Source organism: Neofelis nebulosa, chromosome 8 (genome assembly GCF_028018385.1).
Source record: "Neofelis nebulosa isolate mNeoNeb1 chromosome 8, mNeoNeb1.pri, whole genome shotgun sequence".
In the NCBI taxonomy this organism is placed as follows: domain Eukaryota; kingdom Metazoa; phylum Chordata; class Mammalia; order Carnivora; family Felidae; genus Neofelis; species Neofelis nebulosa.
Window position 1 is genome coordinate 99,590,330 of NC_080789.1, and position 72,089 is coordinate 99,662,418.

The 72,089-nt window shown below is 40.4% G+C and overlaps 1 protein-coding gene and 2 long non-coding RNA genes across 4 annotated transcripts; 1 reads left to right on the top strand and 2 right to left on the bottom strand.

Moving 5' to 3' along the window:
• Positions 1 to 12,206: 12,206 nt before the first annotated feature.
• LOC131520044 (alpha-2-macroglobulin-like) lies at positions 12,207 to 58,126 on the top strand. The gene is made up of 36 exons (XM_058743751.1): positions 12,207 to 12,385; positions 14,680 to 14,863; positions 15,719 to 15,878; positions 16,047 to 16,099; positions 18,262 to 18,282; positions 18,799 to 18,967; positions 19,413 to 19,497; positions 21,316 to 21,436; positions 22,191 to 22,305; positions 22,717 to 22,826; positions 24,654 to 24,815; positions 29,875 to 30,102; positions 30,352 to 30,415; positions 31,406 to 31,548; positions 32,130 to 32,279; positions 34,452 to 34,619; positions 35,225 to 35,333; positions 37,898 to 38,018; positions 38,694 to 38,922; positions 39,648 to 39,768; positions 40,102 to 40,223; positions 40,565 to 40,616; positions 44,622 to 44,705; positions 44,987 to 45,163; positions 45,947 to 46,034; positions 47,534 to 47,690; positions 47,992 to 48,066; positions 48,733 to 48,913; positions 50,471 to 50,694; positions 52,027 to 52,245; positions 52,672 to 52,799; positions 53,875 to 53,965; positions 55,078 to 55,146; positions 56,567 to 56,669; positions 57,614 to 57,655; positions 57,984 to 58,126. The coding sequence occupies exons 1-36, from the start codon at positions 12,300 to 12,302 to the stop codon at positions 57,998 to 58,000; spliced, it is 4,428 nt and encodes a 1,475-aa protein (XP_058599734.1). The 5' UTR covers positions 12,207 to 12,299; the 3' UTR covers positions 58,001 to 58,126.
• Positions 24,615 to 31,462, bottom strand: LOC131520046 (uncharacterized). The gene is made up of 2 exons (XR_009265917.1): positions 31,380 to 31,462; positions 24,615 to 24,908 (listed from the first exon to the last, which is right to left on the bottom strand). It is a non-coding gene; the product is annotated as an uncharacterized LOC131520046 (long non-coding RNA).
• Positions 57,871 to 59,726, bottom strand: LOC131520045 (uncharacterized). 2 transcript variants are annotated; one of them, XR_009265916.1, is made up of 3 exons: positions 59,595 to 59,726; positions 59,123 to 59,190; positions 57,871 to 58,892 (listed from the first exon to the last, which is right to left on the bottom strand). It is a non-coding gene; the product is annotated as an uncharacterized LOC131520045 (long non-coding RNA). The 2 variants fall into 2 exon arrangements; XR_009265915.1 differs by having other exon boundaries at positions 59,584 to 59,726.
• Positions 59,727 to 72,089: the final 12,363 nt, after the last annotated feature.

A 72,089-nucleotide genomic window follows, 5' to 3' on the forward strand; every position in this document is an offset into this window, starting at 1 on the left:
TATAAATTTTAGTAATACATTACATGATCTGATAAATACAAATGTGAAAAAAGAAAAGAGTTCCAATTTTTATATAAATGCCTACATAATAAAGGAGAAAGATACCAAATAATCTAGCTGTATTACCTCTAGAAGCTAGAAAATAAAGAACAAACTAACCCTAAAATTAGCAGAAGGAAGAATATCATAAAGATTAGAGCAGAAATAAATGAAATAGGGAAAAGAAAAACAATTTTAAAAATCAAAGAAATTATGAGTTTTTAGAAAAGATCAACAAAATTGATACACCCTTAGCTGAACTACTTAAGAAAAAAAAAGAGGACCCACATATCTGTAAGAGAAGATATTACAACTATTCTCACAGAAATAAACGATCACAAGAAACTATTATAAACAATTTTAAACCAACAAATTGGAAAACGTAGAAAAAAAACAGAAATTCTTAGAAACCTACAAATTACTCAACACCCAAAAAATGAATAATTCAAATAAAAAATGGGCAGAAGAGGGGCGCCTGGGTGGCGCAGTCGGTTAAGCGTCCGACTTCAGCCAGGTCACGATCTCGTGGTCCGTGAGTTCGAGCCCCGCGTCAGGCTCTGGGCTGATGGCTCGGAGCCTGGAGCCTGTTTCCGGTTCTGTGTCTCCCTCTCTCTCTGCTCCTCCCCTGTTCATGCTCTGTCTCTCTCTGTCCAAAAATTTTAAAAAAAAAAAAACAAAAACGTTGAAAAAAAAAAATGGGCAGAAGATATGAATAGACATTTTTCCAAAGAAGACAACCTAAATGTCATCAACAAATGAATTGATAAAGAAAAGCTGATATACATAAACAATGCACTGTTGAGCTAGATAAAAGCAGCAAATCCTGCCTTTTCTGAAGACATGAATAAACCTTGAAAGTATTGTGCTAAGTGAAGTGTCGGAGAGAGAAAGACAAACACTGCATAATCTCACTTGTACGTAGAATCTAAAAAAAATCCAAACTTGTAGGAACAGAGAGAATCATTGTCGCCGGAGGCTAGGCATGGGGGAAATGGGGACATGTTGGTCAAAGGGAACAAACGTCCAGTTACAGGAGGAACGAGTTGTGCAGATTTAATGTACCACATGTGGAGACACTTAACAATATTGTATGGCCTATTGGAAAGTTACCAGGAGAGTAAATCTTAAATACTCTCACCACACACACACACACACACACACTGGCAATTGTGTGAGGTGATGGAGGTGTTGACAGCCACTATGGTGTTAATCGTTTCACTATATATATAGCAAATCATCATGTTATATGCCTTAAACTCACACAATGTTATAGGTTAATTACATCTTGGTAAAGCTAGGGAAAAAAAAAAAAAGAAGAAAATTGTGGAATAATTTCCAAAACGTTAAAATATGTTAGCAATCCATACCATACTTTTTAACGACGTGGAAAAGCTGCATCATGATGTCTAACCAATCAATAGAGTTTGGGCCTCCGGGGCCCAATTTAATAGGCCCAATCGGTCCTACAAGACTGTGCCATTGCTACCCCTTCAGACACCCGTAGCAAGCCAGGCTGTTACCTAGGCTTCTGACTGCAAATTGGAAGTTCCAATGGCCCCTTCATTGGGTTAGATTAATTTTACTAGAGTAGCTCACAGAATTCAGAGATACGTTTTACCTACTAGATTATCAGTATGTTATAAAAGGACATAACTCAGGAACAGCCAAATGGAAAAGATGCATAGGGGCAAGTGATGAGGAAAGAGGCATGGAGCTTCCATGCCCTCTCTGCGTGCACCGTTCTCTTGGCCCCTCCACATGTTCAGAAGCTCTCCAAACTCAGTCCTCTTGGGGTTTTATGGAGGCTTCATTACACAGTCATGATTGATTAAACCATTGGCCGTTGGTGATTGATTCGATCTGCAGCCCCTTTTCCCTCCCTATCACATGGTTAGTTCTCCCGGCAACCAGCCCCCATCCTTAGGGAAGGTATTATGCTAAGTGAAATAAGTCAGTCAGAGAAGGGCACATATCATATGTTTTCACTCACATGTGGATCTTGAGAAACTTAACAGAAGTCCATGGGGGAAGGGAAGGGGGAAAAAAAAGTTACAGAGAGGGAGGGAGGCAAACCACAAGAGACTCTTAGATCCAGAGAACAAACTGAGGGTGGATGGAGGGGTGGGAGAGACAGGAAAATGGGTGATGGGCACTGAGGAGGGCACTTGTTGGGATGAGCACTGGGTATTGTATGTAAGCCAATTTGACCATAAAGTATCCTAAAAATAAAAATAAAAGTCATCTCATAAGCGTAATAAGAAATACATTTGTTGCTCTCAACACTTAGAAAATTCCAAGGGTTTGGGGAGTTGTGAGTCAGGAACCATGGACAAAGAACAAATATAAATGGGAAATATATATATTTGGTCATCTTAATGACCAAATATATATATTTTTCTTATAAATCGCAATACTGCAGTTACCAAAAGCTGAAAACCACAATTTTATACACACACATTTATTAAAGGACTACCATTGTTTCATACCCTTTGCTTTGTACATAACATGATTTAGTTCCAAATGATACTGAAATACACATTATTTCAAAGTAAGTAAAAGGAGACTACATATTTATAATTTGCCATGAAAGTTTGCCATGAATTATAAGAACAACGACATTGAAAACTTAGCAGCTTTTAGTAATATCTTATAAATATATTCCATTGTTTATTTCTTACAAATTGCTATAGTACTAGAAATTGTGGGTTATTTAAACCACGCACAATTCAACCAATGGCTAACTAATAACCTTTGGGCATGACAAAAAAAAACACAAGAAAGAAATTAGAACATCTAAAGCTCTCAGAACATTACTCAGCTCGGGTGGCTCAGTCGATTAAGTGTTTGTTGGTTTTAGCTCAGCTCAATGATCTCACAACTCATGAGTTCAAGCCCCACATCAGGCTCTGTGCTAACCATGGGGAGCCCACTTGGGATTCTCTTTCTGCCTCTCGTCTGCTCACACTTTCCCGGTCTCAAAAATAAATAAATTAACATTAAAAAAAGAACACAAGTATTGTCATTAACATCTAAGTAATTAAATAAAGCTCGATAATCAATTTCATGTTTTCCTATTCTTAAAATCTGATTCCAAGGTTTTCTCCCAGACCAACTATAACTCTCTAAAATGAAGGTTCTGCCACGAAAAAGCTCCACGGTGAACATGAGAGCCACGGAGAACAAAGTGGATTCATATGGCAAAGCGATGAAATAATCCTGTGTGTTTCAGGATGCACACTCACACACACACACACACACACACATACACGGATGCATACATACACACATTTTTTCATTCACCAAAGGAAAATTCATCCTGCAGCGTTATCTCCTACCTTGCTTCGTTATTCAAAACTAAACTGCATACAGCAAAAGATAAAAATAGAAAATACAAATACTTAAATTAGGACAACAATATAGCAGAATATTTTTACAACTTGGGCTGCAAAAGGACTTCCTAATCAGAAAATAAAACCCCTACACAAAGTTAATATACAAGCAACAGTCTTCGTACAAGTGTCAATGATGTAGCACATCACTAGTAATCATAGACTTAAAATAATGTACCCTTTTGGGGCGCCTGGGTGGCTCAGTCAGTTGAGCGACTGACTTCGGCTCAAGTCATGACCTCACGGTTTGTGAGTTCAAGCCCCACATCGGGCACTGTGCTAACAGCTCAGAGCCTGGAGTCTGCTTCAGATTCTGTGTCTTCCTCTCCTTCTGCCCCTCCCCTGCTTGCACTCTGTCTCTCTCTCAAAAATAAACATTAAAAAAAAATTTTAATAAAAAATAAAGTCAAAGATAAAACACTAAACTTTCTGATAATTTTGAGAAGCTATGGCAAGCATATTGTTTGGGTTTGTTATGCTTTTTATCTTTGTACATTCAAATATTTTTCTCATCAAAAATTAGAAAAGGTTCTATACACAATAGAGTACTATGTGGCAATGAGAAAGAATGAAACATGGCCCTTTGTAGCAACATGGATGGAACCGGAGACTGTGATGCTAAGTGAAATAAGCCATACAGAGAAAGACAGATACCATATGGTTTCACTCTTATGTGGATCCTGAGAAACTTAACAGAAACCCATGGGGGAGGGGAAGGAAAAAAAAAAAAAAAAAAAAAAGAGGTTAGAGTGGGAGAGAGCCAAAGCATAAGAGACTCTTAAAAAGTGAGAACAAACTGAGGGTTGATGGGGGGTGGGAGGGAGGGGAGGGCGGGTGACGGGTATTGAGGAGGGCACCTTTTGGGATGAGCACTGGGTGTTGTATGGAAACCAATTTGACAATAAACTTCATATATTGAAAAATAAATAAATAAATAAATAAACATTAAAAAAAAGAAAAGGTTCTATAGGCTAACCAATTTGGATGTAAATCTAAAAAAATAAACAAATAAGACAAGTTAAAAAAAAAACAAAAAACAAACAATAAAATAAAATCTATCATACTTGAAAAAAAATTAGAAAAGGTTGGGGCCCCTGGGTTGCTCAGTCTGTTGGGCTTCCGACTTCCGCTCAGGTCATGATCTCGCAGTCCATGAGTTCAAGCCCCACTTTGGGCTCTGCTCTGACAGCTCAGAGCCTGGAGCTTCCTTCAGATTCTGTCTCCCTCTCTCTCTGCCCCTCCCCTGCTCACACTCCATCTCTCTCTCAAAAAAACAAACAAACAAAAAAACTAAAAAACAAATTAGACAAGGTTAATGTGATAGCACAAATAAGAAACACTGATCTTTGAGAACCTCTCTGTAGATACATATTATCATAACTTCAAGTTTTCTTCAAGATACTCATACAAAGATAAAGCAAATGCACACTCTGATAGAGTGAACATAGTATGTCATTAATTAAGCTTTCTGACTTTGATGGTAGTTAACAAGTAACCAGCTGAAATGTCCTGCATTTTGCTCTCAGAAACTACACTACTCTAAATGTTTTCTTCACTGAGGCAAAATAAAAGAAGTGTAACAATTGTTACCGTTGGAGAAGATACATTCAGTCCCTGCCAAGCACTGTACAAATACAATGGAGACATTTCTTTTCTATTTATTTCTGTTAAGGGTCATATACTATACCTCCTAATCCTAGTTCTTCTCAATTCCCAAGTAATCCTCCTTCGTTCTTTTTTTTTTTCCAATATATGAAATTTATTGTCAAATTGATTTCCATACAACACCCAGTGCTCATCCCAAAAGGTGCCCTCCTCAATACCCATCACCCACCCTCCCCTCCCTCCCACCCCCCATCAACCCTCAGTTTGTTCTCACTTTTTAAGAGTCTCTTATGCTTTGGCTCTCTTCCACTCTAACCTCTTTTTTTTTTTCCTTCCCCTCCCCCATGGGTTTCTGTTAAGTTTCTCAGGATCCACTTAAGAGTGAACACATATGGTATCTGTCTTTCTCTGTATGGCTTATTTCACTTAGCATCACACTCTCCGGTTCCATCCACGTTGCTACAAAGGGCCATATTTCGTTCTTTCTCATTGCCCTGTAGTACTCCATTGTGTATATTGTTCTTTTTTTTTTTAATATTTGTTTATTTTTGAGAGAGAGAGAGAGAGTGAGAGAACGAGCAGGGGAGGGCCAGAGAGAGACAGACAGAAAATCCCAAGCAGGCTTCCCGCTGTCAGCACAGAGCTTGACGCAGGGCTCGAACTCACGAACCCTGAGATCAAGCCCTGAACCAAAATCAAGAGTAGGACACTCAACCCACGGAGCCACCCAGGGGCCCAATCCTCCCTTGTTCTTACCGGAATGAGTTTTCCTGCATTTTGCTCCCTTCCTTTCTTTGCTGTGAACCCCCTTTCTTCTTTCCTTTACTTTCTTGCCTAGCTTATCCCTTTACCCCAGTTTTTTAGCAGTAAATATTTGCTAACTCTTTCGAAAATGTATAGCATTTGCTCTCTTTTCTGTCAAGGACTTGTTCCCGAGGTACCCGAACTTGCGGTATTTGGATGCTCTTCTACACCAAAGCCCAGAGCCCTTCTTCAGTCATTAAGATCCACTAAGGTTTACAGGTTAGAAAAAAAACTGGGTTCCACCTTGCGTCGTGGGCAAAACTACCCCCACGAAGCGGACAGCACCCATATCACCGTCCCCGTATTTACCCGCGAGAAAGCTGAGACTCGGGGAGTCCAGCGAGTTACCCAGGACGGCCTAACTGGGTCAGAATTAGGACGCAGGATCCTGACCACGGATCCAGTAACTCTTTCCCCTCCTGCCCGTCTTTCCTCTCCCTAAGGAAAGAAAGTGACCGACTTCGGCTCAGGTCATGAGCTCGCGGTCCGTGAGTTCGAGCCCCGCGTCGGGCTCTGTGCTGATGGCTCAGAGCCTGAAGCCTGTTTCGGATTCTGTGTCTCCCTCTCTCTCTGCCCCTCCCCTGTTCATGCTCTGCCTCTCTCTGTCTCAAAAATAAATAAACGTTAAAAAAAATTTTTTTTAAAAAGGAAAGAGGGGCGCCTGGGTGGCGCAGTCGGTTAAGCGTCCGACTTCAGCCAGGTCACGATCTCGTGGTCCGTGAGTTCGAGCCCCGCGTCAGGCTCTGGGCTGATGGCTCAGAGCCTGGAGCCTGTTTCCGATTCTGTGTCTCCCTCTCTCTCTGCCCCTCCCCCGTCCATGCTCTGTCTCTCTCTGTCCCAAAACTAAATTTAAAAATGTTGAAAAAATAAATAAATAAATAAATAAAAAATAAAAAGGAAAGAAAGCTCCGTCTTGGGGGAAGGGAGCATTGTAGAGAAAACGTGCCTCTTTATCTGGGAGTGTAGTAAAGTGGCTCCATTTCTCCCCAGGATAATTCCTCCATCCACTCGCTTACATCTATCTCACGCATCCTCAGCCGCCTCTCCGGGGGTTAACACTCCTCACCCTGCAATATCCAACCTCTCCCCTTTCGTTTGACTCTCCCACTCAGCATGTAGAGAGGCAACATTTCACATAAGCTTGTACAAGGCTCTTGGCTCGTCAGAGAAACTCCCTCCCGCCCCACCTGTCTGTCCACGACTTCCCTTTCATGCCCTTCCCTTCAGACAAACTCAGTGATGCTGGCCCCTTGTTTTCTCTCACTCCACAAGCTCCCATCAGGCTTCCAACCAACCCAGACTCTGAAACTGCTGGGTCCCGGTGTCCTCCTTGTCCCCAGATGGAGAAAAACGATCATGTGGTCTATTAGTTGCCTTTCCTTGAGTTTGTTTATTTTGAGAGAGAGAGCATGCGTAGGGAGAGGCAGAGAGAGAGAGAGAGGGAGAGAGAGAGCATCCCAAGCAGGCTCCGCACTCTCAGAGCAGAGCCCCCGATTCGGGCCCAGTCTCACCAACTGCGAGATCATAACCTGAACCAAAGTCAAGAGTAGGATGTTTAACCAACTGAGTGACCCAGGTGTCCCAGTTGTTTCTAGCTTCTTAAAAATAACAAGTTTTGGGGTGCCTGGGTGGCTCCAGTCGGTTAAGCATCTGACTTCAGCTCAGGTCATGATCTCTTGGTCTTGTGAGTTCAAACCCCATATCGGGCTCTGGGCTGACAGCTCGGAGCCTGGAGCCTGCTTTGGATCTTATGTCTCCCTCTTTCTCTGCCCCTCCCCTGCTCCTGTTCTGTCTCTCTCTGTCTTTCAAAAATGATTAAATACTAAAAAAAAAAAATTATTTTAGGAACTTAACTTCTGTTATATTTTGAATCGACACACGATAAAACCATGCAAACTTTTGAAATTATTTTTTTTTTTCTAATTCTGTATGCTATTCACAGAGGGCTTGGCATCAGGCCCCAATAACTCAAACTCATAAAAGTCTTCTCTTGGTTATTCTCTTCTTATAACTGTCCTCAGTGGGCTGCCTGGGTGCCTCAGTTGGTCGAGCATCTGACTCTTGGTCTCAGTTCAAGTCTTGATCTCAGGGTCGTGAGTTCAAGCCCCAAGTTGAGCTCCGTGCTGGGCGTGAAGCCTGCTCATTACAAAATTGTCCTCAGAGATCCCACACTCCCCTGTGTTTCTCTCTCCGTCTTAGCCCTTCTTGTCCCATTGGGGGCCCCTGCCCATCACCTAGACACTGGTGTCCCATGGGGCTCTGTCCCGGACTCTTTTCTTCAGCATATCCTACCTGGGTATTATCCCTTTCCATGGCATCAGCTTTCCCCATTTGCTGCTAAATCTATAATCTGTATAAGTAAGCCAGATCTCAGTAAGCTGGCATTGTTCTGATTTCGACTTTAACCGACAGTAACCAATGTTGTCCATTTTCACCGGGCAGTTCACAATGGAACGCTCATCACATTCTCACAATGAAAGGACACCCAACAGTTAAGAACAGAGAGGATTGATCAAGACAGAGATAGTGACTGAAAAAATGATCTAGTTAGGATACAACTTTTGCCGCTCTAGCAAAGAGATCTCAAAATGCAGTGACTTAAATAAGGGAAAGCATTTTTCAGTAACACGAAAGTCTAGGCTAGAGTGGCCTTTGGATGATTCAGGAATGCTTCGTGCTCTGTCTTCTTTGACACATGGTTTCCGTCTTACGGTCGACAACAGAAGTTCTGAGCATAGTCATTGTGTCCACATTCCAGCCCATGGTAAGGAACAAAGGGGGAGCACAGAACCCAACCCTTACTTCTGAAGTCGTAAAAAGCTGCACACATCATGTTCCCCAACACCCCAATCGCCAGAACTTAGTCACATGCCACACTCAGCTTCAAGGGAGGAGGTGAGAAATGGAAGTTTTTAGCTAGGCAGTTTGTCCTCAGCTAAAACCCAGTTGTGTTATTAAAAATAGAATTAGAGAAGGGGTAATAAAATACAACCAACCGTTTCTGCTGCACATGCAACAGATGTTTCTGAAGTTACTATTTTCACTTAGTCTTTTCACTACCTCTATTTCCTATTTTATTATATTCTGTTTCATTGTTTTGAAACTTGATCATAATTCACCCATCATATTATGACCACTGTAGATGAAGACCCATACTTTGAAAAACATGGTTCTAAGCCTACCGTGTCAAATATGGTACCCAGTAACCACATGGGCTATTGAGCGCTCAAAATGTGATTAGCCTGAAGTGTTATGTGTTGTTAGTGTAGAATCCCATACCAGATTGCAAAGACTTGTTACCAGAAAAAGAACATGAAGCATCTTTAGCGATATTTATATTGATTAAATGTTGAAATGATAGTACTTTGGATATAATGAGTTAAGTAAAATATATATTACCAAAATTAATTCAATCTGCTGATTTTTGTATCTTAACGTGGCTACTAGAAAATGCAAAATTACATAGGAGGCTCACAGTCTATATGTCTATGAAACCATACTGCTCCAAACCCTAGATGCAAATGTTAAACTCCCTCTGAATATTAATACTTGAATATTCCACAAGTACTTTCTAAAACTAGACTCTTTCTCTTCCCAGCCCTTAGCCCTCCTGTCTTCTTTGTGTCCCCACTCAGTGCATCCTCAGCTAAAGGCATTCAACCAGTTAAAGGCAACACAATCCACTCAGCGACCTACCAGGAAAACTGAAAGGCATATTCTCCTTTATCACATTCATGTATTCACTGTGTGCTGTAACGTTACCTCTTAAATGTGATATAAATCTATCAGTCATTTTCTAATCTCATCATGAATGCCCTAGTTCAAAATACCATCATCTGTCACCTAGATAATTGTATCAGTTCCCAAATGGCCTCTCTGCCTCCTGGGTTGTCTCCTTCCAGTCAGTCCTTCAAAGTGACCTTTCTGAGAAACAAATCTGGAGATGTCACTTCACACCTGATCACTCCCCTAAACACCTTAATAGTGCCAACAAGCTCCTTTTTTATTTGAAGCCAGCTTGCTTCACTTTTCGGAATGCATGGGCCTCTTCTCTGTACCAAGTGCTTTCCATCTCACTAAATGTGTCATGATTATTCTTACCTCCTGAGCCTTTGTATACATCATTCCTTATGTGCTTAGAATGCATTTTTTTAATCGCCTTCTTCCCTCTGGCTAAACACTACTCATATTTCAGAGCTTCATTAAAATTTTGCTTTCCCACTAGAATTCTTTTCCAAAGCCCAAGACTGGAATATGTGTCCCTCTTCTGCATTCCCAGAGCATCCTGAACTTCGATAAGAATGTTTGGCCACTAAAAGGATGAGATCGTGCCATTTGAGACAGCACGAATGGACCTTGAGGGTATTATGCTAAGTGAAATAAGTCAGAGTGAGAAAGACAAATACCATATGATCTCACTCATAAGTGGAAACTTAAAAAAAAATGAATAAAAAGCAAAAAGAAGAATTGGACCTATAAATACAGAGAATAAACTATATTCCCCTCACCCACTGGTTGGTAGGCAAATGGGTGAAGGGGAGTGGGAGACACAGGCTTCCAGTTATGGGGTGAATAAGTCACAGGGATAAAAGGCACAGCAGAGGAAGATAGTCAATGTATCTGTATAGCAAAGTATAGGGGCAGATAGTTGCTGCACTTGTAGTGGACATTGCACAATGTGGAATGTATAAACTTGTCACTGTGTGGTATGCCTGAGACAATTGTAACAGTGTGTGTCAACTGTATTCAAATAGATACATAAAGAACATTGCATTAAAACGCACGTACAAAAGACATTTCTAACAGTGCGAGATGCTCGAAAGAATCATTGGAGCACTATGTCGGTGAACACGTTGCTCACCAGTGTGTGCAGTGTGGTACACACTCCTGGAAGAAACAGGCACAAAAATCGTTGGGAACAGTGGTATCTGAGTGAATGAAGCCACACCGTCAATTTCAGTAAAATGCTATATTTAATTAACGCTTTGCACTACATGTTACACGCTGTATATACGAACGTGTTCAAAAAGGTGACTCTGGCAATGCTCCATGAATGACTCCGTTTGCTGCTATTTCCAAATAAGAAGGCAGAAAATATTAAGGAAAAAACAATCACAGTTAAAGAAGACAATAACCGACATAAAAATATGCTAGCGGAAGAGTAGATTAGGAGATGCAAAAACAAAACAACAACAACAACAAAAAAAAACACAACAGTGATCTGGAAGACAGGATAATAGAAAGCACCCAAGCTGAAGAGCAAAGAAAGCAAAGAATTTTTAAAAGGAGGATACGTTAAGGAATCTTTTGGACAGAATCAAGCAAATAAATATTCATGTTATAGGGGCCAAAAAATAATAATAATAATGTTTGGCTACTGTATTTTTATTGCTTGCTTATTTGTCTGCTTTCACACCCACAGAACATAAGACCTTTTAGTGCATACCTGTTTCTACATATTTGACCATTCCATCTCCATAATTTGCATGATACTGAGCCCTACTTGGCTCGATAAATACTTATAAAACAACCAGATAGTTGAATGGATGGATGGATGGGTGGATGAATGGATGGATGGATAGTTTGAATAGATAGATAGTTGAATACATGATGGATGGATGGACGGATGGATGGATGGATGGATGAAATAGTTTATATGATTAAAGACTGTTGAAGAGTAGTATATTTAGAAGGCAGTAACAAAACGTGTGTGTACAGTAAATGATAAAGACTATTGTGATTTTTGCACTGTAGGTCAAAGCTTTGTTCTTGAGGTCCTGCCATTTCTCTTTTCAGCTTCTCACTGTCTCAATACAGGAAAATATTTTCTATTTTCATTCCCCCAGGATCTGGCTCCACATCCGCCATCCAGTAATATCCCTAAGGTCAAACACCTATTAGCTCAATCCAATATCATTTCCAGAGAGAACTACTGAATGCTGAAACTGCTTCAACATGTGAGCAGGCATATCTAATGGAGGACTTGCAGGCACACTGACCTGAAGTGAAATAGCTATTTTGAGCCTGTCCAGTGTTGCTTAAATTGTAGCTTCCCTTGCCAACTATTCAGGCAAGAGACGTGAGGAAAGCCACAAAAGGAGCTGTGGGGAAATGGAACGAAGAAGTAAGAGAGAGAAGGGGTTGCAAACCCGATTAGCTGCTTTACAGTAAAAGGCAGAGAAAGCGAGCATGAAGGGGAATGTGGATTTTATCCCTCCAGGAATTCTCTTTAGCCCACAAGGAATTAACCTTGACTGTAATTGGGCCCCTGAGAGCAATGACCCTTTCACAGAAGTTCAGAGACCTCTACTTTGTTTAGACACCATGTGTGGGTGGAACTTCCTGTTTGCACAGAGAGCAGCATAAAGCCTAGTTGCTCTGAGGAATGTCTGGGACCAGACCAGTTGCAGGGGAGCAGGGTGCAGTACGGTCTGGTCTCCTGGGGGCCCTTCTCCCTGCAGCATGGGGAAGAACAAACTCCTTCATCCAAATCTTATTCTCCTCCTTCTGATCTTCCTGCCTGCAGATGCCTCAGTCCCTGGAAAACTGTGAGTTTCACATAGAACATAAAGAATCCTTTCCCTAAAAGAGAATCCTCTCTGATTCTCCTTTGTATGATTCATTTGTCTTTCCCATGAAACTGTCACCTTCTTACCCCTAAAGTCTCTTCCCATGATGAGATTTCATAAATCTGGTTTATTCATTCTTTACTTATTCTTAACTAATCTTCTCCAACTCTCCAAATCTCTGAATTTCTAAATTTGCTGGGCATATGCAAAGACTTTCTAAGGGGCTTTGGGAAGTGATCCTTTCAAAGGAATCGATTTCCAGATCCTCACATTCAGATTGCTTGCTCTCGACCGTGCTATTTATCCTTTATTACTTCCCCTTCCTTAATTGTCCATCTTCCACTTTATAAAAGAAAGACAAAAAAAAAAAAAAAAAGAAGAAGAAAGAAAGAAAGAAAGAAAGAAAGAAAGAAAGAAAGAAAGAAAGAAAGAAAGAAAGAAAGGCAAACCTCTCCTTCAATCATATGCTACCATGGAGCACTGTCCTGGGGTATAAAAATCTGTAGGATGCCAAATCATAAAAACGATTTGAAATATTGATATTGGTGTGGAGAAAGCAAAGGATTCGAACGATGAGGGAGAAAATTCTTTGGCAGATTATGTGATGATGAATGCTTTGTGTCAACAAAGTTGAGGGGCATCCAAACGAAATACCAGCTGACAGGTGATTAGAAGCGATTCTTGATAATAGATACTTGATAATAGACAATAGATAATAGATACTTGGTGAATGTTGGTATATAATGCAGAAGGAGTTGCAAGAACCGGTAACAACGATATACTTGTTTTATCTGTGTTTTATTTACTTTCAGGTAAACAGTTTTTCACGGCACTCATGTCTATACAGACTAAAAATAGCAACACAATTAATGTTAGGCCTCTTTCAATTCTTGCTATTAAGGAATAGCCATTCGTGGAAACACAAAAACAGCTCATTGTTCTCATTAAATATGTGCTTCAAAAATATTTTGATTTGCTATAGTATGTGTGAATCATGACTTGTAATACATTCATATTGTTTTGATCAGTTGTATTCTCGTAAGACTTCTAAAAAGAATTCAATCCAGAAGAAAATGCTTAGCATTTACAACTTTATGGTCGCATAAAGAGTTAAAGTTAAATTAAGCACCCATCCATAGTATTATATGTATGAGCATATGTATATATATATACATATATAGTTAATAAAGAAGCCAGAGTTATCCATGAACATATTTTGAAGCATTAAAGTCTTAGGACAAACTTCTGTGTAGTCAGTGGCATGGTAATTCAAGTTTAAGGAGGAAAAAAAAAGAAAGATGTTAAATTTCTGATCATCACAGAAAGGACCTTTTGACATATTTTTTAAATAGGTCATATTGGGTATGTTGTTGCTAGAATATTTAAGAACCCATCAAAAACTTATAAAAGACTGATGTAAGTTTTAACTTTAAAAATGTCATTGGAAATAGTATCTTTTGCTATTATTTAAACTTGTGACAAAAATATACATGTTTACTTGAAAATATGTAAGGAATGTGTAGTGTCTAAAAATTATTTTAGGAATTCTGTGAGCAGAAATGTTTGAAAACTACACAGCCAATAAAACTATGTATGAGGGTATTGTCAAAGTCTGTTCTGCTCATGAGTTACCTCGGCCCAAAATTCCATCACTAGAAGGCCATTTGTGGGCGGAACCACTGTCTAGCCAAGAACTGAAGGGCAAATATTGAAAATGCAAAGAGCCAGAGTTAGGTAACAAGAAGATAACATTAGTTGCTCACCACAACTGAGACTTTAATGACTTTCTTTGAGCGTCAGATTCCATATCTACAAAGTGGAAGCAAGTATTTTCCATACGATTTTCACAGGGTTGTTGGATATATATATCCAGGGAAAGTATTGCATGTTGATTGGTTTTTGTAATGTCTCCCCTGAGACCTTGCTTGCTTTTTACAACAGTCCCAGTGTAAAATAGATTTACGACACCATAAGTGTAAGCCTATTTCTGATTTGAATTCGGATGCTTGCATACGGTGTTCCTGAAAGTGAGGTGTCTCAGCAAATTTGCTCACACGAGTCAAATGTTCACTGCAATGGCATTGGTGATGGAACAGGGAATGTCTCACACGTGCCGTTCCACAGCAGAGATCAATTTCATGTTCACCAATATGTCTTCTTGTGGTAGAGAACGAATGATAGTAACAATAATTGTGATGGAAAATAGTGCTGGCGATAACACCAGGGTGATTCCCCTCCTACACTCTCCTCTAACTGGACTCCCCGATTCTCAGGCAGTACATGGCCCTGGTCCCCTCCCTGCTCCATACCGAGACCCCTGAGAAGGGTTGCATCCTTCTGAGCTACCTGGATGAGACAGTGACTGTAAGTGCTTCCTTGGAGTCCCTCAGGGGAAACCAGAGCCTCTTCACTGACCTGGTGGTGGAGAAGGATTTATTCCACTGCGTCTCCTTCACTGTGAGTATGCCTATTTGACTTAATACACTTGATTCTACTGGTTAGGGTCATAGGCATCTAGAATTCAGTCAAGATAAAACTTTGAGAGCCTGCAAACGACTTCAGAAAGACATCTAAATGTAGTAACTATGCATAGGAATTAAGAAGCAGTGTGTGTGAATTTCCAGCCATGGGAGCCAAATATTTATAGGCATATTAAAAATCAACTTAATGACCAAAGAAAATTTCTGTTAGCCAGGAGGGGAAAAAGCAGTACGCACTAGACAAAGGGAAAATGTGACTTCTTCTTAAAATGTGACTTCTGTGAAATGGAAAATAGAAAAAAATATTAATAAGGCACACTAGACCAATGCATGACGTACACCCCCAGTGGTGGCCTGACAGGAACACATCACCCCATACTGAAGAGTGAAAATTGTAGAAATTGCCATAAGCACATATCCAATCTCTTCAGAGTTGCCCACATGTAACATGCTTATAGCCTACGGCCAATAAACTATAGTAGTTTTCTTTCCCATAGCCTTAAAATATATTCCTACCATGCCCCTTTAGCACATAACATCAGCTTGGTAAAGTTCAGTATATAATTGAATCAGGACTGTATTTGTTGATCTATAAGGAGATGTGAGTCTCACTTATGACCTCTTTTACTGATATATTTTCCTCCATCTTCTGTTCTGTCTCCCCATTTGTAAAATGACAGAAGTAATTCCTGTCCATGGCAACTTCCCCTAGTGACAATCAGGGGGGCGCAATGAAGCAAAGGGTCCAGATGTCCAGGGAGGAGAGGAACATGGGGTGGCGGGGGAAACTTGGGAGACTGAATGGGTTCTTGGGGTCTGTCTTATGTTTCAGGTCCCAAGATCTCCATCCAATGAGGAGGTCATGTTCCTCACTGTCCAAGTGAAAGGACCAACCCAAGAATTCAAGAAGCGGACCACAGTCGTGGTTAAAAATGAAGAGAGTCTGGTCTTCGTCCAGACAGACAAAGCCATCTACAAACCAGGGCAAACAGGTACGAAGAGGCCCTACAGTTAGAACAACTCCCAAAAGAAAAGACCTTCCTCCCCTGCATATTCCCCAGTCAAAGGCCTTGTAGTCCTGGTTCTTTAAAAGTTTGTCTCACCGGCCCATAGGCCTGACTTAAGGTCTCTGGGACTCATGGAAAATATTTCTGTTTCAGTGAAGTTTCGTGTTGTCTCATTGGATGGAAATTTTCACCCCCTGAGTGAGTTGGTGAGTCTCCAAATGTCTATATGGAATCATTCTTATCTGGATAAACAATCTGGAAGCCTCTTTTTGGTGTTGGAGGAGGACCAGGGAGAGGAAGAATCTGGTATCACTGGTGGTGATTTCTGGCAGTACAACAGTGAGAGGTCCTCCTTTAAACCAGAACCCCAGCTCAAGAGAGTACCTAATTCTTTCCATCTTGGTACTGGTACTTAGTCACCTGTCACACAGTTAAACTTATTCCTTATAAAGTTCTCAATTAGGCAAATTAGAAAGAGATATTACATAATAGACCCACCTACACCATCAAACAGCTTAAATTCAAATAAACTCTCAAACACTTAGAATTTTTCTAAACATACCTACCAAAAACCTCCTCTATAAAGGAAGAGTGTAATCAGGCTTTGTTCCTTGAAACTAACACTACTTGATCGCTTCTCAGCCTTTTGGCTAAGATCAAGTAAAACTAACCCTACTTGATATTGATAAGAAATAACTCTTTCATTAATGCAGACATCAAACAAAAGAGACTTCGTTTTTCTCTCCCAAACCCACCACCCCACCACATCTTCTTGTCTCAAAGGCGATTCTTTTCTTCTAACGCCTTAAACAAAAGATTCTCACGTAATCCCTGCTTCCTCTCTTTGACACTCGCATCCACTACATCTGAAAGTCATGTTAGCTTGAAATATATCCAGACTATTTCTATTTCTTACCACTTGAATTACTACAATCTCATCCTGGCCAATATCACGTCTTTTGTTTTTTTAAGTTTTTTTTTTTTTTTTTTTAACGTTGATTTATTTTTGAGACAGAGAGAGACAGAGCATGAACGGGGGAAGGTCAGAGAGAGAGGGAGACACAGCATGTGAAACAGGCTCCAGGCTCTGAGCAGTCAGCACAGAGCCCGCTGCGGGGCTCGAACTCACGGACCGTGAGATCGTGACCTGAGCCGAAGCCGGACGCTCAACCGACTGAGCCACCCAGGCGCCCCAAGTTTATTTATTTTGAGAGAGAGAGAGAGAGAGAACGAGCAGGGGAGAGGCAGAGAGTAGAAGGGACAGAGAATCCAGAGCAAGATCTGTGGTGACAGCAAGCAGAGAGCCCAAGGCAGGGCTCAAACTCATGAACCATGAGATCATGACCTGAGCCAAAGCTGGAAGCTCAACCAACTGAGCCACCCAGGTGCCCCACGGCCAATATCACTTCTAAAAAAGACTATTTCAGTAACCTTGAAGCTGGTCTCCTAGTTTCTACTTTCACACCTCCGTCTAAAATAAGCACCTTATCCATCATTATAGTAGCCTTACTGTCCCCCGTTTTTTCTTCCTGGCATTTCCTACCTGATATATAAATCAGGTGTGTGAATGTGTGTGTGTGTGTATATAATATGTTTATCATATATATTCTTTATATTTCAGATACATGACTGATATATCATTGATATATGTCTTAAATTCATAAATATTAAATATCAAATCAGTATCAATATAAAATTATAAATATATAAATATTAAGAATATATAAAATACGTATCTTGGGGCACCTGGGTGGCTGAGTCGGTTAATGTCCGACTTCAGCTCAGGTCATGATCTCACGGTTGGTGGGTTGGAGCCCTGCATCGGGCTCATTGTCGTCAGCACACAACCCGCTTTGGATCCTTTGTCCCCTTTTCTCTGCCCCACCCCACTTGTGCTCTCTCAAAAATAAATACACATTTTTTTAAATGACTAAATATTGATAGCAGAGGAGCTATTCCTCTTCTTTAATCTTCGAACTAAGAATTCTTTGGCCATCTCAATATTTGGATCTGAGTATGGTTACTTATAATTTTGTTGGTGTTTATTTCTCAATCCGTAAAATTTCATAACAAAGGAGTGAGTATTCCTCACTTGATGCTATAAGCATTGAAGTAATGTCAGTAAATACTGTCGCTAAGGAAAGGCTGTGCACATACCTATATTTTGCTGATAGCTTAATAAGCTCTTAATATTATTTATTAATTGCTTAAAACAGATTAGTTAAAAGTTTTATAAAACTTAACCTGAATTTTTTTCCTGTTTTACTATAGATAGAGGTATTCTGCATAAAGATGTCTTGCTTATAAATCACAACTAAGAATATTTGAAAATAATTCTACATTCCTTTATTTCTCTTTTGTCTTTCAGATTCCACTTGTATTCATTCAGGTAAGCAACAGGAAACATTCCATAATCAGAATTAAAGTAATACATTTAGAGAAAATGTTCATATTTGAGAGGCTGTTACATTCTACCGGAAGCTTGTCATTAAGGGAGAAATGTCTGGGGGCGCCTGGGTGGCTCAGTCGGTTAAGCGTCCGACTTCAGCTCAGGTCACGATCTCGTGGTCCGTGAGTTCGAGTCCCGCGTGGGTCTCTGGGCTGATGGCTCAGAGCCTGGAGCCTGCTTCCGATTCTGTGTCTCCCTCTCTCTCTGCCCCTCCCCCGTTCATGCTCTGTCTCTCTCTGTCTCAAAAATAAATAAACGTTAAAAAAAATTTTTTAAAAAAAAGGGAGAAATGTCTGAGTTCATACAGCACCAGATAGTTTTAAGTCATCTTCCCTCCCTCCCTTCACCACCACCCCATTGGTTGTCTTTGTGAATAACATAGGGGTCTCCATAGATTTCTGTTATTGTCTCTAAGGCTCTAGGCTCTTTTGTAAGTTACAATTACTGCATCCATAGGACCCGAAAGGAAATCGTATCGCACAATGGCAGAAACTCAAGTTAGCGAGTGGCCTCACGCAACTGGCCTTTCCCCTCTCATCAGAGCCCATCCAGGGCTCTTACAAGGTGGTGGTACAGAAGGAATCAGGTGGAAGAACGGAGCACCCCTTCACCGTGGAGGAATTTGGTATGGATAATGGAAAGTCACGGAGCATTTTCTTCATATCCAAACTTCCAGGGCATGGAATTTGAGGTTATTTAGAGTCCTTTCATTTCCTACATGTGAGGTTGGGCTTCGAGTAGAATCAGTTATATCTAACCCCAATGAGACTATCAATAATCTGTGAATAGGACTTTGTATAGCTTGGTTACTTTTTGTAATAATTTTTAATCTCAAAAAAAATGTAAAATACCTTTAAGAGAAGGCTTCCATAATTCATTAGGATTACAGTGATCTGTCACAATCCTTCAATCAGAATATCCATTTGATGGTAAGGTGGTTGGAGGGAAGAGTACAGCTAACTTTTCAGGACACTAAAACACTGTTAGGGAATTGTTACAGAGAAACTGAGAATACTAACTCCCCAAAAGTTGAAAAACAATCACTAACTTCCTTTATCTCTGATGAACAGTGCTCCCCAAGTTTGAAGTCCAAGTAACAATGCCAAAGATAATCACTATCTTGGAAGAAGAGGTGAATGTGTCAGTATGTGGCCTGTGAGTTTATTGTTATTATTTTTTTTATCGTTTGAGAGAATTATTTAAAGGAGATTCACCATGGGGAACCTGGGTGGCTAGTCAGTTAAGCGTCTGACTCTTGATTTCAGCTCAGGTCATAATCTCGCATTTCCTGAGTTAGAGCCCCACGTCCAGCTCCGTGCTGGCATCAGGGAGGATTCTCTCTCTGTTTCTCTCTCTCTCAGCCCCTCCCTCGCTCGTGTGTACTCTCTCTCTCTCTCAAAATAAGTAAACTTAAAAAAAAAAAAAGGAGACTCACCATTTGGGATATTTTCACTCATTTCTTTAAGAACAGTGGGAGGACAAATACTTTAAGTACATGGAATCATCCCATCTCTAGAACCTTCCTCGCCTGCTGCTTCTCTATCTTTCCTTCTTATGTTCTTTCATGTCCTTACCAGCATCGTCATAACTATCACGGGGCAAACAACTGTTCCTAGAGAACCTATCTATGAGGACTGATTCTGAAAGTGACAAAGCTATACGCGCACACACACACGTACACACACGCACACACAAATGGGATAGTGTTGAAGGATACTGACTTTCCCATTTCCCAGGTAGAGGAAATTCTGTCATCAACAGATCATTTACGTGACCTTGCATACATAGTGGAAAATAGCTTTGATTCAGAATTTGTAGAGATAGGCATGTTACCAAGATCTCAGCTGAGTCATCGGTCTACCCAAGTCATGTCACATTCCTCTCAGCCCTGCCATTTTTCCTGATGAGACTGGACATGATACCTCAGTTTGGTCCTTTACAACCTTGAAAATTCATGTTTCTAAAATCTAATGCTCCCATCCCCAGTCGTCCATCGATAGCACTAGCAGAAAGAGCAAACAGAGTGAAGAAACCAGCCCTGCCAACGACCACACACGTAATGCACCCACGATTCCACAGGGTCCCTGCCCCAGCACTGTCTCAGAGTAAGCACCACCAAATTCCTGATCCTATGTAACTGGTGAGCCAATACTCTTGCAAGTAAAGATTCAGAAGATGTTTTAGATAGGGAAGGAAACAAATGCCCTTGAAAACACATCAACCATCAATGACATATCTATATGGCACAACCCCAGTTTCATAAAAAGTAAACAAGTTAAACTCCATATACATAGAGAAGGCTACACATCACAAGAGGATAATGGAAGGAGACACCATCATATTAATAGTTTGTATTCCTAGGTAGAATTGAGGGCATTTTCTCTCTTCTTTGTTTTGTTGGTATTTTTTTTTCCCCTCTCTCTTAAGAACAGGGGTAGCTTTGGTAATAAGAGATGTATCTTTTTAAAGATGGGATTAAAAATAAAAAATTAGGGGCGCCTGGGTGGCGCAGTCGGTTAAGCGTCCGACTTCAGCCAGGTCACGATCTCGCGGTCCGTGAGTTCGAGCCCCGCGTCGGGCTCTGGGCTGATGGCTCGGAGCCTGGAGCCTGTTTCTGATTCTGTGTCTCCCTCTCTCTGTGCCCCTCCCCCGTTCACGCTCTGTCTCTCTCTGTCCCAAAAATAAATAAAAAACGTTGAAAAAAAAAAATTTAAAAAAAAAAAAAATAATAAAAAATTAAGGGGTAAAAAAGACATGATCCAAGAAGACTAGTAAATCTCAGCATGCCGCACTAGAGATTTGTTAAAAAGAAGGGTCATTACTTACTTGCTCTCAGCATTGTGAAGGCCCTGCAGAGATTAGAGGGAAGTACAGAGAGGAAATATACTTCAGCTAAAAGGGGGAATATAAATAGGTAGAAAATGGGGATGTTCAATGTCTGCTTTGATTCATTTGGCAATGTTCCAATGACAGATACACATACGGGAAGCCTGTCCAAGGACATCTGACTATGAGCATGTGCAGAAAGTACAGTAACCCTTCTAACTGCTATAGTGGAGAGTCGCAGGCCATCTGTGAGAAATTCAGTCAACAGGTAGGTGGAAGACTGTTCCTCCTAAGGAACTAACAACAGAGACATTGTTGATAAGCAGTGAGTTACAACATGGTGCTAACCCAGGAAGAGAACACTCTACAAGAGAATGCTATGTTAGCCACAGTAATTTACATGTCAGTGATTTAGCACAATAAGAATTATTTCTTTCTTATAATTGGCTACTGGGGGTGTGCTCGGTTCACCAAGCACCCAGAATAGTGGAAGTGGAGAGCAGTCTCCAAACCTGGCATTCAAAGCTGCCTTGGCCATCTACTTGTATGAAGGAAGAAGGAAAATCATTATACCTGTTAAGCATTTGGGCTGGGAAGGGTATAGGTTTTGCCTTCTTTCCGTGAGCAAGAACTTGTCACATGGCCCCACCTACGTGCCAGGGAGGTAGGAAACATAGTCTTCAGATGGGCAGCCACTTCCTTGCAACATTTGTGTACTATGGAAGGGGGGCCCGGCTTTGGTGAAAAGTTAGGTCCTCACTACAGTAAGATTACCCACAAATGTTTAAGGCATGCCTATCCCATTAACTCTAGAGAATATCAGATACTAAGAAATATATGTCTGTAATAAACCAGATGCTATCAGGAAATGTAATCATAACTAATCCCTAGAGAATATTTATTGTGTTCTTGTCATTAGAAAACCCCTGGGTTACATTGTCCCCTCAAAAAATCCCACCAGATTAACCGACCACTGACCTGTCCAGTATTACGTTTCTATATTTTGCTTTATCCCCTCCTAGCTAAACAGCCAGGGCTGCTTTTCTCAACAAATAAAAACCAAGATCTTCCAGATGAAGAGACAAGGGTATGAAATGAAGCTTGAAGTGGAGGCCAAGATCCAAGAAGAAGGAACAGGTTTGTGTACCATGTGGGTATGGGGGGAAAAGCAATGAACACTGATTTATTTCCTTTGCCAAATTATGAATTGGAAAGGAAGTAGTAACATAAGAAGTTCATGGGGGATTGGGGCACCTGGGTGGCTCCGTCGGTTGAGCGTCTGACTGGGGCTCAGGTCATGATCTCTCAGTTCACAAGTTCGAGCACCAAGTTGGGCTCTGTGCTGACAACTCAGGGAGCCTGGAGCCTGCTTCTGATTCTGTGTCTCCCTCTGTCTCTGCCCCACCCCTGTTTGTGCTCTCTCTTTCTCTCAAAAATAAGTTAAAAACATTACAAAAGAAGAAGAAGAAGAAAGAAGAAGAAGAAGTTGTTGTTCAGGGGGGATCATCCTTCCAAAAAGCAATTTATTTTCTTTCTTTTTTTTTCCAGAGGTAGAGTTAACTGGAAAAGGATCCAGTGAAATAACAAGAACCATAACCAAACTCTCATTTGTGAAAGTGGACCCATACTTTAGACAAGGGATCCCCTTCTTTGGGCAGGTGGAGTATTTTCTAATTCACAAATCAAATTATGTAGCGTCATTTAATAAACATATATCCTGCTAAAACCAGACCTGCTTAATATTATCTGTTGATTAATATAAGCAAAGGTATAAAACCACATAAAAATAAATCTTTCCCTCTATAAATTTGTATATGAAATCTATAAAATCATTCTAAAGCACCATCAAAAGCAGACGGGTTGTTTTCCCCCACTTTTTGAACAGCATTGTGCGCTGTCACTCAATCTTTTCATCTTTTCACTACCGGTAGATAGTGTCAGGTTTTTATATTTCCTCACAAGAATCTCAAAATTCCCCGTGGCCACTTACATGATCCTCTGATCACTTACATGATCCTAACTTTATATGGTAGTGAGTGGGTAGGTGGCTTTAATTGTTATTTTGAAGTCTAAAAGATTCTACTGTACCTAGTGTTTCTCCATGGATATTACAGTTAACACTACTTTCTTTTACACTCGCAAGAATGTATTAAAAACCAGTACGCATAAGGGTAAAATACTGCTGTGTAAGATTTCCAGATTCTAAAAATATAAATTTTCTCACGTGTCTACGAAAAACCTTGTATTGTTATTTTTCTATTGGAAACAGGTATGTGCAAATGGGTCTTTCTGACTCCAAAAGTCTGAGATGACAGTTGTATGCCCACCAATGAGTAATTACCGTGTATCATATTCTTAATGGAAATGTTATTGAGGTTTCAGGTGTGGAGACTGTAAAAGACAGAGGGACTAGACCCCATTAAGAAGTGGTGAAGTGTGTTTTAGAATGTCTCGATTATGTTCTGACAGCAAACAATTTCAGAGACTTTAGTCACTTCCTAAAATGCACAGCCCACTTATTTTTAATTTCTCAGAAGCAGATTGTACTATTTTTGTATTTCCTTCCTGCCAAATAACTACCCCATCAGTCATAAGACTCTCTCATCAGTTCGAGAGAATCTAACCTTGACTTTGCCCGCGCAGCCAACGTTTCATTGGCGAACTCAGATCTTACCAATTAATCACATACGTTGACCCAAGTCTTTGAACAGTGCTTCCTGCAACCAAAGGTGACTTCTACTGAAAAAGAATCGTCCTCTTTGAAATCTTAACTGGACTACTCATCTACCGAGTTCCACATTAGCAGTAATTTCACTTTTGGCCCTTACTGAATACTATATGATTCGCCTCAATTTTGCATTTTGCACATGGGGAGTGCCTCCTGCTATCTGCCTACCTTCCAAAAGTTGGAAAATCTAGACTGGGAAGCAGATATATAGAAAGCAACTAGAAAAGTACACGGGATAATGTATTAGCAACTTCTAATTTGTGCATTTATTATACTTCAGAACACTAATCCATGAAAAGCTAACGGTCAGCCACCAAAAAAGTGCCTGGGGCTCAATTAAGTTTGGCTAAGGGGTTAAAAATTGTCATTACGATCTGACTCTTGTGTTCTGTGACTCTCCAAGGGTTCTGTGTAACCCACAGCACTTCTAAAATATCCAGAGAATACACTTTTCAGGTCATCCCTATCTTCATTTCCATGATTCCCCATCCCTTTGCTCTGCTTTACTGTTTGTCTCAGGACTGCTGACTACTAAACACGTATATATCATTTATGCATTTATTTAACATCTATCTATTTTACTAGACGGTGAGCTCTATCTAGATGGCGGAGCTTTGTTTTGTTCACTGCGATAGCCTCAATGCCCGGAACCATATCCAACATACAGGACGTACTCAATAAATATTTGTGATAGAATGAATGTTTGGTGACTGCTGGGTATTAACCATATAACTGATCCACAGATTTTAATCTTCAGGTGCAACTAGTGGATGGGAAAGGTGTCCCCATGCCAAATGAACTCATCTTCATCACAGCAAATGAAGCTAACTATAAATCCAATGCGACCACTGATGAGCATGGCCTGGTACAGTTCTCTATCGACCCCACCAGCGTGATGGGCACCTCTCTCACTGTCAGGGTAAGTTGGAAGAGAAGTCACCAATGACATGAAATAGCCTTGAAAATAAGGTTGCAACCTAGAAGTGATGAAATTTCCAAGTGGTGTTTAGTCCTATGGAAATGAAAAAAAAAAAAAAAAAAGAAATTGTAAGTCAATTTTTCAGGTCAACTTTGAAAACACTATTAAAAGGGAGGCAGTGTAGTGTTGTGGTTAAAAGCGTGGGTTCCGTTTGTGCGCTGTTGAGAATGCAAAATGGTGTGGCCACTATGGAAAACAGCACGGCAGTTCCTCCAAAATTTAAAAATAGAACTACCGTATGATCCAGTAATCTCATTCTGGATGTATATTCAAAATAATTGAAAGCAGAGTCTCAAAGAGATATTTGCACACTCATGTTGATAATAACACTACTCACATTAACCAAGAAGGGGAAGCAACTCAAATATCCACCAACAGATGAATGGAAAAACAAAAGGTAGTCTATACATACAGTGGAATGGTATCAGGTTTAAAAAGAAAGGAAATCTGGGGCGCCTGGGTGGCTCAGTCGGTTAAGCGTCCGACTTCAGCTCAGGTCACGATCTCGCGGTCCGTGAGTTCGAGCCCCGCGTCGGGCTCTGTGCTGACGGCTCAGAGCCTGGAGCCTGTTTCAGATTCAGTGTCTCCCTCTCTCTCTGCCCCTCCCCCGTTCATGCTCTGTCTCTCTCTGTCCCAAAAATAAATAAACGTTAAAAAAAAAATTAAAAAAAAAAAAAAGAAAGGAAATCTGTCACATGCTACAATGTGAATGAACCCTGAAGACATTATGCTACGTGAAATGGCCCGTTACCAAACACACACACACACACACACACACACACACAAACTGTATGATTCCACTTACATTAGTACCTGAAATAGTCAAGTCATAGAAACAGAAAGTAGAATAGTGGTTGCCAGGGGCTGCAGAGGAGAAATGGGGAATTGTTGTTTATTGGCTTTAGTTTTACAAAGATGAAAAAACTCTGGAGATCTATTGCACACTGCTTAACACCAGCAATCTGTTCACTTACAAATAACTGAGATGGTCATTTTTGGTATGTGTTTTTTCCACCATTAAGAAGAAAATGTTTAAAGAAAGAAGAAAGGAAAAAAGGGAAGGAAAGGAAAGGAAAGGAAAGGAAAGGAAAGGAAAGGAAAGGAAAGGAAAGGAAAGAAGGAAAGAAAAGAAAAGAAGAAAAGAAAGGAAAAGAAAGGAAAGAAAGAAAGAAAAGAAAAGAAAGAAAGAAAAGGAAAGAAAAGAAAAGAAAAAAAGAAAAGAGTAGGTTCCAGAATCAGATAAATTATATTAAAATCCTGGCTTAACTCTATATTAAAAGAAAATAACGAAAAACTTCTATATTTTATTTTCTTATCTGTAAAGTGGATACAATATTAGTACCTAATTCCTGGGGTTGTTGTGAGAATTAAATAAGATAATACATTTTTTAAATTATTTTTTATTTTCAACTTTGTATTTAAATTCTAGTTAGCCAATACAGTGCAGTATTGGCTTCAGGAGTAGAATTCAGTGATTCATCACTTCCATATAACACCCTAGGCTCATCACAACTAATGTCCGTCACCCATTTAGCCCATCCCCCATCCACCTCTCTCCATCACCCCTCAGTTTGTTCTCTATCATTAAGAGTCTCTTATGGTTTGTTTCCCTCTGTCTTTTCTTTTCCTTCCCATATATTTGTTTTGTTTCCTAAATTCCACACATGAGTGAAATCATATGGTATTTTTCTTTCTCTATCTGACTTATTTCACTTGGCATAATACACTCTAACTCCATCCATGTTGTTGCAAATGGCAAGATTTCATTCTTTTCGATGGCTGACTAATATTCCATTGTATTTATATACCACATCTTCTTTATCCATTCATCAGTGGATGGACATTTGAGCTCTTTCCATAATTTGGCTAGTGTTGATAATGCTGCTATAAATATATAGCATTTAAATATATTGGGGTGCATGTGCCCCATCAAATAAGATAATACATTTTGAAACTAATAAGAATTTAAATAAAAACTTGAAACATAAAAAGGGGGGGGGGGGAGAAACAAGAGGAAAAACCTGGTAACCTAAGGTGAGTCGTCCTGAAATGAAGACAGAGACTGCCAGAAAAATGAGAGTAGAGAGCACGAGGCTGAGGGTTTTGAGAAAATGTTTGTTTCATATAAATTACAGAAAAAAGAAAAGGCTGTATTCAGTCAAGCTCTATAGACGAAGAAATAGCGAAAATAACAGAAAATGCCATTGCACAGATTATGATTTACTTCCATTCACAAGGAACCCAGAGTCCAGTAGTATGGAGAAATGGGAGGTAATGAAAACACTATTGTAACTTTTGATGGAAAGCCGGCTGAGGTACACGTAGCACATGGGAACTTTGCAGAATCCACAGAGCTACATTACTGTTCTCCGAGGTAAAGAAGTGAGTTTTGCATTAACGTGTTAAAGAAGATAAGGTAGATCTAGAGGTCGGAATCAGAAAGGTGATTGACATTCAAGGAAGAATGTAGATCTTGTTGCATTGAGCAGTGAAGTTAATGAAACAACTATGAAATTTAAAAAGTAAGCCTAGGGGCGCCTGGGTGGCTTAGTTGGTTGGGCGGCCGACTTCGACTCAGGTCATGATCTCGCGGTCTGTGAGTTCGAGCCCCGCATCGGGCTCTGTGCTGACAGCTCGGAGCCTGGAGCCTGTTTCAGATTCTGTGTCTCCCTCTCTCTGACCCTCCCCCATACATGCTCTGTCTCTCTCTGTCTCAAAAATAAATAAACGTTAAAAAAAAATTTTTTAAAAAATAAAAAGTAAGCCTAGAGACTTTAAGAAAAAAAAAAAAACATGAGAAACAAAATTTAATAAAGGTTTTTTTCTTTTATGAAAGAAAGTGCAATCAACCCAAATGGCTTTTCAAATACTAGGCCCCTAAATAGGCAAAGGAAGACATTATCCTGTATGTAATATATTCATGTTTATAGTATTAGACACAGAATCCTCAAGCTACTTTTAGGAATATCTCAATTTAAAAGTAATGTCCTTAAGGGAGCACCTGGGTAGCTCTGTCGGGTAAGCGTCTGACTTCAGCTCAGGTCATGATCTCACCATTTATGAGTTCGAACCCCACATCGGGCTCTGTGCTGACAGCTCAGAGCCTGGAGCCTGCTTTGGATTTTGTGTCCCCCTCTTTCTCTGCCCCTCCCCCACTCATACTCTGTCTCTCTCACTCTCAAAAATAAATAAACATTAAAAAAATTTTTGTAAGTAATGTCCCTTAGTTATCAGGGTTTGGGGATTAAATGTGATGTTTAACTTCTTTTTTAAAAGTTAATGTGTTATTTTGAAATGAAAATAGAAAAAATATGTACTTATGAAAAAGATAATACATATTAAAGCACTTAGTAAGCCCCCTTTAACTTGAATATGAATATTATTACTGTAAAAGCCCATTTTCACATCACTAGCATTTAAGGTTTCTTGGGTGGTTTTATTTTTAGAGGGAGGGGGAGAGAGAGAGAGTGAGAGCAAGGAGGGAAGAGGCAGAGAGAGGGGGAGATAGAGAATCCCAAGCAGGTCTCCCCCATGAGCGCAGAGCCCAATGCGGGGCTCAAACCCACAAACCATGAGATCATGACCTGAGTTGAAACCAAGAGCTGGTCGCTTTACTGACTGAGTCCCCCAGGCGCCCCATTAACATGACTAGTAGCATTCATTTCCTGTGTATACACCCTATAAATTATTGTTCTTGCTTTATTTTCCCCCTGCTATTCTAATTTTATCCAGATTTTTGTTATACCCATATAATTCGCTTTATATTAGCATAGAGTTCTCTATTCATCAATGGAAATGTAAATATACACAGAGATATATGGATACTCAAGTAAACATTATATAATAATGATGACAAATAAATGGGATATTTGATTGATCCCACTTTACATGGATGGCATTAAAGCCCATATCTCCTAATTAGCTAAAAATTGAGTGTTTGCCCATTTATTCAATCAAGAACTGTCTTGAACGTTTTCCACGCGCCAGGCAATGTGCTCATCCTGAAAATAAAAATATTATTTTTAAATAACCCCTCTGTTTGGTAATTATTTATATGTTATCACTGGAGCATATATTGAAATATGAATAAAGTGTTTTGCTGACACAAGGATTCATTCATGCCACTTGGGAGGTGAGGATGAGGGTAGGGGAAGCCTGAAAAGAATATGGAAAGTCTTCTGCATGGAGAAGAGTTAAATGACAACCCCAAAAGGGCTTATGAACCCTGAGAGTCCAGAGGGACAAAAAGCATTAAAAACAATCAGCCTGGGTGGTTCAGTTGGGTAAGTGTCTGACTCTTGATTTCAGCGCAAACCATGGTCTCAAAGGTTGGTGGGCTCGAGCCCCACTTCAGGCTCTGTGCTGACAGCTCAGAGCCCGCTTGGGATTCTCTCCTTCCCTCTCCCTCTGCCCCTCCCCTGCTCTTGCCACACAAGCTCTCTCTCTCTCCAAATAAATAAGTAAACATTCAGAAAGCAAAATAAAATAGCCAGCCACAGACAGCCCAAGAGTGATAGACTTCAGCTAATTGACCAACTCAACTCTGGAACCCAACGCTATTGACAGAAAGTGTTCTCAGACCCTTAAGGTTGAAACATGACATATTCATAATACCTGGTGGAAATCCATCGTAAATAAGTCTCCGAAGTGTAGTTCTTCAGTTTCTGGAGACTATTTGGTCTCCTCAATGGGCTTTTAGAATTCCAGCGTCTCTGTCTGCGTAGGTAAAGTGGCCCCCAAAAAAGTGTCGCGCAAACTAAACACAGCAAAAGATGCCTCTGTGTATGCCCTTCAGAAATTTAAATACCAACCCAGGGAGCCTCTGCGGTGCAAAGGCCTGCAATAGAGATAAACACTCTCTCACTTTTTTACTGTGGAGTAAAAGATTTCTAGGTGCTAGTTAAAGTAGGACGATGAACCAAGGCAGTTTTGTGAGAACTTTGATTCCCTCTGACATATGATCTATGAAATTAATACTGTTTTTTTTTTAATTCACTAGGTCAAATACAAGGATCAGAGTCCCTGTTATGGCTATCAATGGCTGTCAGCAGAAAACGAAGAAGCTTATCACACTGCTAACCTTGTATTCTCCCTAAGCAAGAGTTTTGTCCACCTAGAGCCCATGCCTCATGAACTGCCCTGTGGCCAAACTCAGACAGTCCAAGCACATTATACCCTGAATGGACACGCCCTGCAGACGCTGAAGGAGCTCGTGTTCTATTATCTGGTGAGAAGGAAGGCCAGTTGGTTGACTCCCCATAGACAAGAACCCTCTGAGGGGCAAAGAACCAGGAAACTCCTTAGATGTCACTACTTTGACTTATTATCCATGTTCCTTTCGAAAGTTTGGCTTCTCTTTGGGCTAATTATTGCCAGCTCAGGCCCAATAAAGCAAGAATGACACATGAAGGGCAAGACATGGGGTGTAAGATTTTTGTCAGGCAAACCAAGTTCCTTTTCCTTGCCTTTTCTGCAGATAATGGCAAAGGGAGGCATTGTCCGAACTGGGACCTATGTGCTGCCTGTGAAGCAGGGAGATAGTGAGTATTTCCATAATTCCACATTTCTTCCCCACTCCGACACAGTCAGCCTTACACTGCAGAAATACCAGAAATAGTTTCAAAAAAGAGAGAGGGTTTCCATCTAACGCCAATAAATGAGAAGCTGAGAGGGGAAAGAAATAATGGGGTGTTGTTTTTTCGCCCTTTACCAAATATTTCTTTTCTTTTCCTTCAGCACTGTATTCTGTCCAGATCATTTAAAGTGTTGATGTTGTTGTTTTATAATCTATGCATATTCCACGTTTTCAAACCATAGACAGTCATGGAGCTTCTTCTCAAATGGCATTTTAAAATTGTTTTAGGAAATGGAGAGAAAGGTAAAATTTTGGAATGTTTTCTATATGCTCCGTCTTTTGCTGAGTCATTTATATCTTTATATCATATTCCCTTTTGAAGATAGTTCTGATTTATGAAAGGTTAAATTGGGTACTTCCACCATGGATTGGGACTCTCACCATGAATAAATACGGACCGATATAAACCTCCGAAGTTTTCAGCTCTTCTAAGGAAGTCTCAGGGACCACTTACAACAAAACTTATCAGTGAACCACTCTTTTGACGCTTCTTCATAACTTCTGGTTCTATCTCCCTTCTCTAGTGTGAAGTCTAGATCAAATAGTAGCCAAGTGGATGTCTCCATGCCCTCAGATAAAATCAGAACTTTGTGTAGACGAGTTAAAGCTGAAAATTAGCGTGGAGCCATTGTATGATAAGAGAAGAGAGCACTTTGATAAGGTTCTTCCTAAAGCTAGAGTTCTCAGAGGTACAGAATTCTTAGAGGTAAACATTCTATGTTTACTACTAAGCCTACTACGTCTGCTGGTTGCTACCTATTATACCAACCAATAGAAACAGCCGTTAACCAGACCAGGCTCCTAAAACTGGCTTCGTGGGACAGAAAACTTTCATTTCAGCCCTGGGGAGACGTCTAACCCATACTCACAATTCCTCATTCTTTCTGCGCTCCAGTGAAAGGCCACTTTTCGGTGTCAGTCCCTGTGGACACAGACATTGCTCCCATCGCCCGATTGCTCATCTACGCCATTTTACCTGACGGGGAAGTGGTTGGGGATTCTGCAAAATATACGATTGAAAACTGTCTGTCCAACAAGGTGGGTTTTTTTTTTTTGTCAGTTGCTATTATTATCAATTATTTTCTGCATGTGAACCACTGGGGCCAAAGGGGTTAAAATGAATCCTCCAGAGATTTTCAGCAAGGGAATGGCAGAGACACACGAGGAATCCATGCCACTTGCCTCCTAGTTTAAAATTCTCGTGCACTGTCTCTTACTATATGACACAGTTCAGAGTATCTTGCTCCCGTCTATGATGAAACGTTGGAAACACGAGTTTTTAAGATTACTAGGGAGCCAAAAGAAAAATATGAGAGCATCTAGAACCGTGTGCATTCACCCACACGTAACAAACACCTTACCGTGTAACAAAGGTAAAAAATGGAATCTCAAATTTAATCATTTATAAGAATTAGATATCATTACAATGGTTCAACTGATTCTTGGGAGTCAGAGTGAAGCGTAGGGGACAAAAAGCCTCAAGACTCCCATGGTGCCGACCACCGCCAAGTCAAATAAAGTGAGTACGTCCTGAATGGGTGGAACACTCAGGAAATACTTGTGAACGATCAATTAAATCAGGACATTTGTTTTTCTGACCATTCTCCCCAATTTCATAGGTGGACTTGAGCTTCCGTCCAGCACAAAGTCTCCCGGCCTCCCACGTCCACCTGCGAGTCTCAGCTTCTCCTCAGTCCCTCTGCGCCCTCCGTGCCGTGGACCAAAGTGTGCTGCTCATGAGGCCCGAGGCTGAGCTGTCCGTGGCCTCGGTGAGTTCCCGGCAGCCCTGGGGGGTCAGGAAGGGCCGTGCGAGGGGCTCAGGGCGAGGAGAAAGGCCTATCTGAGTAAGATAGAATCTATCAAAATTCTATTTACCTAGGAGTTAGTAGCTTTGATCTCTTTCATGGGCACTTTTTTGGGTGAGAAATATATTACATTTCAACACATAGATATGTATTTGTTTACATAAGTTTATATACGTATACAAACATAAACACGCATATGTACATGTGTGTTTGTTTATATATATGTATGTCAATAAAATCATGCACCATTCAAGCCCCTGAAATCCTAGAGCTCTCTAAACTGGTAATAGGTATTTTCAAACTAGTTGTAATGTTTGAAAAAGCCTAACAAAAGTGGTACATTTAGGTGCACGACAGCTGATATGAAATATCAAATTTCTGTTTTTGTTAAGAATTATATCAAACACTGTAGGTTCCAAGATGAACACAATTTCTGAAGGAAGATATACATTGTCTCTGATGAATAAAGATTTGGAAAAATGGAGGCACCTGGGTGGGTCAGTTGGTTAAGCATCTGACTTCAGCTCAGGCCATGGTCTCACCGCTCGTGAGTTCGAGCCCCCCAACGCCAGTGTGGAGCCTGCTTGGGATTCTTGGTTTCTCCTCTCTCTCTCTCCCTCTCTGCTCCTTCCCCGTTTGTGCTCTCTCTCTCTCAGAATATATAAACTTTAAAAAAAAAATGTTTTTGGAGAAATGAATTACTATATGATAAATGACATTAATAAATTAAATCCTTTAAAATATCAATGGAAGAAATAGCACAAGTGTATGCTGGAGTAGAACAATGAGAAACAAGTCAACACTTGCTAATAGTCATTTGCTTGTGTCTTCAAATTTTCAATATGAAGCCAATTGAAATAACCTCTTCCAGAAGTTTCTTTTTTACTATCAAAATTTTACAAAGAGAAATTTATATTTTTTACTCCCTAAAAAAAAGTTATAAGAAAATATTTTTAGTTTTTTAGTCCTTCCAAATGGAATTTAATTGAAAATATTAGAATTCTTCTAAAGGAAGTATTGAGTACATTTCAGTAGAGGGAGCAAGGGCATATATGGGAAAATACAATGTTTTATGTTTAGAGAACAATTTCATCCTTCTTGGGGTCTTTTTTTTTTTTTTAATTTACTTTAAGGGGGGAAGGGGCAGAGAGACAGGGAGAGAGAATCCCAAATAGTCTCCATGCTGTTAGCGCCGAGCCAGACATGGGGCTCGATCCCACAAACCATGAGACCATGACCTGAGCCAAAATCAACAGTCAGTTGCTTAACTGAAGAGCCACCTAGGCGCCCCATCTCAGGATCTTTTTAAATTATAGCAACACTGGTGGATAGATAAGGCAGAATATCCTATTAATTTTTAATAAAAAAGTAGAAGCTTTCAGGTATTTAGGAGTAGACCTGGGTTAGAACACTAGTCCAGTCCTCTCGAGCCTTGATAGTATTTTACTAATGAAACAATTTGTTCCCAGTAACATAAGCCGTTCATTCAACAGGTATTTATTTAGTACCTGCTGTGTTGTAGGTGTACCTACTGTTTGTTGGAATGCGGGGATCTATTAGTGAACTCCTTGAACAACAAGAAGCCATGCTCTCATGGAACTTCTGCTTCCATAGATGAGATAGACAAGAACATATAATACGCTTTCAAGAAAAAACCAAGGGGGGAGATGGAGAATATGCCTAAGAAAATATTATCCTATCCTATATAGAGGATATTTACTTATTCGTGTGCCCGTTCAGAACATGTGTTCGTTAATGTTGTTATACACTGAGTCAGTTGCTAACCACAAGGAGAGACAAAACTATCATTTCCTTCTATCAGCCTGATGTTTTATACCATGTCCCAAATATAGCAGGCATAGATTTATCCCAATAAAGTTTTATTCCATTCTAGTATGGAGTCTAGTGTTGGCCTCTGAACTGTGTAACGAGCTATCATGATCCTTGCATACTTCGATGGGGATGTTTGGGGGTATTTTTCCCTAAAATTCTTAAAACAGCTTCATCTCTGTAAATTATTTAAGCAACAGTGGCACTCAAACAAGACTGACGGTAATTATGCTTTTCTTTTCTCTTTGCACGTAAGAAGAATAAGCCACAAATAAGTTTGTCCTTTTGTCCTTTGCATTCATACAGGTTTATAACCTGCTACCGGTGAAGGACCTCACTGGTTTCCCTGCGAGTTTGAATCAACGGGAGGAAGATGATGAAGACTGTGTCAATAGCCATAATGTCTTTATCAATGGAATCATGTATTCGCCTGTATCAAATACAAATGAAAAAGATATGTATAGCTTCCTACAGGTAAATTCCTTGTATTTTAGATTCTAAAGATGTTTTGAAGATTTTGAATTCTAAAGATTCATGGAATATTATATATGCAAAAAATACATATTTGTTTTAATACCTTCATATCACAGTTGAGGGTAACGGGACACAGAGAGGTCAGGTGACTTCTCCAAGATTATGAATAGTAGCAGATCTGATCATAGCAAAGAGCCAGAGCTAGAACTTTTTGGACTACTAATCAATTTTTTTTTTAATTTTTCCCGAAATTCATTGCCTTGTGTTATTTATAAATGTCACATATAAAATATTACTGTTAAAAGAGTTTTACCAACAGAATAAAATTACTTCTGTGAGTATACCAATAACCTTTCTACAGATGTGAGCATTAAAAGTTCAACATTGGGGCACTTAGGTGGCTCAGTCAGTTAAGCATCTGACTCGGTCTCAGCTCAGGTCTTGATCTAAGGGTCATGAGTTCAGGCCCTGCTTGAGTTGGGCTCCACTTAAAAAAAAAAAAAAAGTTTAGTATTAAGCTAATTGGAATGTTTGTGAAATTCAATGAAGTATGTGCCTATATATTTTACATTTATGTACTAATTCAGTGATAATTTCCTTCATAGGATATGGGCTTAAAGGTATTCACCAACACAAGGATTCATAAACCCAAAGTATGCTCACCACCTGAACCCTATGCAATGCAGTCATCTCGAAGACTATTTGCTTCTCCAGGTAAAAAAATAAAAATAGAAGCTAATATACTGAATCAAACAAAAGATTTTTTAAAAATATAAAATGTGATAAAATGAACAGAAAAGCACTTGTGATTCAGATATATTAAGGTTCTTGCTCAAGATCACATAGCAATACAAACCCAAACATTCTGATTATGTCGAGCCCCCACATATGCAATGCTGGAGAGGATACAAGGCAGACTGTAAGAAGTTTCATAAGAGAGGTACAGGAACTGTATGTCAACTATACTCCCATTTAAAGTGAGAGAGAGAGACAGAGGTACAGATATACAGAATAAGAGAAAGGATTAATTCTGATTGAGCAATCAGGAAACTCATTCATGAAGAATCCGCTTCTATTCTAGGGGTGCCTGGGTGGCTCAGTCGATTGAGCATCCCACTCTTTTTTTTTTAATTTATTTATTTTTGAAGGAGAGAGAGAGAGAGACAGAGCATGAGCGGGGGAGGGGCAGAGAGAGAGGGGGAGACACAGAATCCGAAGCAGGCTCCAGGCTCTATACCGTCAGCACAGAGCCCGATGGGGCTCGAACCCACGAACCGCAAGATCATGACCTGAGCCAAATGAGCGTCCGACTCTTGATTTGGGCTCAGGTCAGGATCTCACAGTTCATGGGATCAAGCTCTGCATCGGGCTCTGTGCTGACAGCATGGAGCCTACTTGGGATTCTCTCCCTTCCTCTCTGCCTCTCCCCTACTTGCTCTTTCTCTCTCAAAATAAATAAGATAAACTTTAAAAAGAAGAAGAAGAAGAAGAAGAATCCACCTCTAGTAAATGGAGATGTGTGAAGTTGAAAGGAAAGATATAATTTCTAGTCACAGGATCAGCATAAATAGAAACAGAAATGTTCACAAGTTGGGACTACATTCTCACCAGTTAGGTAAGGAAGCTCTAACTTCCCCAAAATATCGGTCAATATTCGTGTTGAAATCACATTTATTTGTCAGTGATATGGGCTACTTTACTGGTGAATCAGACACTAAGTAACCATTTATTTATAGTTTGATATTGTCAAATCATGGTGGAATATTAGTTGAATACACACTAAAGAGTTTGTCAAAAAATCAAGGAAAACATTCAATGAAAATTCATTAGTTATATGGAATTTAAATAAATATTATTATATGTTTTTATTATTTATAAGCTAAAGTCTATAATCCTTTAAAGTAGAATTTATAGTAGGGGCGCCTGGGTGGCTCAGTCAGTTAAGCAAGTGACTTCAGCTCAGGTCATGATTTCATGGTTCATGTGTTCGAGCCCCACGTCGTCTCTGTGCTGACAGCTCAGAGCCTGGAGCCTGCTTCAGATTCTGTCTACCTCTCTCTCTGCCCCTCCCCCTCCTCTCTCTCTCTCTCTCTCTCTCTCTCTCTCAAAAGTAAACACTTAAAAAATAATAAAATAATTTTTTTAAAAAAAGTGGAATTTATAGCAAACTTATGTATAGACACAAATTTTTTTTCAGAGAACTGGTTGTTAAATATTTACCAGCACACCATTAGCAGAAAGTAAACAGGCAAGAGAAAACCCCACTGACTTTCTGACACATGTGGAAAGAAAGAACTCGTTTTTAATGTTTATTTTTATTTTTGAGAGAGACAGACAGACAGAACACGAGCGGGGAAGGGGCAGAGAAAGAGGGAGACACAGAATCCAAAGCAGGCTCCAGGCTCTGAGCTGTCAGCCCAGAGCCCGACGCGGGGCTCGAACTCACAGACCGCGAGATCACGACCTGAGCCGAAGTCAGACGCTTAACTGACTGAGCCACCTTCACGCCCTAAAAACGTTTTTATCCTTGATCCTTCACTCCTATAAACTTTCTCAGAACCACTGTCATAATGTTTGGGACAATAATGGTTCTTTGACCCCACAGAGGAACATACCAAATGGAAACTGACTCCTGCCCTTCTTCCAATCCACGTTACATCACTCTCCTTTCGAGGCAATGTGCCATAAGCACAGAGGACTCTTTTCTTTTTTTTTTTTTTTTTTTTTTTTTTTTTTTAATTTTTTTTTTCAACGTTTTTTATTTATTTTTGGGACAGAGAGAGACAGAGCATGAACGGGGGAGGGGCAGAGAGAGAGGGAGACACAGAATCGGAAACAGGCTCCAGGCTCCGAGCCATCAGCCCAGAGCCTGATGCGGGGCTCGAACTCACGGACCGCGAGATCGTGACCTGGCTGAAGTCGGACGCTTAACCGACTGCGCCACCCAGGTGCCCCCAGAGGACTCTTTTCTGCTACAAAGGCAACCCGAGGCTCTTTCTGCCTCTAGATCTCCATGTCCTGTATTTGTGATTCTCTTACCCCCACTCACTTTGGACTTATTCTAGTCCACTTTGGACTTATTCTAGTCCAAACATAAGCTCTAGAGTTCGGCTTACATATCACTTCCTCAAAGAAGTATTCCCTTAACACCAAAGGATCCTCTCCTGGTTCCTGTCTGTTCCATCAGCCTGTTTATTTCTTTTGTAACATGTATTACAAGCTTTCATAAGCTTAATCTTTGTATTTGTTATTTCTGTCTCCTCCCTCGCCCACCATAGCCATATCTGAATTGCAAAGAGGCCAGGAACTTACAGATATGGCACATGTTTCAGAGGCGTTCACCGAGACTGTGAGAAAGTATTTCCCTGAGACGTGGATCTGGGACTTGGTGGCCGTAGAGTAAGTAACTTTCTTTATATATAAAAGGTACGAATATAGACGCCTCACGATTTTCCGGGTTTGGCTAATTTTTCAATATCCAAGTATTTCTTTTAAACATGTTGTTATTTTCAGGAGAGGCTAAACATAAGTACTTCTGCTATGAAGTCTCACTCTTCTAATTATATCAGAGCTGAGAAATTTTGCACACATTTAATTCTAAGACTTCCAGAAAATGGGAATAAGGACCAGGTACTGCGTAGACTAACACCTGTAAGAGATCTTTCACCGGCCAACAGTCTTGGGTTAAGCACAGAATCAGTCAGACCAACGAGACGCAGTCGTAGTAGAATTAAAAACTGTAAGCCTGCCTTCATTGGAACAGTATTTTCAAGAGTAAAATTTAAGAGCAATCTCAAATTACAGATTCAATTTGTAACAACATTGTCTATAATAAATAATGCTATAGTTATATGTCTAGAGAAGATTCTGATATAGACTAGAATTGCAAACAGAATTGGAAGGAAAGGACTTCTAATATTTTCCCATTTCAAGCCTTGATTATCCTCTCCTTTATTGATATTTCTACTGAGTGCATTCAGGTCACGACAATAGAATTATTTATAGGAGTTCTCTTCCTAGAAAGAATTTATTTCACTGTTTGCTTTCTGTTCTTCACATTTCTATCCTCCCCAGCGCATCAGGTGTGGCTGAAGTGGGAGTAACAGTCCCTGACACCATCACGGAATGGAAGGCAGGGGCCCTCTGTCTGTCCAATGACACTGGACTTGGTCTCTCTCTTCCCGCCTCCCTCCGCGCCTTCCAGCCCTTCTTTGTGGAGCTCACAATGCCCTACTCTGTGATCCGCGGAGAGACCTTCACGCTCAAGGCCACTGTCCTAAACTACCTTTCCAATTGCATCCGGGTAAGGACCTCTCTTTCCTCAATTGAACACGAGGTGACAGTCCAATAAATTGAAAACTGCACTCTTTGAAATACTGTGCCAGATGAGCTCACCAGAAGAGGAATCCTCTCAGAGATATTCATATGTTATAGACGCCATGGTTGCCGGTATTTCCAAATACGTGCAACTTAAAACAAGCTTCTGAGCCTTACCACAACCCCATAAGTTTAGGAAGCTTGTGCAGTATGAAGATTTCTGACAAGGTGGACAAAAATCAGTACGCTTCATTCTCACGTCTTAGATCCCTTAAGGTTTCGACTTCTACCTTCCACATATTTAGTTTTCACATAGCATCCTAGACCAATAGACATATCAAACCTCACTTTGAAAGTTATTTGTGAGCATCTGACCTCCCCTGAAACCACAAGCATTTATAAATCTTGTACACTCTGCTGGGAGAGCTGAAGGAATGGTCAAGATCCCAGGCCAGAGATGTAGAGTTTCCACAGACAACATGCCATCATGACTTTTGCACCTCCTGTCCCACCCCATGAATGAGCAGATTATTGAAAAATACTAAGGTTTCCATATCAGATCATGGAAAGGTAGTTGGTCTGCACTTAGATCATCTCTACTATTAGGCAACCTAAAATCTAACCAATCCCCAACATGCTTTATTTCAAACCATTATGCTTTTGGTCTCCTTCTCCTTCTGATCTGTCTCTTGGATTTACGTGTGGTTTCAGGTTAATGTGCAGCTAGACGAATCTCCTGCATTCCTAGTCCAGGAGAAGAAACAAGAGTCTCACTGCATCTGTGGGAATGGCCGGCAAACTTTGTCCTGGGCAGTAACACCAAAGGCATTAGGTGAGGGACACTCTCCTAGAGACAATTCTCTACTCAAGGATTGTATAGGTCAGCAGGATCCTCACATCTAATGTTATTTCCCTGAGGCAAAAACACACCCCCTCCAATGGTAGGATTTTCGCCTGTCTTTTACTCTAGAAGGCTCTCCCCACTTCCTTTACTTCCACCTCCGCCTTGGACTCTCAGTATCATTAGCCTCTGTGTTTCCATTCCTGCTCCTGTGTTTTTATAAAACAAAAAGAGGTTACAAAACATTGAACACTTATGAAACTTGAGGTTTGGAGGCATGGAGAAAGAAGACGATGGTGCTCATCTGTACTGCCCCATTTTTAGGAAATGTGAACTTCACCGTGAGCGCAGAGGCACTGGAGTCTCAAGAGCCATGTGGGACCGAGGTGACTGTGGTCCCTGAATATGGAAAGAAAGACACAATCATCAAGTCTCTGCTGGTTGAAGTAAGTAAGCCAATCCATTTGATAGGTCACAACGAGTCAGTAAAAACAATGGTGAATCCAGTTGAGATTCCAAGTTTTAGTTGAGAAGGGTTAAATAATACATAATCACAGAAGAGTTCACAATATTCTCTCCTCTTCTCTTTCTCCATCTCTCCCTCTCTCTCTCTCTCTGTCTCAATATTTATATCATTTTTCCTTCACTTCCTCCTCATCTATCAACCTGTCTCCTTCATAGTGCTTATACTTACAGAATTTATTTATGTAATACATTTGGAAGTCAGTTCTACTACCAACGTACATGTCCATTCTTACCTCTACCTTTTCTTTCTTTCCACCTAAAGCCTGAAGGACTAGAGAAGGAAGCAACATTCAACTCCCTGCTCTGTCCACCAGGTAAGAGTCACTCATCATAATTAAGATAGCATTGACCAAAGTTTGTGTAACATTTAAAGGTCGAAGAATTTTGTATATTATTATAAAGTCCAGGAGACAGGTTATATATATATATATATATCAGATATATATATATCAGATATATATATATATCATATATATATGTTATATATATATAATATATATCATATATATATTATATATGTTATATATATGATATATATCATATATATGATATATATGTCATATATATGTTATATATATGATATATATGATATATATATCATATATATGTTATATATATACATATATGATATATATGATATATATATATATCAGACCCAGAGAACCATCAACCCATTCGAGAAGACACTAAAGAAACTCACAATAGAAGATATAACTTTATCTTGGTGAAGAATTTTCTAGTCTAAACAAAAACACTTACAGAAATTTGGTACACTAAGAAATTTATCGACACAATGTGTTCTCATCTCAAACAACATGGAATCAACATCATACATGTGTTTCTTGACTTTGTCTACCTATGAATTTTTGTTTACTGTGTTTATTATACTGTCAAGACTTCAAATATATAAAATGTGTTCTAAAAACATAATTGCCTGGTTATCTAGCCTTATTTCTACATTTAAGTGAATTTACCACCAAATCCTTTTATCATGGCTTGCCTTCCATTCCTGAGTTCTTTACTTTGATTTATTTCTTATGTGTCTAGAGCTGATCATCAAGCAGTTTTATTAAAATTAATTTTTATTGGGGGCACCTGGGTGGCTCGGTCAGTTAAGCATCTGACTTTGGCTCAGGTCATGATCTCACAGTTCATGGGTTCAAGCCCCATGTTGGGCTCTGTGCTGACAGCTCAGAGCCTGGAGCCGGCCTCAGATTCTGTGTCTCCCTCTCTCTCTGCCCCTCCCCCAGTCACACTCTGTCTCTCTCCCCAAAATAAACAGCAAAAAAATTTTTTTAATTAATTTTTATTGTCTGTGTAATACAAAAATACATTCTCCTTTAGAAAACACAGCTTCATATTAAAGGCAATATTTTTAATACTTTAATTATCATCCATATATGTTTAAAAATAATATGCATAGATGAATTTATTTATATATGTGATTTATGTAAATGGTATTAAGTTTCATCCTGTAACTTGTATAAGCAACATTTCATGACTTCTTACTCAGCAATCTAGCTTAAAAATCTAACCATGTTAAATTATAGAACTAGGTAATCCCCTTTAGTCCCATTCCTAAAAGGTAATTCCCTTTGATATAATTTTAGTAAAATTCCCTACTATCGATATATCACAGTTCTGATTGGTATTTTAGCTATTCCTCATTTTCTTAACTATTTGCCAGATGAATAAATATAAATAAATAAATACCTCCTTATGTATAGATGCAAGGGTTTTTTTTTTTTTAATTTTTTTAATGTTTATTTATTTTTGAGAAAGAGAGAGAGAGACAGAGCATGAGCTGGGAAGGGGCAGAGAGAGAGAGGGAGACACAGAATCAGAGGTGGGGTCCAGGCTCTGAGCTGTCAGCACAGAGCCTGATGTGGGGTTGAACTCACGAACCATGAGATCATGGCCTGAGCCAAAGTCGGACACTTAACTGACTGAGCCACCCAGGTGCCCCGCAAGTATTTTTTAAGTGTTTATTTATTTTGAAAGTGACATAGAGAGCGAGCAGGTTAGGGGCAGAGAGGGAGAGAGGGAGACAGAGAATTCCAGGCAGGCTCTGAGTCAGATGCTTCACCAACTGAGCCACCCAGGCGCCCCCAGATGCAAGTATATTTATTTGTAAAATGTGAAATTCCTAATTAAGAGGTGATATGTATATTCTTCAGTTTTAATAGAACTTTAAAAACCCTTTTGCTAATATCTAACAGTTAATATTCTCACCAAGTTTATATTTCCCTCCGTGATCACCAGCATCTTTTACCATGAAAGTTTTCAATTTTGGTGAAAATTTTAGATGAAAAAATATAATGTTTTAACCTAAATCTCTACAATCACAAGTGACGATGAGCTCATTTTTACACATTTATGAATGCCTTCATATCCTGTGACCTTTCAGGTTGGAGTGATTTTTTTTTTTTTTTTCTGATTCATCTGTATCTGACTGATTCTTTATCTATTGAATAAGTTGCTTTTTTTTCTTTTTGGCTTGGAAATTTGTCTTTTACCTTTTTTATGGCATCTGTTTTTTTTTTTAACGTTTATTTAATTATTTTGAGAGAGAGGGGAAGGGACAGAGAGAGAGAGAGAGAGAATCCACTCAGGCTCCTCTCTGGTATCTGTTTTCTTACAAAAGTTTCTTGGGGGGAAGGTAAGAGAGTTTTTTTTTTTTTAAACATACAAATAATACAGGGCCCCTGGGTGGCTCAGGTGGTTAAGCATCCAACTCTTTTTTTTTTTTTTAACGTTTATTTATTTTTGAGACAGAGAGAGACAGAGCATGAACGGGGGGGGGGGGGGGGGGGGGGGTGGAGGGTCAGAGAGAGGGAGACACAGAATCCGAAACAGGCTCCAGGCTCCGAGCTGTCAGCACGGAGCCCGACGGGGGGCTCGAACCCACGGACCACGAGATCGTGACCTGAGCCGAAGTCGGCTGCTCAACCGACTGAGCCACCCGGGCGCCCCAGCATCCAACTCTTTATATCGGGTCAGGTCATGATCTCAGGCTTCATGAGTTCGAGCCCCATGTTGCCTGCTTAGGATTCTCTCTCTCTGCCTCTCCATGCTTGCATGCAAGTGTGCACATGCACTTTCTATCTCTCAAGAATACATAAAAAACATTAAAAAAAATTTTTTAACATACAAATAATATATAATATATATAATTATATTATATGTTATATATTATATATTATATAATTATATATTATATATTATATTATTATATATATTATATAATTGTATATTATATATTGTATATATAATTGTATATTATATTATATATAAAATTAAAATTTAGATACACAACTGTGTATATAAATGTAATTAACAACATACATAATTAATGTATACAACTTGATGAGTTTGGAAATAAGTATACACCTGTAAGACTGTCACCACAATCTATACTATAAACTTATCCATCACCTCCAGAAGTTTCCTGCCACTCACTTATTAACATATTTTTTGTGTGATAGGATCACTTAGTATGAGATCTATCCTATTAGCAAATAAGCATTTAAGTGTTCAGTATGGTATTGTTAATAGCAGGCATTGTTCTATACAATAGATCTCTACAGTGTAATCTTCCTGCATAACTGAAAATTTGTACCCTTTGACCAAAGTTTCAATGTTAATTTCACGAGAAAGGGGGATGCAGCATGAAGATAAATGCTACATTTCTTTTTCATCGTCATGAAATTTACCAATCCTAAAATGGCAGTAAATGTATGCCTAGCAGCAGCAATTATTCTATGTTCAGTGAGTCAGATACTGTTCACCTTCACCCCCAGTCCCATGTCTCGGGCCCCCATAAAAATACGATCTTCATATCTGTGAAATTTGAGGGCAGTAAGGACATTGTTGTCGGAATTTGGAAATCCCAGAGATTTTTTCTTTGCTTATGTATACATTAGGGGTTTTTTTCATACAACTGTCGAGTAAGGAGGTTAGGAATAGACGCTAAACTGATCATCTTGTGATAACCATCTCATGCTAGCCACGGGATGGTCACGACGGAGTCACAACATCATGGGCACTTGTCAATTTGTAGCCTTGTTTGGAATGCACTCTAAATACATGGGGGAAAAGAGGGATGGGGAAGAAGAATTTCTAGAAATCTCAGAATCCCGTTTGTACACATTTAAGATTATATATATATGTGTGTATATATATATGTATGTATTTTTTTTAAGGGAAATACTGGAAAAGGGACAACTTTTCAGAAGTTTAAGTATAAGGCATAGTCTGGCTTCTGTGTTTTGGAGCTCTGCAGGAACATTATTTTCATTATGGCTTGTGTGTTTCTCTAGATACCGGAGTGTCTGAACAATTATCTCTGAAGCTGCCACAGAACGTGGTAGAAGAATCTGCCCGAGCCTCCATCTCGGTATTGGGTGAGCTCCGTCCCTGTGAATCATTCTACTATATGGGCAGTTTTTACTGTATTTCTTTTCCATAAATACTCCCTCAAAATAACAACTATAATTTCAACTTCAGTCTTCCCTCCGTCTTTGGGCTTGTTCATTGCTCCCAATCATACTCCTGTCCCTGGACAGCTCACCCTTGCCCAAAATCTTCATTTTTCAACCTTCCTAAAATTATTCCTTTCTTCTTAAGGATTCGGATAGATTATAATCTATAAGACTTATGATGTCCCATCTCTCCCATTCCCTAGGAGACATCTTGGGCTCTGCCATGCAAAATATACAAAATCTCCTCCGAATGCCCTATGGCTGTGGAGAACAGAATATGGTCCTCTTTGCTCCTAACATCTATGTTCTGAATTATCTAAATAAGACACAACAGCTGACTCCAGAGGTCAAGTCCAAGGCCATTGGCTACCTCAATACCGGTGAGTGATTAAACAAGTAAGTGAAAACTTCACAGAGTCATTTTAACAATACACTGGATTTCCCAATAGGCTTGAATTACTTATCGGTTCTATGGTATGTTGGCTTCTCATAGTATCATAGTTACTTTGGTACTCATGCTGTGATTTTACGGTAACTATCCAGGGTCCAACTTCCCATTAATGTTTAGAACTCAGACCCTTCTAACATATGACAGCAAAATTTAAGAAATATCACCAAAGGGACGCCAGATGGTCAGAATCTCGCAGTTCGTGGGTTCAAGCCCCACATCAGGCTCTCTGCTGTCAGTGCAGAGCCTGCCTGGGATCCTCTGTCCCTCTCTCTCTCTCTCTCAGCCCCTCTCCCACTTGTGTGCTCTCTCTCTCAAAAATAAATAAATGCTTTTTTAAAATTTTTTTAAAAGAAAGAAATATCGGGGCACCTGGGTGGCTCAGTCGGTTAAGCGTCCGACTTCAGCTCAGGTCACGATCTCGCGGTCCGTGAGTTTGAGCCCCGCGTCGGGCTCTGTGCTGACGGCTCAGAGCCTGGAGCCTGCTTCGGATTCTGTGTCTCCCTCTCTCTCTGCCCCTCCCCTGTTCATGCTCTGTCTCTCTCTGTCTCAAAAGTAAATAAACGTCAAAAAAAAAATTAAAAGAAAGAAAGAAAGAAAGAAAGAAAGAAAGAAAGAAAGAAAGAAATATCAGCAGAGACCGAGGCATTTTGGTAATTTTTCTGGCCAAAACACATGCCATCTGTCATACTGTTTCATTAACCTTCTATTCCAGGTTACCAGAGACAGCTGACCTATAAGCACCATGATGGCTCCTATAGCACCTTTGGGGAAAAATATGGCAGGAATGAGGGCAATACCTGGTAAGGAATAGACAGTTTTTTGAGCTCCTATTTCCGTACCAGCTCTTTTACATGTATTATCACAAGTATATTCACAGTAACCTTATCGGATATGTATTATTAAACCTGCAGTTGGTTATGCTCAGTACCTATACCAAGACTAGCGAGGTAACCACCAGAAAAGTTGACATTCAAATACATGTATATTAGATCTGTCCCCAAAATTCATCCTGTTAATAACACCAAGCATATTCTTTCTAAAATAGCTATTCTGGGGGGGTGGGGGGGCGCTTGTGTGGCTCAGTCGGTTAAGCGCCCGACTCTTGATTTCGGCTCAGGTCATGATCTCATGGTTTGTGAATCTGAGCCCCGAATCAGGGTCTGCACTGACAGCTCAGAGCCAGCTTGGGATTCTGTCTCCCTGCCTCTCTCTCTGTCCCTCCCTGACTCGTGCGTGCTCTCTCTCTCTCTCTCTCTCTCTCTCTTCCTCAAAATAAATAAATAAACTTCTAAAAAATAAAGTAAAATTTTAAAATAATAATAATAAAATAAAATAGATGCCTTTGCGGGGGCACCTGGCTGGCTGAATCAGTAGAGCATGCAATAGTTGACTTCACGTTGTTAAGTTCAGCCCCATGTTGGCGTAGAGATTACTTAAAATTAAAATCGGTTAAAAATAGTATTGAAATTGGGGCGCCTGGGTGGCTCAGTCAGTGAAGCGTCCGACTTCTGCTAAGTCATGATCTCATAGTCCATGAGCTCGAGCCCCACGTCAGGCTCTGTGCTGACAGCTGGGAGCCTGGAGCCTGCTTCGGATTCTGTGTCTCCGTCTCTCTCTCTCTCTGCCCCTCCCCACTCACACTCTGTCTCTCTCTCCTTCAAAAAATTCAATAAACATTTAAAATTAAAAAAAATAATAACAATAATAATATGATAGCTGTTTTTAAATGTCTATTTTTTTCTAAAATCGCTCCCATAACCATGAGTTTTTAAATAATATGGCCAGTGAACGTATCACATAACTTTTAGATAAACCACGTTAACTTCCACTTGTGGTAGGCTTTTAGATCATACTCATCTTGACTGAGAATAAATTCACTCATAGGAAGGAAGAAATGAGGGGGACCCAGTGACACGAAACATTGTTTTAAAATCCCTAAGGCAAAGCAAAGCAGTTAGAAGTTACCACAATTTTCCGTAGAAGATTCTGCCATCTACAGAAGGAAGTCTCTAAAGAGAAGAAAGATGGAAAACCTCACTCAAATAAGTAAAGATAAGTAACATTAGAAGAACATTAGAACGTTACTCGCTGTAGCAAAGAGAAAATGAGTCAGCAACGAAATACCAGATTTAGCAGATTAATCAAGCAGTCTAAAGGAGATGGGAGTTCTAAATACACGTGAATACCGGTCAGGTGACTCACATCAATGTAAATGGTGTCCAGTGAAGCCTGTCACTGTGACGCAGTTATAAAACTATTGTCACAACATAAACATCACCATCGCTTCCCTCCTGCTCAGGCTTACCGCCTTTGTACTGAAGACTTTTGCCCAGGCTCGAGCCTACATCTTCATTGATGAAGCACACATCACCCAAGCCCTCACCTGGCTCTCCCAAAAGCAGAAGGACAATGGCTGTTTCAGGAGCTCTGGGTCTCTGCTCAACAATGCCATTAAGGTGAGGTGTTCGTGGAGTTAGCTTTTATCTGTCCATTCTGATGTCTACAAGGATAATATAAGAATTCCTTAGGAAAGACAAATAACTGATAGATAGATAGATAGATAGATCGATAGATGATAGGTAGATAGATCCTGGATAGCGCCAAGAAAGAGGGGATGGACGTAGGTTGCTTGTGCTAATTTGCCCCCTGGGGATGCAGACGAGTAAGGATACATTCCATGACACCCAGGAGCTGATTAAGAGCATTCTCAGAAGTTCATTTAATCAAATTTCTCTCTCTACCCCCCCACACTTACAGGGTGGAGTGGAAGACGAAGTGACCCTTTCTGCCTACATCACCATTTCCCTTCTGGAGATTCCTCTCCCTGCCACTGTAGGTACCACCTCATTCCCCTACTGAGGCATAGTTTGGACACAATGACACTGCTGTCCGGCTGTCAGAAATATCACCTTACTAAAAGCCAGGTGTCAGCTTTCCTTCTATGCCATGCCAATGCTTCTCGGATCAGAAGGAAATGTGGTCAATCCGTTAAGAAAGATATACACTATCCCAGGGATGCCCCCTAAGCTATTTCTCCCCTAAGACCTCCCACTCTTGCCATATGTACATACAAAATGAGTTCTAAAAATATGGTCTGTGCTCCTGCCTAACGAATGTAATAATAACATAAAATGCTATTCTCTCTCTCCATAAAAATGACAACAGATGGGGGCACTTGGGTGGCTCAGTAGGTTAAGCATCTCACTCTTGATTTCAGCTCAGGTCATGATCTCGCGGTTCATGACATCGAGCCCCAAGCCGGGCTCTGCACCGACAGCATGGAGCCTGCTTGGGATTCTCTGTGTCTCCCTCTCTCTCTGCCCCTCTCTCACCCTCCTGAGTGCTCTCAAAATAAATAAACGTTAAAAAAAAAAAAAAGAAGAAGGAAAAGAACGAGAACAGACGGAGACATGCATTTGGAAAATGATCCGCATTTACCTGGGAAAGCCAGTGTCCCTGTTCACACAGCTCGGTTCCCTCCTTGTTTTCCCCCCTCAGCACCCTGTTGTGCGCAATGCCCTGTTCTGCTTGGAGTCAGCCTGGAATTCAGCAAAGGAAGGACCCCATGAAAAGCACGTCTACACCAAGGCACTGTTGGCCTATGCTTTTGCCCTGGTAGGTAACCAGGACAGGAGCAAGGAGATACTCCACTTACTTAATGAGGAAGCTGTGAAGGAAGGTGAGCAAACATCCTGCCTTCTCTGTATCAAGAACCATACCTCAAAACCCCCCACACCTACCTCCTGTGATCGCTTTCCCCTCTCTTCTCTTGTCTCTATCACCATAAAATCTGGAACTTCTTAAGCAAGTCACACACCAAAAGATAAGAGGCAGGTGCACTGTAGTCGTGAGAAGCTCAGCCTGTGGAGACTGGCTCCAGAACAGTTTAACAGTGTGACCTTGGGCAAGTCGCTTAACTCGTCTATGTTTCAGTTCCTTCATCAGTAAGATGGGGGTAATAATAGTATTTACTCTGCCCCCTCCCCTGCTCAGGTCGAAAAAATAGAAAATAAAATGCAAATGGTAATAGTTTATCGAATAAAATATATTCTACCTTTCTGCCTTAACGGTGCCGTTACGTGTTTATTCTTAAAATGTATCAGGAAGGTTTCAGATATACAAAAAGGCATAAAGGATAATCAGCAAACCACTTTATACTTCCCTCCCAGCTTAAGAAATACAAAATTACCAATGCAGGAAAAATTCTTTGTGCCCCTCCCACCCCCAAAGCTGACCATTACCCTGAATTTGTCATTACCATTTCTATGGATAGCTTTATTTTTACTCCACCTATATTCCTAAACAATATTCAGAATTTTGATGTGTTCTTCATCCTTAAATCAACAGTATCATACTTTTTAGTATTTCTGCATCTTGTTTTCTTGTCTGTTTGTCTGCCTTTTGTTTAAGTTCCACATTGTGCTAACAGGAGTCCCCTACTGAGGGCCTATAGCTCTAATTCATTATTTTCGCTGCTGCATAATATAGTGCAAAATATAGGTAACTCATAACTTATATTAAAGAGTCTCTCGCCATAGGTGTTGTTTCTTATTTGTTGCTATTGCAAACCATGCTGCAGTGAATACTCACCTATGTGTCTGTCTCCTTATGCGTGGGTGTGAGTTCCTGTAGGTTCTACTTCGAGAAGTGAATCGCTGATTTGTAGGCGAAACACATCTTCCCCTTTGCTGGATGTTCCCAAATTGTGATTTACTCCGCGGCGTAATTTACTTCCCACAGCAGTTTAAATCGGTTCCCATTAGGTCACACCCTGGTCAGCCTTTGGTTACCTTAAGGATTACTGTTATTTCGTACTGTTATTAGGGTACTGTTCGCACCCTAATGAGTGCGAACTCTGTTATCTCATGTCATCTGTGATCCTCACAAGAAATCTCAATAGGAAAATTTATAGAAAATTTCACAAAGCCCAGATAAGGTCTGGATAACATCAGAAACAAGCAACCCCCACAGTCAGGGAGCGAACTTGCTCTGCAATTTCCCCCCAACGACCCAACCATAGCCACCGTTTGACAACTTCGTTGGCTGTGGGCTTATGACTCAGCAACATTTTCCGCCTTAGGCTGGCTGAAACAAACCACGTTCAGGTTTACGCAGAAGGAAAAGCATCTAGATAAGGTCCAAGGGAATATAATTGGAAGGCACCCTCCACTTAAGCTCGGGCTTAAATTAGATATGAATATGTGGTTACTCACAAATCTCTTTTTCTCATCTCCAGACAATTCCATCCACTGGGAGCGACCTCAGAAACCCAAGGCACCAGTGGGGCATCTTTATCAGCCCCAGGCTCCCTCAGCTGAGGTGGAAATGACGTCCTATGTGCTCCTGGCTCACCTCATGGCCCAGCCCAGCCCAACCTCCGAGGACCTGACTTTGGCCGCGGGCATCGTGAGCTGGATCCTAAAGCAACAGAATGCCCACGGGGGCTTCTCCTCCACCCAGGTCTGTGTCTGCCAGAAACTTTTGCTTCGCCTTCAGGGAACAAAAGCTCTGAACAAGATATAAAGACATGCAAGAGGAAAAAATGAGGATGCGGATAACTCGAAATGAGGAAAATATGATGAGTATTCAGGGAGAGCGAGAAATAAGGAAAACTCAAAGTCAAAGAGGGCTAAAAAGAAAATTCCTGCAGTTCTGGCACCCCAGCCCTGTTATCATCACAGTCCCCTCCTGCCAATAAAAACTCTACCTCCCTAAAGAAGTGAGACCCTATGTGCAATGGCCACAGCAGAATGGCTTTTAAAAACCTACCTTCAGGAATCTTCTGGAAGTTCTAAGAGTCCCTTTCAAACAGTTGGAAACAGTTTCAAACAGTTTGAACAGTTTCAAACAGTTCTCAGGAGCGCCACTCAAAACCCAAAAAAGCTCTCCTTGCAAATCTCTGCATTCAAAGGTCCCCTTTAACCGGCTTATTTTGAAGCCGACACATTTTATGCTTCCACTATTCATCCTTTGCTATACAAATATTTGTTCACCAGCAGCATGAAGAACTTGCTTTATTATTGCCAACATCGTAAGACTATCTAAAAAAAAATCCGTCAATAGGTACACAGCAGGAAGTGTTATTTTCAGAGAATTTAGGCTTATTTTTCCATATGAATGGGGAAAACATGGAATACTTTTATGACAACAGTTATTCTTTCTTAAATCTATTGTTTAAAGAATATCATTCAGGTTCAATGCTGAGAAGATTTGAGAATTGAGAAGATGGCATGCAAGGGTGGGAGGAATCCAGACATGTGGTAAAAAAAAAAAAAAGGGAGAGCCCAAAAATGCCAATAAATCAAGAAGATAATTATAATTAAGCATGCCCCTGATCATGGCTGCAAAGGACCTTGGGTTTTCTCAGGGCACTGAACTCAACAGAGCAGAGTTTAATTTGGGGTGAGAGGCAGACTGATCTTTGGTTGAGTGATGGCAGACATAACCACATTTACCAAGTAAGACATCTTAGACAAATAGCTAATGCCAATGAATGATTCCCATTCACATATACTTTCCACAGCCCATATCCCACAAACATTCATCCATAGGAAAAGATCAATTTTCTGAGAAATAAAAGAAGCCTCTAAAGCATACAGTCCAAGGCACATATGTGGATGTTATGGTTCTGTTATCTATCTAAGGATTCTAATCAATCTGGAAATTAGAACTCCATTATTTAAGTAGCGAGGGAAGCAGGAAAGAGGACGTCAAGGCCCATCTTGTCGACATGCCTTTGGGCCCTCAAAAGGTTACTGAGCCTACACAGGTTCTCTCACTCGTCTTTTCTAGGACACAGTGGTGGCTCTCCATGCCTTGTCCAAGTATGGGGAAGCCACTTTCACCGGAACTGGGAAGCCTGCACAGGTGACCATCCAATACTCAGGGGCGGTTTTCGAAAAATTCCAAGTGGACAGCAACAACCGCCTGTTACTACAACAGACTTCATTGCCGAAGGTGCCTGGAGAATACACCATGACAGTGACAGGAGAAGGATGTGTCTACCTCCAGGTGAGACTCTTGGGGCACATGGGGTCAGAGGGCCCACCGGAACAGTCCTCACTAAAAAATCCCTAACTCAGCGGGGCGCCTGGGTGGCCCAGTGGGGTTGAGCTTCCAACTTTGGCTCAGGTCATGATCTCGCGGTCTATGAGTTCGAGCCCCGCGTCGGGCTCTGTGCTGACGGCTCGGAGCCTGGAGCCTGCTTCAGATTCTGTGTCTCCCTCTCTCTTTGCCCCTCCCCCACTCATGCTCTCTCTCTCTCTCTCTCTCTCTCTCTCTCTCTCTCTGTCAAAAATAAATAAAACGTTAAAAAAAATTTTTTTTTCAATTCCTAACTCAGCAAATGATAGGGCCACCCAGATAACGAGTTGAGGAAGCTTGGAGGAGTTCTGGTGACCAGAGGGAACACAGATTTTTGTCTTTGATGTTCCACAGACATCCTTGAAATACAATATTGTGCCAGAAAAGGAAGAGTCCCCGTTTGCTTTGGATGTACAGACTGTGCCCCAAACCTGTGATGGACCCAAAGCACACACCAGCTTCCAGATCTCACTGAATGTCAGGTAAGACCTGTGACTGGATCGTTTAATTCTGGGTATAAGAACCCATCTTCTAGGGGTGCCTGGGTGGCTCAGTCGGTTAGGCGGCCGACTTCGGCTCGGGTCATGATCTCGCAGTCTGTGAGTTCGAGCCCCGCTTCGGGCTCTGTGCTGACAGCTCAGAGCCTGGAGCCTGTTTCAGATTCTGTGTCTCCCTCTCTCTGACCCTCCCCCGTTCATCCTCTGTCTCTCTCGGTCTAAAAATAAATAAACGTTAAAAAAAAAGAACCAGTCTTCTTACCGGAACTCCCATTAAGCTGAGTGGCGTGGCAATAAATGTTTGCACTACATTTGTTGTAAAAAGCAACGCGTCCTCATGCCGATACAGAATCGCTTCATGATGGGGTATATGCATTGTGCCTCCCCTGCCTCCAGGATCTGTGATTGTGAAACCTCATTATTGAAAAGTTAAGTCCCCTCAATAAGAACTAAAAAAAGAGAACATTCACCCTTGCCTCTGACCCGAATTCCTGATTTAATTCTAAATGTAAGTGAATTCATTCTATTGCAATGAAATTCTATATCGTTCTTGCTCTCTCCGATTGCCAAAATGTCTGAATAGAAGGACGTAGTGAGTCTGTAGTTAGAATTCCTACCGACAATAAGTAAACCTCAGATTACACACAAAACAATCGATTTGCATACATGCACAGCAACATTCAAATAGCTCCAGGGCTTACCAAAAAACGTTTCTGCCCACAGGAATGTTCTACCCTGGCTGGGGATACTGTTCAGGACAAAAGTTAAAAGTATACGTAACAAATAATGCGCAGAGGTTAGCGGTCTCAGGCCCAGCTATGTGTCACAGAGCTTTCTTAAACTCCAGAACCTCGAATCCACACACGTAAAATCCTGATTCATCAGGTCTAGGGTAAAGCCCAGTCTCTGTGGCTTTAACAAGCTCCCTATCACTTGGGTGGGATATTTAGGAAGGCTTTCATGTACTATTGAGGGCTGTGATGGCTTACTGTGGACATGGGAGAAAAGGATATTTAATAACACGGAAGGCCCTAATTTCCTTTCTTCCCCAAATCTTCAGTTACACTGGGAGCCGTCCCACCACCAACATGGTGATTACTGATGTGAAGATGATATCTGGCTTCATCCCCCTGAAACCAACAGTGAAAATGGTAGGTCTATTATACGTCCAGGAGGCTCTAGTTTATTTGATGTTTTATGTATCTCCAGACTGACAAAATCTTAAAATATTTTAAATCAACTTCTACCAAAGGCTAGCACTTTCTTCAAATCAGAAATACAATTTAGCCTGCTTGTATATGGGTTTTTTGATGTGTGGTGGTTTTCTTTTCTTTTTTCCTCATGGAACTCTGTTTTCATGCATCTCAAAATTCTGTGAACAGGTTTTTGATCACGCTGTTCCCATTCAAAAGTATTTATTTTAAAAAGCTAATAACTTAAAACACCCACACACACAAACGAATGGTCCACAAAACATTCTCCCTTCCTTCTGAAGGTTTTACGAGGCATTATTATCATTAACCAGTCTTACTTTTAAACTCAAATGGCCAACGGAGACAAACAGTGCTGAGACCATCCTTCCACCACTGATTAAGACTAGGGTGGCAGGGATTAGGGATAATATTCATTTAGTCCCCTGAGCCTTCCGGGCAGACATGGTGACCTTGCCAGATGCAGCAGACTTTTCATCCGCTGCTTTGATGACCCCCGGAGGGACTGTGTGTCTCATTTCACAAACAGCTCTCTTCGAGAAGCCACAACGTACTAGAAGAATATCAGCAGATTCCTGGAGCTTAGACTCTTAAGATAAAGCTTATGCACCAGTGGGAAAAATATATGAAAAATAACCGACGGGCACAAACTAGAAGTATTACAGAAGTTCAGAGGAAAATGAGATTGCTATAAATTAGAGCAGGCAAAAAATTAAAAAAAAAAAACAGTTAAAAAAGGAAACCTCCTTCATGAAGGAATAGAATGTAACTTGAACATTGAAATACAGAAAATTCTCAAGTTTAGGACATTTATTTCACATTTCTGCAGATATATCAACATTACACATAGGCATATGCCAAACTAATATTAAATGCTGCCTCCCAAGTATCTTTCATTTTTACTTTAAAAACATTATCATCTTTACTTACAAAAATCATTCGAAGCAGCTTTACCCTCAGGCTTAATTTGGTAATCCAAATTCTCCTTTTCTCTGGTTTCCCCAGAGGCTTCGTCTGTTTATTAACATTTGTGATGTATTAATTTTCTCCAGCTTGAAAGATCTAACCACGTGAGCCGAACAGAAGTCAGCAACAACCATGTTTTGATTTATCTGGATAAGGTGAGAGCCCTGCCACTCTAGTTGTGAAAAAAATATAGATAATACTTCTTCTAAAATTTTTTTTAATGTTTATTTATTTTTGAAGGAGAGAGACAGAGTGTGAGTGGGGGAGGGGCAGAGAGAGAGGGAGATACAGAATCTGAAGCAGGCTTCCGGCTCCGAGCTGTCAGCACAGGGCCCGACGCGGGGCTCGAACTCACAGACCACGAGATCATGACCTGAGCCGAAGTCGGATGCTTAACTGACTGAGCCACCCAAGCACCCTGATAATCCTCCTTCTAAGGGAGTTATAATAATCCTATTCTAAAGGAAGTGAATGAAGACATTTTGGAGACATCACCTCATGGCAAAACTTTGAGCACTCTAGGGGTGCCTGGGTGGGCTAAGTGTCCAGCTCTTGATTTTGAGTCAGGTCATGATCTCACAGTCCATGAGTTCGAGTGCTGTGTCAGGTTCTGTGCTGAGCAGAGGGATTCACTCTCTCCCTCTCTCTCTGCCCCTCCCCTGCTTGTGCTGTCCCTCTCAAAATAAACATTTTTTTAAATGAGCGTTCTAATATTAATTCCAGTAAACATTCTCCTCTCCTTTATTCACATTTCACATGAGACAATGGGAAGAAATGGCTTATTATAATATTGGGATATGAATATTTCTAGGCCTCATAAGCAAGAAATTCTCTATACAATGTGTTTTTTATGTCCATAATCTATTTTGAAAATATTGAATAATGTAAGGAAGAAACCCAGTGGTAAACCCAATGGTTTCTTCTTTACATAATTATATCAACATCAATTCTTATGTTGATGCTGCTATATCAATTATATATTATATCTCAAATATATCAATTATATAATTGACACCTCAATTATTATATCAACAGCACATCAACAATATAAAAGGGGAAAATACTGTCCATCTAAGCAAGGATGTACCAAAAAATGATAAGATCAGTCCACCCATAAACTAATCTCACTTTACAGTTGTGTAATCTAATTTATGCATTCATATATTAATAGATGTTACAGTTTATAAGTTTTATGAAATTTTAGTAAGGCTGTAATGATCAATTTTTTATATTCCTTTTTGAGTTGACACAGTATTTCTACAAGATAGGGAAGTAAAACTATACCAAATCTCTGAATATGTAAAAATGGACATGGCCATTCAATCAATAAAATCATATATCATTCACTCCCTATAAACAGAGCCCATGGACTAGCATTCATTTATAGGACTATATGAATTGATTGGATTATTTAAGAAAAATTTTGGAATTTTTCATTCACTCTGGGAACTTTCTGCAATTTAAGGATACTGTTAGTTGATTAAAAAAAAAAGGTTCTTTTCCCCCAAGAAAGTAGATGAATAAACTCCTTCGAAGAAGACAGAAGAAAACTTTTAATTCCCTTTTGCTTTCTAGGTGACCAATGAGACACTGAGCTTGTCCTTCATGGTTCTGCAAGATATCCCAGTGAGAGATCTGAAGCCAGCCATAGTGAAAGTCTACGATTACTATGAGACAGGTAAATGTGAACAACTTCCACGTAGAAATTAAATTTCTTTTTTTTTTTTTTAATTTTTAGAGAGAGCAAGAAAACCAGGGAGAGGGGCAGAGGGAGAGAAAGAGGGAGAATCCCAAGCAGACTCCACGCTCAGTGCAGAGCCCGAGGCGGGGTTCGATCTCACGACCGTGAGATCGTGACCTGAGCCAATATCAAAAGTTGGTCACTCAACTCACTGAGCCACCCATGCACCCCTAGAAATTAAATTTCTGATCACAAAAATTTCGATTTGAGAACTGTATTGGGGCCCCTTATTACACTAACTATTCTTTTTTTTTTTTTAATTTTTTTTTAACATTTATTTATTTTTGAGACAGAGAGAGACAGAGCATGAATGGGGGAGGGGCAGAGAGAGAGGGAGACACAGAATCAGAAGCAGGCTCCAGGCTCTGAGCCATCAGCCCAGAGCCCGATGCGGGGCTCGAACTCACGGACCACGAGATCGTGACCTGAGCCGAAGTCAGACGCTTAACCGACTGAGCCACCCAGGCGCCCCACACTAACTATTCTTATTTACTTCATTTTGGCTCCATCAAGTCTGATTCTTCTCTGTCTTCTATACATACGTTGTAGAAACTCCCAGTTGTATAAATATGTCAATTACTAATACAAACCACCTGTAGGACATTTAGCTCCCTTTTCTTCAGATAAGTCAACGATAAGACACCATGAGATTGAAAGAAGTATAACATGTGAACTGTCCTTCAGAAGCGTAGGGTAAAGAGAAACACAACACACTGTATTTGAAGAGTTGGCAACAGAAGGCCACAAGCAACGCATCAAATGGATGATGCTGAAGTTTCTGACCCAAGTCTTCCCATAAGGAAAGATTTTTTAAGGGACCTGTCTCCCCCAGGTGTTTGCTATCCCTCTCACTTCACCTAATGGTTTTTGTTTTCATTCAGATGAGTTTGCAATTGCTGAGTACAGTGCCCCTTGCAGCAAAGGTAAGCAATGCACACACTTTCCAAATGCAGTCACACCCCCTTTGGCTTGTCCCTCCCATAACATGAAATTCTGGCTAAATGCTTTTCGAAGATACCCTCTTGCTCATAGTTCAACTTATTACTGAAAACTTCATTTGTTGGGAAAAGGTCACTGATGGCCAAACTTTAAAGGGTTACTTTTTGAATAATTATAAGTAATAAATCTCACTTCCCACTATATTAATCAGGTTTCCTTAGGCACCGTGCTACCCAGATCTAAAGGACAGAATATTCATTGCTCAGGAGACCCAATGTCCCTCTTGATTTTCTCTTCTTTCCACTCTCACAGATCATGGAAATGCTTGAAGACCACTTCAATGAAAACTGCTTTGCTGGAATATCTGTTCCACAGACTCAGGTCTCTGTGGAAGAAAAGAATTTTTTTATGTCTGAAGATCTGAGGAATAAACCTTTTTTTCTGGCCAATCTTTATCACTGGTTCCTCATTCATTCAATAAACATTTATAACATTTCCATATAATTCCCAGTAGAATCTTAAGATTAAACATTGATAGCAATCAAGGGTTGAGGGACTTCAGAAAATTAAAAATGTTACCGGGATATTGGTCTGAGTAGGTTTCACTTGGGGCTTCAAGAGAAGGATTATGTACTAGGAGAGTGGGAAGGGTGTTTGGTTACAGGAATACCCTAAGAAAAAGCCAGCGTGCATTTTAGGAGAGAATAAGACTGTCTCGACTAGAAAAGACTTCCCACGTTAAAGGGAAATAATGAAATACAATGTTGGATAAGTTACACTGGGAGGCAGTATAACTAGTTAGAACTTCACCTGAACTGGGATTACATGGCCTCAGAACCAAATCTGCCATTGATTGATACAAGTGATCGGTTTCAATAAAGGATGTCAGATTGAAAAAAGTTGAAGGGGTGACACATCAGAAACGAGTCCTTCTAAAATAAAAAATCTATAGAACTCAGCAGCCCAAATAGGAGTGTTATATTGGAGCATTTTTTTTTCCCCCAAAACTTTGAGCCAGGATCAAAGCATAGGTGTAAACTCAAGAAGCAATTCAGAGGCAGAAATCAGCATCCCCACAATATCCGATCTCTACATTTTCTTTGTGGGAAGTATCGAAATCATTTATTGTGTGGCTAGAGGAGCAGAAACTTCAAGAGCTTGTAGAGGTGTCTGGAATAATCCTAGGAGTCCTCATCTTCATTTGGGTTGGTTTGACAGAAGCTTGGATGGTATCGGCTAAGAACTTTTTTTTTTTTTTTAACGTTTATTTATTTTTGAGACAGAGAGAGACACAGCATGAACAGGGGAGGGGCAGAGAGAGAGGGAGACACAGAATCGGAAGCAGGCTCCAGGCTCTGAGCTATCAGCACAGAGCCCAACGCGGGGCTCGAACTCACGGACCGCGAGATCATGACCTAAACTGAAGTCGGACGCTTAACCGACTGAGCCACCCAGGCGCCCCTCGGCTAAGAGCTTTAAAGGACTTTGAAGTTCAAGCATTCTGAGCTCTAACTCTGGACTGGGCAAAAGTAAAAGATAAAAGCTATCACTGAACTCCACACATTCCAGCCTCCCCATCTCGACCCTACATGAATTCCAAACCACTTGCAAAGTGGCAATATCACTGCGGAGGCCCCTCACTGAAAACCTCACAGGGCTGAGGGAGCACAAAATTTATTCAGCACAAATTCGATACCCAGGACCAAGCTAAAGTCCTTCCAAAAACACAGGGAAGAAATGATTATCCTAACGGTGAAGTGGTCAGGGTTTCCCTCTTTGGAGAATCACCTCCCTTCCATATTTTATATAATTTTCAGCGTGGTGTGGTGGGAAAAGCATAGGTTTCCAAAGATGTGGAAAGCGGGATGGTCTCAACATCCAGCTCTGGCATTTAACACCTATGTAATCTTACCTAGCACTTACTGCCTCTCACAACTCAGTTTTCTGATCTGTATAAAAGGAGAATATTATCAGCCTCCACAAGCGTGTATGAGGATGAAAAGCCAAAGGTCCTCCACATAACGGACCTCACTGGGCACAGCGCTGCCGACTGGAACCAGCAGTCACTTCCGGTTCATCTGCAAAATGGGCCTAGAAACAGCGACTACCTCACGAGATAGCTGCGAGCAGTGTCCTTAATCTAGTTCTTGACACACAAAACGTTCAAAACCTAAATGGTAGCTCTTTATTGAAACGATCTTTTAAAGCCTGTCAATAATCCCATGACTTCTTCAAGGGAAATCTATGCAAAAATGGAGACGCTCAAGGTCGTTTCTGAGTAAGGGTAACAATACACCCGGAGAGCAGTTAACCACAAGAAAGCAGAGCTGAGAGGTGCCTGGGTAGCAGCTCAGTCAGTTAAGCGACCAACTCTTGATTTCGGATCAGGTCATGATCTCATGGCCGTGAGATGGAGCCCCATGTTAAGCTCTGCACTGAGTGTGGAGTCTGCTTAAGATTCTCTCTCTCCCTCTCCCTCTGCCCTGCCCGTCCTCTACTCACACCCTCTCTCAAAAAAAAAAAAAAAAAAAAAAAAAGCAAATCTGAAATTACTTGCTTTAAAAATTACAATTAGGAATCCAATTCCTAATTTTTTCTCCAATTTCCTGAGTAGCGTTGACAGAAAGCTGAGACTTTAAAAATATATTGGAAAATGCAGGTAATTGGGTTAATGCCCTTACATTTGTTCTGCCAACAGGGCAGGGGGAGGAGGGCAATAGGTCTGAGGCTTGGGGGCTGTGGGCCAACTCCTCCCAGGATCCCCTGGGCCTCGCGCTGTAGGACTCTGACGCCCAGCCAGCACTGAGCAGCCGATGGTTCGGGATCCAAAATGATCCCGTTCCAAACTCTAATTGTGCAGGTTCCCTCCTGTAAAAGGTTCACAGCCTCCCTCCCATCCTCATGGCCTTCACCCTCACCCAGGCTGCCTTCACCTCCCACCTTAAGAGCTGCTGTGCCCTCCAGAGCGTTCGTGTCTCCAAACCACTCACCAAATTGCAGCCAAAGTCTTCTTCGGAAAATTCACATATTTTTAAGTGTATTTATGTATTTTGAGAGAGAGAGAGAGAGAGAGAGAGCCCAAGCAGGGGAGAGGCAGAGAGAGGGAGAGAGAATCCCAAACAGGCTCCACCCTGACAGCACAGGGCTCGAGGTGGAGCTCGAATTCACGAATGGTGAGATCATGACTTGAGCTGAAACCAAGAGTCAGACACTCACCCAACTGAGCCACCCAGGCGCCCAGAAAATTCACATTTGGTTGTAACTCTTCTTTGTCTAAAGCCCTTTGGCAGCTTCCCATTACATTAGTCCAATGGTTCTTTCTGGCTTGTCGGGTCCCGCACGTTCCCCCTACCTTTTCAGGTTCTTCTGTCCCATCAGCTCCTGAGATGTACAGGACACTGTGCTAGGTACTCAGGGTGCACAGGGGAAGAAATTGGAGGAAGTCCTGCTACAGCCCAGCAGGAGAGACGGATGTCTAACTGGTGACGTAATTACCTAATTAAAATGTAACAGGGGGCACCTGGGTGGCCCAGTCAGTTAAGCATCTGACTTCAGCTCAGGGCACTATCTCACGGTTCACGAGTTGGAACCCCACATTGGGCTCTGTGCTGATAGTGCTCTCGTGTTCTCTCTCTCAAAAATAACTAAGCACTAAAAAATTAAACCTCAAAACAAATCAATAAAATGGCAGTGAATGACACCCAAGGAAGCCAGGGTGCTGGAGACTTCCTGGGGAGGACGAGCCAGGTGGCTCACAGAGACTTTAACTCTCCACTCCTCCCCCAAATACTTCAGCACTGAGTACGATATGTACGTGCATCCATGCAATGGCCAAGGAAAAGCGATGCTGTTTCTTTAAGAATTTAAAACTATGGTTAAAAATGAAAATATATTTTTTAAATGACAAAGCAATTTATAGGCAGATTCACCGAAACCCCTATCGAGGTTTCAATCGTGTTTTGTGCAAAAATGGAAAACCCATCCTAAAATTCATATGGGATTTCAAGGGACCCTAAAGTCAAAACACTCTTTAAAAAGCACATATTTAGGAGTGCCTGGGTGGCTCAGTCGGTTAAGCGTCTAACTTCAGCTCAGGTCATGATCTCACGGTTTGTGGGTTAGAGCCCTGCGTGGGGCTCTGTGCTGACAGCTCACCATGCTTTCTCCAGATACGGAGCAACCACTTTTGTCAGACTGAGAAAGCTGCTTTGGTGACTATTCAGTCTTCAAAAACATTTTCCACAAAATTCTAATTGGAGAATACCAACCTCTTGTTACTACCTCGAGTCTCATTACCAGACAGTCCTCGGGGCAGGGGGGGCGGGGGGGTGGGGCAGTGCAAAATAAACCTGTCACAGGAAGGATGTGTGTATATTCAGGTAAGATTCTCATGGAAAGTTGGAGAGGTTCGAATGTAATCCTTCCTCCTGAAAATGGAAACTCTATTTATTCCTACATGGGCAATAAAAGGGCACATTGGGAGAAATGGAATTTTGACCCATTGAATGGTCCTCTGGATGGGAAACGCTTTCTATTCATAATGTTCCACAGATAGCTCCGAAATACAAGGTTTTCTTGGAGAGCAAGGAATCTGCATTCAGTCTACAAGTACAGGCAATACCCCAAACTTGTGACGGACCTAAAACCCACATAAGTTTCCAAATCTCACTGAAGTCAGGTAAAAATATCTGTCTGTATTATCTAGCCCTGAAAATATTCGCACCTAGAACTCTCGAGTACATAGATTCAGGAAGACCTAAAGTAATCCTCGTCGTTAAGTTTTTGCCTCGTCAATGAAAAAAAAAAAAAAAAACTGTCTTCACCAATGTGGACAATGAAGAATTGGTACAGTTATGGGCCTAATTTGTCTACCTCTAGGATTCTTTTATTACCCACAACGATTGCTGAAGAATAAACAAGTCCTTTCAATAATACTTTCAAAAGTACTTCAGTGTGAACTCATTCTTCCTTATCTCCAAAGGAAATCTTCTTTTCAAATTCCAGTTTTCTAGGGGCACCTGGGAGGCTTAGTTAGTTGGGCATCCAATTCTTGATATTGGCTCAATTCATGATCCCAGGTTTGTGAGATCAAGCCCCACATTGGGCTCTGTGCTTAGCATGGAGCCTGTTTGAGATTCTCTGTCTCTCCCTCCGCCCTTTTCCCTTGCTCACGTGTGTGCAATCTCTCTCTCTCTCTCTCTCTCTCTCTCTCTCTCTAAAATCAAATAATAAAATAAAATTCTAGTTTTCTACAGAAAAATAATTCACAATTCACTAGCATTCTTTAAAAGCTTTACTTGGAACAGAAAAGGTGACTCTGGCTACAATTACAAAATCTAATGGGTCTTGGGGCACCTGGATGGCTCAGTCCAGGGGAGCGTGTGACTCTTGATCTCAGGGATGTGATTTCAAGCCCCATACTGGGTGGAAAGATTACCTAAAAGTAAAATCCGGGGGCACCTGGGTGGCTCAGTCGGTTAAGCGTCCGACTTCGGCTCAGGTAGTGATCTCGCGGTCCGTGAGTTCAAGCCCCGCGTCGGGCTCTGTGCTGACAACTCAGAGCCTGGAGCCTGTTTCAGATTCTGTGTCTCCCTGTCTCTCTGACCCTTCCCCGTTCATGCTCTGTCTCTCTCTGTCTCAAAAATAAACGTTAGGGGCGCCTGGGTGGCGCAGTCGGTTAAGCATCCGACTTCAGCCAGGTCACGATCTCGCGGTCCGTGAGTTCAAGCCCCGCGTCAGGCTCTGGGCTGATGGCTCGGAGCCTAGAGCCTGTTTCCGATTCTGTGTCTCCCTCTCTCTCTGCCCCTCCCCCGTTCATGCTCTGTCTCTCTCTGTCCCAAAAATAAATTAAAAACGTTGAAAAAAAAATAAAAAAAATAAAAAAAAATAATAATAATAAAAAAAAAATAAACGTTAAAAAATTTTTTTAAAAGAAAATCCAATGGCTCCCAGACGAAAAGAAAAAAATAATATTCACGATTTAGCCCATCGTCAAAAGACAAATAAGCTAAATGTATTTTATAAAAGTGAGTTACATTAATTAAGCAAAAATACATTCAAGAAGCTGTGGGGAATATAAATAAGATAGGTATCTTACCTAAAGGAATCTGTAGTCTAGTTGTGAAGGTCATTTGCACATAAGAAAAAGATAATTAACCTAAAATGTGTACGTTTCAAGGCAGTAGTAGATACCAGAGATTCTAAAATCTAGTTATCCTCTTTTGTAAAATTTATTTAAAAATTGATATTGCCAGGTTCCCCCCTCAGAGATTTAATTCGGTATTTCTGGAGCTGTGCCCAGGCATCTATATTTTCATGAGTTCTGCAGCTGATTCTGTTATATAGTCAGTTTTCAGAACCACTGATACTGTCTATAAAAATACATTGACTATATATTTCTAAGGATGGAAATATCACTGAGGACAAGGCAGCAGTTAGGAAAGCTATGTAGAGAAAGCTACTTAAAAAGCTACTTGACAAAAGGCTTGTGGTGGACCTTAAAGGAGAGCAGGATTCAACATATCGGGAGGCCTGGTTCTTCTCTTTCTTGGGTCTACAGCTAGACAGGAAGCCATGCGGCCTCCAACAAGGCCATCGCCGATGTAAAAATAGTATCTGATTTCATTCTCCTGAAACCAACAGTGAAAATGGTAAATGGATGGTAGGTGTTTGAATTTTCTGTCTCCCTAGCATAAGGCTATACCAACAACATTCTCACCATGTCAACGTGCATCAGGGCAACATTGGGCTTAATCTAAGGAAACTGAATTTATCTGGGACCAAGGGTATCGTTAGCATTGTGTTAGGTTCCAATACAAGAATTGTAAGAAAGATGTTGGGATTAATTGAGCCTACATTCTAGTTAAGAATACTAAAAGAGGGGCGCCTGGGTGGCTTGGTTGGTTAAGCATCCGACTTCGGCTCAGGTCATGATCTCACGGTCCGTGAGTTCGAGTCCCGCGTCGGGCTCTGTGCTGACAGCTCAGAGCCTGGAGCCTGTTTCAGATTCTGTGTCTCCCTCTCTCTCTGCCCCTCCCCTGTTCATTCTCTGTCTCTCTCTGTCTCAAAAATAAATAAATGTTAAAGAATACTAAAAGAAAAAAAATTTAAAAAAAAACAATAACTGAAGTTATCAAATAACATTTAAGGACAAGATATAATTAAGCACCAAAATTGTTGGTATAGTTTTTAAATACCGCGAGAATTCAGAGAAAGCTGAGATCAATGTTAGAATAGAGAAAGATACCTTCATAGATAATCTCAAATGAATCGCTATCCAACTTGAGGATACTTCTCCCTTTATCCTTTGGTTAAAGGATACCTTTAAACAAAAGCCAGGGATACCTATTTCTTAGTCATAGGAATATTTACCTTTGTGTCTAAGTACTGGTATTCACAATTTCCTGTATATGTTTCCATTCTACTGGACAAATATCTTCACGCTCATTTAAAGACATTTAATCTCAGCTTTTTTAATACAGACTTCAGTCCCACGGTCTACTTGTCTCTTAGCACTTAAGGGCTTCAGTTAACATTGGGGATTTCTCTCATTTGCCTCATCTTGAACCGTCTAGCCACGTTGGTAGGAGAAAGCGAGGAACAACAATGTGTCGATTTATGTGGAACAGGTAAGGGCCCCGCAGCCTTGCTTAACACATCCAAGTGGAAAGTCTTTTTAGGTGGGTCTCTTCACCTGGGAAGTACATGATATGGGAAGAGCAATCAGAAGGAAAGCCTTTTGAGAAAGCACGTCTTCTCTGTTCCATAAGATAATGTTGTAAATTCTCTTTCCCCACTGCAGGCTTCCCTGGAACTTGGGAGTGTCAGGAGCAAGGGGGCTTGGGGAGGCCAGTGGGCATGGATTTGTTCATACTAATATGGCAATATGAGCATTTCCATTTACTTCAGGGAAACACTCTTTTCCGCAAACAGGCCTGATCATTTAGAAGCCCTGTCGAAAGTTACGACGAAGGATAGGAAGTGTTGGGGCACCTGGGTGGCCCAGTCGGTTAAGCGTCTGAGTTCGGCATTAATGATCTCATGGTTCATGAGTTCGAGCCCCACATCGGGTTCTCTGCTGTCAGAGCAAAGCTCACTTCGGATCTTCAGTATCTGTCTCTCTCTGCTCCTCCCCCACTCATGCTGACTCACACTCTCGCTTGGTCTCTCTCGCAAAAATAAACATTAAAAAAAAAAAAAAAAAAGGATAGGAAGTGTTCCCAAGAGTTGATCAGTGATATCAATCTCATTTAACATGCACGGATACAAAAAATTAGACAGATGATAGATACATGGTTGGTTGATTGGTTGATTGATAGATAGATAGATGGTAGATAAAGATGATCAGTCTAGATGTATTAATCATAGTCCATTTTATCATAAAGTAATGTTATTGATTTCATTAGCAACACAAGAACACCACTCTGATTTCATACATGTATGTTTACGCTTTGAAAAATGTTTTTCAGATATTTGAAAACATTAACATGGGGGCCCCTGGGTGGCTCATTCGGTTAAATGTCTGACTTCGGCTCAGGTCATGATCTCACAGTCGTGAGTTCAAGACCCATATCACACTCCTCACCGACAGTGCAGAACCTGCTTGGATTCGCTCTCTCCCTCTCCTTCTCTTTCTCAAAATAAATAAATAAACTTTAGAAAAAGAAAATATTAATATGGATAGAATCTGCCAGTAAAAAGAATTTATCTCTCCCTATGAGCAGAGCCATGTATTAGACATTACGAGGAAATAGTAATTGTTTTAATGGGTTAAAAAAAAACTGGTACACTTTTTATTAAAAAAAAAAAAAACCCATTCTCTAGTTGCTCAGGTTCCTACTGGAAAATCCGTATCACCATTCATGCACGTGAGCTGTTAGAAAGCATAATTGGCTTGAGATCGAATGCTATCAGCCAACTAAGAATTCTTCCTTGGGGCGCCTGGGTGGCTCAGTCGGTTAAGCGTCCGACTTCAGCTCAGATCATGATCTCATGGTTTGTGAGTTAGAACCCCACGTCGGGCTTTGTGATGACAGCTCAGAGCCTGGAGCCTGCTTCGGATTCTGTGTCTTCCTCTCTCTCTGCCCCTCCTCTGCTCGTGCTCTGTCTGTCCATCCATCTCTATGTCAAAAATAAACAAACATGAGAAAAAAAAAATTTTAATAAAAAAAATCCTTTGTTCCTCAAAGGATGAATACTGAATCACACTAAAGAAAGAGAAATGAGGCCTCTCCGGTTCTGGATTATTCTTGCTTTCCTTTCGCAGGTTACCAATCAGACCCTGAGCTTTTCCTTCATACTTCAACAAGCCATCCCCATAAGAGACCTGAAACCTGCTGTCATGAAAGTCTACGATTATGACAAGACAGGGGACTAAGAACCCTAAATAAATGCAATCCATAATAAAGAAATTAGATTGTGATGGACAATTGTACGTAGGTCCTGTTTTCAACTTATTCTGTCACCCATAACTTATTCCTGCCACCTCGCCTTACAAAACCACTACAAATACAACCCACAACATAAGCCTATCCATCATGCAAAATTTTGCAAGGTACTAAGAGTTTTACAATGAAGTGTTTACAGGCGAAGAGACATATAAATCTCCTTCACATGATAACATAACAATGCAAAGCCATAAATAAAACCCTAGAGACTTACACAAATAATTATAGTAGGAAATCGGAGATGGGGAGAGAACTATAGCCTGAGTGGTCACGGAAAAGCAAACAAAGAAAGTAAAATTTGAGTTGAAAAATGAAGTGTGTGGATCATGCTGATTAGTGGAGAACTTCCTGAGTATTTCAGACCAGGAGGAAAGTATAAGAAAATACCATGAAGGAAAAAAGAAGCCAATATCGAAAGAAAACCCAAAGCATGCATAACTACAACTATCCCCCCCCATACTTTTCTTGAATCACTCTAGTAGAAACAGGCTTTTATTTTTTCCCCCCAGAAAATGGGATTATGTCCCTGTTATCAAGAATGGAAATTCCTGGACCATTTTTGTCTATTGTCCCCGATAGCTATTTCCACAATGATGCAGTTCCCGATTCAGTCAAGTCTGCAGTCCTAACACCTTCAAAACCTCCCCATGAAACCCTATCCCACTGAAGCTCCCTTTCTCATGCCTTTCTCCTGTTGTGTCTTTCAGATGAGGCAGTTTTTGTTGAATACAGTGTCCCCTGCAACACAGGTAAGCAGTTCACATTCCATGCCTCCAGGCTTCATTTTGCTCTCAAAGCCAGTCCTCCTTAAATACAAAAAAACGTGTTTTTTTTTTTTTTTTGGCTGATCTCAGATTCTTCAAACTAAATGATAACACAGAAATATACACCTTAGGAGAGGAGCACAAGCTCTCTGGAAAACTCCTCTAATTCCTTCATCAGCAGAGCAGATGTTTATTACAGGGTGCATATCTGATGAATCTCATTCTTAGCCGTAGCCAGGTTTGTTTCCTTTAGCAAGCCCTGTTGTTCATATCCAACTAGAATTATATTTAAGGGGCGCCTGGGTGGCTCAGTCAGTTAAGCAACCAGCTCTTGATCTTGGCTCAGGTCACGATTTCATGGTTTGTGAATTCGAGCCCGAAATAGGATTCCGCACCTCGGAGCCTGCTTAGGATACTCTCTCTCTCTCTCTCTCTCTCTCTCTCTCTGTCTCTGTCTCTCTCTCTTCCTCTCTCTGCCCCTTCCATGCATTCTCTCTCAAAATAAATAAACTTATAAAAAAAATTAAAAAGAATTATATTCAAGAAGAGGCACTAACTCTTCTTTAAATGTTCACAGAATTCGCCGGTGAAGCCATCTGGTCCTGGATCGTTGTTTTTTGGAGAGTTTTTAGATTACTGATTCAATTTCATTACTTGTAACTGGTCTAATAAGATTCTGTGTTTCTTCATGATTCAGTCTTGAAAGATTGCGTATTGCTAGGAATTGATCCATATCTTTTAGCTTTTCCAATTCATTGGCATATAATTGCTTGTAATAGTCTCTCATGATCCTTTGTATTTCTGTGGTGTCAGCTGTAACTTCTCTTTCATTTCTGATTTTATTTACTTGGGCCCTCTCTCTTTTTTTTCTTGATAAGTCTTGCTAGTGGCTTATGAGTTTTGTTTATCTTTTCAAAGAACCAGCTTTTAGTTTCATTGATCTTTTCTATTTTTTTTTATTCTCTATTTAATTTCTTTCTATGTGATCTTACTATTTCCTTCCTTCTACCAGCTCTGGGCTTTGTTTGTTCTTCTTTTGCTAGTTCCTTCAGGTGTAAAGGTAGATTGCTTATTTGGAATTTTTCCTGTTTCTTGAGGTAGGCCTTCATAGCTATTAACTTCCCTCTTCAAACTATTTTTGTTGTGGCTCATAGATTCTGGAAAGTTGTGTTTCCATTTTCATTTGCTTCAAGGTATACCCTCATATCAAAATCAGACAAAGACACTGAAAGAAGGGAAGAAAGAAAGAAAGAAAGAAAGAAAGAAAGAAAGAAAGAAAGAAAATTACAGGCCAATATCCCTAATGAATATAAATGCAAAAATCCTCAACAAAATATTAGCATACCAGATTTTATAATACATTAAAAGGATCATCTACCATGGTCAGGTGGGATTTACTCCAGATATACAAGGATGGTTAAATATGCACAAATCAATCAGTGAACAAAACAAAGGATAAAAATCGTATGATCATCTCAAAAGATGCAGAAAAAAAAATTTTGGCAAAATTCAGCATCCATTTATTATAAAAACTTTCAACAAAGCAGGTATAAACAGAACATATGCCTACATAACAAAGGCCATATGTGACAAACCCACAGCTAACATCATACTAAATAGTGAAAAGTTGAAAGCTTTTCCTCTAAGATCAGGAACAAGACAAGTATCCCCACTCTTGCCACTTTTGTTCTACATAGTACTGTAAGCTCTAGCCCTAGTCAGACAAGAAGAAGAAATAAAAGGCATCCGAAGTAGTAAAGAAGAAGTAAAATTGTCAATATTTGCAGATGACATGATACTACATGTAAAAACCCTAAAGATTCCATGGGGGAAAAAAAGCCTATTATTTATTAGAACTAATAAATAAATTCAGTAAAATTGAAAGACACAAAGCTAACACACAGAAATTGGTTGCCTTTCTATACACTAATACCAAGCTATCAGAAAGAGATATTAAGAAAAACAATCCCACTTACAGCTATGTCAAAAGGAATAAAATACCTAGGAATAAATTTAACCAAGGAGAAGAAAGAACAACACACTGAAAACTATTAAGACATTGATGAAAGACACTGAAGAGGACACAAAGAAATGGAAAGGTATATTGTGCTCACAGATTGGAAGAATCAATATTGTTAAAATACCTATACTACCCAAAGTCATTTACAGATTCAGTGCACTCCCCATCAAAATACCAATGGCATTTTTCACGGGACCCAAAGAATTCTCAAATTTGTATTGAGCCATATGATGAGGATGAGGAGTGGGAACCACTGAAATAAGGTTGGACTCAGACTAACAAGATTTTAAAGGACAAACACTTATACGTAAGAGACACCGATAGCATGTACTAGATTTGTGACTGAGATCCTGAGCATTATGGTAAAAGACCATGTTGGATGTTCTGCAATGTTTTTTTTTAACGTGCTTCCTGTACCCTTGTCCCTCTTCTGATGGCCTAGCAGAAGTGTGGGGATGCCCTCTCTTCATGTACAGTAATGAAAATTAGCCACAGGGTGGCAGCAAAGTTTATAAAGTAAGTACTGCTTCCTTATTAATTATAAAAAACATGTAAAACAAAAATTAAGAAGTTAGGCAAAGGGAAGAGGAAAAAAGAGAAATAAAATAATTATGGAAACTTAAAACAAGAAGATAACAAAATAAGGTGCCTAGAACAAATTGTCCTTCTCCGTGGGCAGAATTACATTCACAAACTATAGAAATGATCCCTGAAAGTATAGTCTTGAGAATTACATTCACAATGCTGGATATGGCTGATTTGGGACGGGGACAGGGGGTGTTTCTTAGAATCAGTGTATTCTATGAGAAATATTACATTTCTTTGTTTCCTAATAAATGAAATGTGACTCTACGCCTCATCCCCATTGGACTACAAGAAATTTATCTCAGATATTTTGGACTACAAGAAATGTATCTCAGACATCGTGGGGAACTAATGCAGGATGAAGGTATTGCACCCTACTGCAATCATCTGTCTGTAGTCGACATGACTGTTTTAGATCGACCACTCTGTGGCCTCCTTGTCATTCATAGGGATAGGAATATTTGACAAAGAACAAGTGGCTGGGCCTGGCATCAGCCTTCCAGGTGTTCCATGGAAACCTTCCCTCTAAAACCTGCAAGAAATCTACAGACCTCTTTCTGCCCAGCCTGGAGGAATTGTTTTGTCTGGGATATGTTTTTACTGTTAAAACGTTTAGTCATTTCAGTCATAAACTTTAGTTTCTTAATTGGTTTTCTTCCTTCTCAAATTTATTTGCCTAATTTTTTTTTAAATCAAAACCCAGAAAACCCTGACCAAACTTCCCTCAAGGTTCTATTCTTCCAGATTTTCTATATAGACAATCACGTAATCTGTGAACAAAGATAGTCTTGTTTCTTCCTTACCAATCTGTATACCTTTATTTCCTTTTCTTGTCTTATTGCATTAGCTAGGATTAACAGGACAAGGTTGAATAGGAATAATTAGAGGGGACATCTTTGTCTCATTCTGAATTTTAGGGGAAAGCATCTAGTCTGTCACCATCAGTATAATGATAGCTTGTAGGTTTTTTGTAGATATTCTTTACCAAGTTGAAGAAGTTCCCTGTATTTCTAGTTTGGTGGGAGCTTTTCTCATGAATGGGTGTTGGATTTTGTTAAATGTTTCTTCTGCATGTATTGTTATGATTATATGATTTTTCTTCTTTAGCCTGTTAACATGAAGAACTACATTAATTGATTTTCAAATGTTGGACTAGGCTCACATATCTGGAATAAATCCCATTTTTCATGGTGTAGAATTATTTTTACACATTGTTGGATTTGATTTGCTAATATTTTGTTGAGGACTTTTGCATTTTTGTTCATGACAGAGTATTTAGTTTTCCTTTCCTGTAATGTCTTTCTCAGGTTTTGGTATTAGGGTAATTCTGGCCTCATAGAATGGGTTAGGAAGTGTTCCCTCTATTTTCTGGAAGAGAGTACAGAGAATTTGTATCATTTCTTCTTTAAACATTTGGTAGAATTCACCAGTGGAAACAGTTTGATCCTAGTGCTTTCTGTTTTGGAAGGTTATTCATTTCTAATGCAAATTCTTTAATAGATATAGACCTAGTCAGATTATCGATTTCTTCATATAAGACATTTAGTAGATTGTATCTATCAAAGAATTGGTCCATTTCATATGTTATTAAATTTATGGGCAT

Coding starts and splice junctions, on each gene's coding strand:
- LOC131520044 (XM_058743751.1), top strand. CDS start 12,300: ATGGGGAAGAACAAACTCCTTCATCCAAATCTTATTCTCCTCCTTCTG. Junction 22,306..22,716: donor GATCCAAGAAGAAGGAACAG/GTTTGTGTACCA, acceptor TTTTTTTTCCAG/AGGTAGAGTTAACTGGAAAA. Junction 48,914..50,470: donor TGAGGAAGCTGTGAAGGAAG/GTGAGCAAACAT, acceptor TCTCATCTCCAG/ACAATTCCATCCACTGGGAG.